The 71,735-nt window shown below is 41.2% G+C and overlaps 1 protein-coding gene and 1 non-coding gene across 6 annotated transcripts; both read left to right on the top strand.

The window, feature by feature from the left end:
• The first annotated feature begins 22,175 nt into the window (after nt 1–22,175).
• KIF5B (kinesin family member 5B) lies at nt 22,176–61,229 on the top strand. Of its 5 annotated transcripts, none has more exons than XM_032474004.1 (26): nt 22,176–22,723; nt 29,170–29,257; nt 36,286–36,359; nt 37,350–37,454; nt 37,930–37,978; nt 38,488–38,543; nt 38,628–38,715; nt 38,882–39,006; nt 39,958–40,062; nt 40,349–40,494; nt 41,172–41,320; nt 41,762–41,955; nt 42,766–42,834; nt 43,901–44,107; nt 45,953–46,096; nt 49,634–49,819; nt 50,463–50,580; nt 51,097–51,158; nt 51,252–51,361; nt 52,235–52,336; nt 53,340–53,400; nt 53,509–53,580; nt 53,753–53,857; nt 54,723–54,939; nt 55,458–55,608; nt 58,758–61,229. In XM_032474004.1, exons 1-25 carry the CDS (start codon nt 22,598–22,600, stop codon nt 55,586–55,588), a joined length of 2,889 nt encoding a protein of 962 aa, XP_032329895.1. In that variant the 5' UTR covers nt 22,176–22,597; the 3' UTR covers nt 55,589–55,608; nt 58,758–61,229. The 5 variants fall into 5 exon arrangements, with proteins under 5 accessions (XP_032329895.1, XP_032329893.1, XP_032329894.1 ...); XM_032474002.1 differs by having other exon boundaries at nt 49,631–49,819; XM_032474003.1 differs by lacking the exon at nt 58,758–61,229 and adding an exon at nt 56,003–58,751 and having other exon boundaries at nt 49,631–49,819.
• A 7,032-nt stretch (nt 61,230–68,261) lies between these two features.
• Nucleotides 68,262–68,369, top strand: LOC116661632. The gene has a single exon (XR_004317585.1). It is a non-coding gene; the product is annotated as a U6 spliceosomal RNA (small nuclear RNA).
• The last annotated feature ends 3,366 nt before the right edge of the window (nt 68,370–71,735 follow it).

Here is a 71,735-nt window from a genome sequence, read left to right as displayed (position 1 = left end):
TTGTTAATTCTGACAGTACTTAGGATTTTGGAGATGACCTTCAGCCCCAGGGAGGTTAGAATGCTCCATTATTGTACTGGTTTTAATTAAATAGAGTAATAAGTCAAAATGTGTGGAAGAAAGATTCCATTTTTTCCCCATGGTTGCCCCCTAAAGTTTGGAGGCAGGATGGAAACTAAGAGAATGTTCACTTATTTCAATTGCGTTGAGTACCATTGACCATCCTTAACATGTGTGTACCAAAACCGAGAGTCCTTATTTCACTTAATTGTACGTGAGTCCACACTTTCAGAAACTTCAAGATTTTATGTTTGTTGTTTGGGTCCAGACTGGCTCTTCAAGTTTTTCTTTTGTTACGAAACGCTCGCTGGGCTGGGGCTCTGGCTCTGGGCACTTGCAGGCTGTCACCTTCAGCTATCATTTCACCCCCTGCAGTTTTCTCAGTGAAAATGGATTAACCACACCTTTCCTCTTAGGAACGTTGTATTCAGGGCCAGGCTTCAGGTGAGGTGAGTGAGACACCTCAGTTGCCGTAGCCCACAGTCAGATTCTTCTTTTTTTTTTTTTTTATTGAAGCAGTCTTCTTTTTTTATTACTGTTTTGTATATCCTTTTCCTTCATCTTTTAAAAAAACCAGCATGTAATTGACATTCAGTGTTATATTAGTTTCAGGTGTACAGCACAGCGATTTGCTATTCATATACGTTATGAGATGATCACCGCAAATAAATAACCATCTGAAGCTGCTGCAGTGGTGCTGAGCGTGTTCCCGCTGCTGTATGTTACACTCCCATGACTCATTTATTCTGTGACTGGGAGTTTGTGCCTCTTAATCCCCTTTACTTATTCCACCCAACCCCTACCCTCTTTCCTCTCTGGCAACCACTGATTTGTCCTCTGTATCTGTGAGCCTCTGTTTTGTTTGTTTATTTTGTTTTGTTTTGTTTATATTCCATGTATAAGTGAAATCACATGATAGTTGTTTTTCTCTGTCTGATATTTCACTTAGCAGAATACCCTCTAGGTCCATCCATATTGTCACAAATGGCAAGATTTTGTTCCCTTTCATGACTGAGAAATGTCCCAGTGTGTGTGTGTGTGTGTGTGTGTGTGTGTGTGTGTGTGTGTACAAACCACATCTTTATCCATTCATCTGTTGATGGGCACCTAGGTTGCTTCTATATCTTGGCTCTTGTAAATAATGCTGCAATGAACACAGGGGTGCTAATATTTTTTCAGATTACTGTTTTCATTTTCTTTGGCTAAATACCCAGAAGTGGATTTGCTGGATCGTATGAGAGTTCTATTCTTAATTTTTTGAGGCACCTCCACACTGTTCTGCACAGTGGCTGCACCAATTTACATTCCCACCAACAGTGCACGAGGGCTCCGTTTTCTCCACATCCTCGCCAACACCTGTTTGTTTTCTTTTTGACGGCAGCCATTCTGACAGGTGTGAAGTGATATCTCATTGTGGTTTTGATTTCTATTTTCCTGATAATTAGTGATCAGTATCTTTTCACATGCCTGTTGGCCATCTGAATGTCTTCTTTGGAAGAATGTCTGTTGAGTTCCCTTGCCCATTTTTAAATCATATATTTTTTTTTTGTATTAAGTTGTATGAGTTCTTTATATATTCCGGACGTTAACCTCATCAGATAAATGACTTGCAAATATCTTCTCCCATTCGGTAGGCTGCCTTTTTATTTTATCACTGGTTTCTTTTCCTGTGCTTTTTCATTTGATGTACTCCTACTTGTTTATTTTTGCTTTTGTTGCCTTTGCCTGAGGAGACAGATACAAAAAAAAAGTCACTAAGACTGATGTCCAAGAGCTAGCTGCCTGTGCTTTCTTCTAAGAGTTTAATGGTTTCAGGGCTACAGAGTCTTTCTTATAATTTTGATTTTTGGTTCATCTGTGGATTTTATGCACTAATTTTGACTTTTAAAATAGTGCACTTTTAAAATTTGTCTTTTAAAATAAATTATTATGTTATTTGTAGATTTCCCCCTTTATGCCTGAGACAAGCACCTCAGTTCCTCACTCGTCCCAGCACCGGCCGCTTTCACTTTCTCCCGTCGCGTTCACTGTCTCCGTGGTCTGCACCGTTATCCAAGGCAGATCCTTGGGAAAAATCCTCAGTTTCTCATTTTTAACCCCCTCCCACATCCAAGCAATCTCTGAGCTTTGTAGAATCTACTCTCCCCCTCTCTCTTATTGCTCCTCTGCTCTTGTTTCCACAGACATGTTCTGACTGGTCTCATCACATCCTCTCAGGATGACCGCAAGAGCATCTTAACTAGTCCACCCTCACTAGTCTACCTGTCTTCCCTCCAATGCATCCTCCAAATCATTGCCAGTGGGAGCTTCCTAAAAGGCAAATCCTATTACATCACTCTCCTGCTTCAATGACGTCAAAGATCTCCTGTAGCTTCCAGAATAACCGAAACTCATTCCCAAGGCCTTTCATATCTTGGCCCCTGCCCAGTTCTGTGGCCTCCTTTCCTGCCACAGACTCCATGTGACCCCCTTTCCTGCCACAGCCTCCATGTGGCCCTCAATCCCACATGCATTGTGCCTTTGCGCCTGCCACCGTGCCTTTGCACGTACCGTTTCCTCTGTCTGGAATGCCCTTCCCCACTTGTTTATCCAGCTGACTTCTTAACGTTTCAAAGCTCACTTCATGGATACCTCCTACTGGGAAGAATTGGCTGCCCTGGTCATTGAATTTATCTACCTGGTATCTCTGTTTCCAGAGCACTTCAGATGTCTATCTGTCATCACTTCCATCGAACTGTACTGAATTCATTGATATACTTGCTGTAATTAAACTACTGGCTCCTTAAAAGCAAGAAGCATGACTTTTTATCTTTGTATTCCAATCTCCTACCTCAGTGCTTTTTCTCAAATGACTGACTGAAAGAATTATATAAAAGGACATAATAATGGATGGCACACAAAGTGAACTCCAAAGTATTAGTCTTCCTTTTTTAAAAAGTTTAATTTTATTTATTTTAATGAATGTGCTAGGGATTGAACCTAGGACTTCATGCATGCTAAACACACACTCTACCACTGAGCTTTTTTCCTCTCCTCTAGGCTTTCTTTTCTGGCTTTGCACCCAGCTACCCTGAAGATAGATTCATGGTTGTCACCCACAATGCGTACTTTTCTTAAATAAAAAGAGCAGGGTATTTGTTGATTCTATCACAACTGTTTGGAGGTTTTGTTTGAAGTTATTTAATTTGACTAAATAAACTTGGGGGGTGAACTATGCTGGTCCAAGCACCTGAAAGAATGGATTAAAAAAGTGATTCCTCCTCTCAGAAAAATTCCAATCTTGTATCACTGCACATGACAAATAGTAATCCGTCTATGCCAATAAAAGGCATATTGCAATAAGATCCCTTAGGGTTCCTACAGAAAGCTCTGGGCTGACACACCTTGTACTGGAAGAATCAGTGGAGTGAGATGTCGGGAGGGACACTCCCACAGGGAGGACAGAGGGGCACAGAGGTGGTCAGCCACGGAGCACTTGGAAACAGAAAGTGGGTCCCATTGGGCACATGTTGGGAAGCTGAGGAAGTGAAACTTGTAAATGTGGCTGTGAGTGTGTGGCAGAGGGTCTGAAATACCACACTGAGGGCTTTGTGCTCCACCTAAGGCAACGAGAAACTGGAGATGGTGGTTGAGCAGAAGAGGGTCATCACCAGAGACTGGCTTAGGATGGTAATACTATCGTGGATGTTTACCAGCTAAAAGGACCAAGCCGTTGAGAGTTACTTAAAAACAACAACAAAAACAAAAAAATAAAAATGAAACGAAACCTAACACACACACCAGGAACTGTACTTATTGAAGGAACAAGTTATTGTGAGAGTTCACGCTTTATAAAACAGGAACCATGAAGTAGATTTGAGTAACCTAAAAGCTTTTGAACTCGGGCATATTTGTTCGGCAGAATATAGGTTTTCTCAAGGGAGAAGGAAAGGTTGGTGGAAAATTGTCACTTCATGTTTACTGAGTTGGTGATTTTTCCACTCCTCCCACTCCGGGATGACCCTTGGCCTTGCCTTCTGTCCACCAGGAGCTCACCTGGCTAGAACCCATCCCCTCTGCTCCAGACCCACCGTGTGGTGATCTCCTTGGAGGAGTGATGCAAGGTGGGCCAGTTTCTAGAACCCAGAGTAACTGTTCCTCTAGAAAGTGACATGTTCCAAGTAAACACCAATGGTGTCCATACACTATTTGAAAACACAAGCGCGAAGGCCTCACCTCAGGAAAATCTGATGTGGAATCTATAAACCTGAAGGTATATTTGAACGAGGATGTGACTCTTTATCTCCACTTATCTTTGCATGTAAGACAATTAGATGTACACGTAACTTCTCGGGAGCAAATGAGTCATGAGAAAACCAAGTTTTTCTGTCCTTCAACCGTCTTCAAAGCGTCACGTTTGCCAATCCCCAACTCCTCACTTATCCCTCCCCACCCTTTCCCCTTTGGTAACCAGAGTCTGTTTTCTATGTCTGTGAGTCTGTATAAAATAAACAAGGATCTCCTGCAGAGCCCAGGGAACTATATGCAATATCTTATAATAGCCAATAACGGAAAAGAATCTGAAAAGAAAAAATATATATGTGTGTACATGTATAACTGAATCACTCTGTTATACACCTGAAACTAACATTGTAAACCAACTACACTTAAATTAAAAAAGAAAAAAACCCCTCAGGTCACAAAGAATCAGGTGACACAAATATAAGGAAGGCACAGCTGTAAGAGGAAAGGGGAAAATGAGTCAGAAGCTTTTGAATTATTATTCCTCCCAGGAAAGCGACTCCTGGAGCAGCAGGGCAGTGGTGTGGTGTTCAAGGCTCCTCAAACTTCAGTATAAATCAGAATCATGAAGAAATGTGGAAAAAGTGCATACACCTGGGCCTCATCTCTGGAGATTGTTTCAGAAGGTCTTGGGAGAGTTGGGGAGAGGAACCAGAATTCTGCTTTTTAAAAAAAATACAGGTAATTTTGATAGCAACAAAATTCGGGAACCATTCAAAAAAGGAGTACCCAATCCTAGGTCTCCCACATCCTCAAGCACCCAATTGTCATCTTTTTACATTTGCATTGTATTCTCTAATGGAAATACTTGCTTTGAATCCTTCAGGATCACAGTAGAAGTCTTCCAGATGGCTGACTTACCCTATCTTCACACTCCTCCCATCTATTCTAATGGCATAACGTAAGCCCATGGGAAACTAAGAGAAAAGTTATGAGACTAGAAGTAGAAAATGGAAGTCCTTGGAAAACGTGTCAACTCAGATGCACCAAGAAGCAGGCGCCAAGATGGGGTTACATGTGAAAGGCTTTTATTAAGGAAAAGGACCCCGCGCGGGAAATTGGGGAGGGGGCCAATGCTATGTGGGAGATCACTCAAATGACATGCACATTTGACCCCAAGTGAAGGAGAAGGAGAGAGAATGTTCGGTGGAGGTATCCTGGGCCACTGCTCAGTGTAAGGAAGGTTCAGCAAAGTTGGCAAGGAGTCTGCAAGCCAAAACACATCTTATTTTTTAAGAGAATTTAGATTTTATTTAGAGGTTCTTCCTACCTGTATGATAATTAGAATCTCCATAGAAAATGACCTTGAGAAGTTACTGGTTTTGAAGTTAATTGTGTCTTCTAAAGAGAGCCTCCCGACTATCACTGGGACCTTGGAGTATTTTTTCCGTAGTTAATAAGGAAAGCCTCACCCCTGGAGAAGAGAGAATGAACATCCTTCCAACAGCGATGCTGTATCCTTCACTCATTACATTAACAAAAGCGAAAAAGTTTCCAGAAATGGTTCCTAAGTGCCAGGTGTTCTGATAGTGAGCATTTCTCACTATTCTGGCTATTTTTAATATCTTGAATATTTCTTTCTTTGCTACATATAGTCATTCATTCTCAGGCAGATCCCGGAAGGACGGGCAGTACCAGTGACCACAGTTACTGGTAACAGTTCCATAGAAGAGGTCATTTTTTGGTCCCAGTTTTATTCTGAGCACCCACAACACATCAGGCTCTGTCTAATCCCTGCCATTTGAGAGCTTCCTTCCCATATGGAGTCTGTTCACCCTCCAATGACTTGGCATTTAAGTTCCAACCTGAAGTTTCCAAAGTGCTCTGTAAAGCAGCTAAACGTAGCTCATCTGAGAGGAAGGCTTTCCAAGCTGTCCCTTTGCACATCTCCTGTGTGCATGAATTACTATGGTTTAGGTCAACACCAGTCCCCTAACTACAGGGTTCCAATTCCAGCTGCCATACCTGACAACACTGAGTGATCGTGTACAGTAACTGCTGCTGGGTTTTCAGTCCGCAAATCGCCCCTGTTATTACAGGTGTGCTCTGTGGTCACGTCTTTCCAAGCCTGGTGGTTATTGGTCTCCGCACATCTGTTTTTCAGCGTGTGCACAGGCAGCGAAATGTAGAGGCATGTGGCCTCTTTGTCTCCCAGTAATAAACTCAAATGACATTTTACAACGAGTAAGAGAAAGGGGGGATGGGCCAAGAAAGATGAAAGTGCCACAAAGAAACAAAAAGTGGTAACGCTGGAAGTGAGATTTAGTATTTATTTATTTTTATTGAAGTACAGTTGATTTACAATGTTGTGTTAGTTTCTGGTGTACAGCAAAGTGATTCAGTTATGTACATATATTCTTTTTCATATTCCTTTTCATTACAGGTTATTACAAGGTATTGAATGAGTTCCCTGTGCTGTACAGTAGGGCCGTGTTGTTTATATATTTTATATACAGTGGTTTGTATCTGCAAATCCCAGACTCCCGATTTATCCCTTCTCACCCTCTTCCCCCACTGGTAACCATAAGTTTGTTTTCTATGTCTGTGAGTCTCTTTCTGTTTTGTAAATAAGTTCATTTGTCTCATTTTTTTAGATTCCACATATAAGTGATAGCATATGGTATTTTTGTTTCTCTGTCTGATTTACTTCACTTAGTATGATGATCTCCAAGTCCATTCATGTTGCTGCAAATGGCATTAGTTTATTCTTTTTTATGGCTGAGCAGTAGTCCATGGTAAAAGTATACCACGGCTTCTTTATCCAGGCATCTGTCGATGGACATTTAGGTTGCTTCCACGTCTTGGCTATTGCAAATAGTGCTGCTGTGAACATTGGGATGCATGTGTCTTTTAGAATTATGGTTTTCTCTGGACATATGCCCAGGAGTGGGGTTACTGGATCATATAGCAACTCTATCTTTAGTTTTTTAAGGAACCTCCATACTGTCCTCCATAGTGTCTGCATCAATTTGCATTCCCACCAACAATGTAGGAGGGTTCCGGTTTCTCCACACCCTCTCCAGAATTAAATTCTAAAGTTTATTTTTTTAAAGGTAGTGGGGAGCATTTATATAAAATTCTAAGAAACTATAGTGACAGAAAGGCCATCAGTTGCCTAGAGGACGGGGGAGGGAGAAGCACCCAACCACAGGGGCACTTGGTGGGTGTCGGGGGGACTACTGTGGTGAGGGCTCCACGATTGTACACAATTACCAACATTCAACAAACACGTTAAAATGTGTGAATTTTACTGTGTGTAAGAAACACTGTCATAAAAGATGTTGAAAGTCTCTTAGGTTGTTGTGTAATAGGTTGTGGAAAATTATCTCAGCAGCAGTACAGAGAATGGCTTGAGGATGAGATCAGTAAGGAGGTGACCGCAGAGATCCAGGCAAGAATGGGCCAGAATCTGAACAAAGAGCTGTTGGGTTGAAATGGCTACACTGGGGAAAGGGGGTGGCAATTTAAATAGCTATTGCTCACTGAGTGCACACATCCCTATCTCTTTTACACCTCCCAGTCCCTGAGAAGGAGGGATAGCCCTGCTTTATGGAAACACTGGCTCAGAGATGTTAGGAAAATCCTATGAGCCTGGAGAGATGTCCCAAACGTGCTGCTGTCAGGTCTCAGGGACCTTCTTTTCCTGTTAGAACCCATTCCATTGATTTTCAGGTCTCAAGATCTTCCTGGGTCATAGTATTCATTTATATTGTAGAATGAGTTAGTTACACAAAATATGACAGGATTAGCTATCTGGTAGTTCTTCCATTTTAAAGTTCGTAGATCATGAATCTCATAGATTAACAGCAAATTGTTCTGCAGTCGCCAGACCTATACCACACATCTCACATCCACGTTAAGGGAAATGAAACCCCAAACATGCCCAAGCCAGACGTCCATAATGGGCAATTTATAAAAACACCTGATAACTGAAGGTCATAGATTTCATGCTTCTCCGCATCCCCCACAGTGACCCACACTGGCCATTATCCTTATTTGAACTATAATTATTTCTTGGTTGGTTGACCTCGACTACTATCTTTATTTTTTGATTTGGGAAAACATGAAGGCATTTCTCAAATTGGAGCAGACTTTAACAATAACCACAGAGCTGTTTTTTAATAGATGCCACTGTAAGAATGAAACACCTCATGGGAAATGAAACTTCTCATTCTCATTCACGTGTGCTGAGAAATAAAATGTATCAGTGTGCACATATGATTGAGGGGACGCCATCTTCCATGAATGTGGAATGGCTCCAACATTTACTGGATGCCTGTTTATCCAAGTCGTTGTTTTATTTATTTGTTTTAACATACTTTGCATTTATTTTATTTCTATAATAGGGATTTGCCTTTGTATTTGTTCTTTTTTAATTGAAGTATAGTTGATTTACAATGTTGTGTTAGTTTCTGGTGTACACCAAAGTGACTCAGTTATACATGTGTATATATATATATATATATATACACATATATATATATATTCTTTTTCATTATAGGTTATTACAAGCTATTGAGTATAGTTCCCTGTGCTATAAGGTTTTGTTGTTTATCTATTTTACATACAGTAGTTTATATCTGCTAATCCTAAACTCCTAATCTATCCATCCTCCAATTCCTTTCTCCTTTGGTAAGTTTGTTTTCTACGACTGTCAGTCTCTTGTTTTGTAAATAAGTTCATTTGTATCATTTTTATAGATTCCACATACAAGTGATATCATATGATATTTGTCTTTGTCTGACTTACTTCACTTATTATGATGATCTCCAGGTCCATCCATTTTGCTGCAAATGGCATTTTTCATTCTTTTTTATGGCTGAGTAGTATTCCATTGTATATATACTAAGTGTTTTAAAGCATGCACTCCTGACTTGATGGAAAAGTCTCATTTACCATCATTCCTGGCACGTTTAAAAACCAATAACCAGCTGTTGATTGAGTGTGCTTGGTGCTACCTAACAAGGCCAACATTTTGTGTGTGATCTCACTGAACTCTCTAAATAGCCCAAAGGGTACGAATCATTCTCATTAGACAGATGAGTAAACTAGAGAGTTTCAGTGACTTGAGTAAACTAGAGAGCTTCGCTGACTTACTCAAGATCCTACAGCAAGTAATAAGCTTCATTCAATAGGCTTTTGAAACCAGCGCTAGGAAGACCTGGAGACCCAGGCTCTTTCCTTTGAATAAGAGCAGAAGCCCCCCAGGAAGCACATGTGGACCTGGAGACACCACTAAATGCTCTGCTCTTCCTACTCTCCCCTCTACCCCCCTAAAAAGAAAGACCCACATCCATACCATTTGCAAACACCAACTGGATACTAATTGTAATTTCACATTTAGATTTTCTTTGATGTGTGACTTACAAACCAGTAGGCTAGAAACTGAAACTGGATCAGCGACTTATTTTGTTTAGCATGGTGATTTTTTTTATATGGAGTTTGAGATTTTACCCAGCTTCCACCAGACCCTTTGGTCTTGGACTGGGCTGTTTTTCTCATGTATGTTCCCTGTTAGATAACTAATCTAAATTAAAACTGAATACCAATTAAAATGATAATATCCCTGGAAGAGGCTAACAGCTCAAACTGTTAATAGTATTGTGACCAAGTTTAAAATCCTCTACTGAGCAGAGGTTTTGAAGGAGGAGAGGACAGCTGGGTGAGGAGAGGAGACAGAGGAGCTGGGACGGGGCAATCTCAGTCTTTCCATACCTTTATTCCAGTTTTTCCTGACTCCCTCATTCTCTCCATCTCTCAAAGCTTCTCAAGCAGGAATCTGTAGCCAGTAGTTTCCCACTAGTTAGCATTCATTTCTTTGGAAAATTAACAACAATAACTAGATGATAAGGAAATAATGTTCCACAAGAATCTATAACTCAGATATGCTGAATGCCTCAGCCTCGTAAGAGTTCATTCCTGTTATGCTGAGACACGTGGGGTCTGAGCCTCCATTCTGTGTAATCAGTGGAAGTGCAGCACTCTTATTATTAATAATAATTAACTTTCATTGTGTACCTACTATGAGCTGGATACTTTGATCTTAGTTTAAACTGGAACAAACAGATGCACCAGTACGTCTGCATCAATGATCATTTTCAAGGACAGAAAAGAGTAAAACCACATGCAAGAAAGAAACTGAAATGAATCCAGGCAACCTTATTTTAAATGCAGCAGCACTATGCACAATAGGTAAGACATGGAAGCACCTAAATGTCTATCCAGATGACTGGATAAAGAAGCTGTGGTATATAAATACAAAACAGAAACACACATAGACATAGAATACAAACTTGTGGTTGCCAAGGGGGAGGGGGTGGGAAGGGATAGACTGGGAGTTCAAAAGTTGTAGATACTGACAGGCATATATAGAATAGATAAACAAGATTATACTATATAGCACAGAGAAATAAATACAAGATATATATTGTGGTAGCTCACAGCAAAAAAAAAATGTGACAATGAATATACGTATGTTCATGTATAACTGAAAAATTGTGCCCTACACTGGAATTTGACACAACATTGTAAAATGACTATAACTCCATTTAAAAAATGTAAAAAAAAAAAGTTGTGGTATATTTCTACAATGGAATACTACTCAGTCATGAAAAAGAATAAAATAATGCCATTTGCAGCAACGTGGATGGACCTCGAGATTGTCACACTAAGTGAATTAAGCCAGAAAGAGAAAGAAAAATACCATATGATATCACTTTTATGTGGAATCTAAAAAAAAAAGAAAAAAAGAGTACACTAATGAACTCACCTACAGAGCAGAAACAGACTCACAGACAGTAAACAATCTTATGGTTACCGGGGAAAGAGGGTGGGAAGGGACAAATTTGGGAGTTTGAGATTTACAAATGTTAGCTACTATATATAAAAACAGATTTTTAAAAAAGTTTCTTCTGTATAGCACAGGGAACTATGTTCAATATCTTGTAATAACCGTTAATGAAAAAGAATATGAAAATGAATATATGTATGTATATGCATGACCGGGACATTTTGCTGTACACCAGAAATTGATGCATTCTAACTGACTGTACTTCAATTTAAAAAGTAAAAATAAAAATAAATGCAGTCAGGAAGCCCTGAAGGGGAGATCTCACTCACTGCAGCTTACAGACCCCAGCCTTCTGACCCAATCACAAGCTGCCCACTGCCCACAGCCAAGGAAGACCCAGCACACCTGCCCCCATCTCCTCCTTTCCTCTCTAAGAACAAGCCCCTCCTGTGTTCTCCCTACTTCACCACTAGTTTACTTGTCCCAAATTGCAATTCTCGGCTGTGCCTGAATAAACTCGTTTTGCTGATTATTTTACCGGCATGGCTCTTCTGGTCAACATTACATTATCCTAGAGAAATCATATTTCTTTATAGAAAAAAATTGAAGGACTCAGATTTACAGGGACATAGCTCCCACAGTGAAGACAAATGTTGGAAATACTACTCAGAACAGTGTATCTCCTCCTTTTCTTGGATATTTCTATTACAAAATAGGCCCTTTCTTTACCAAAAAACCCATTGACATGTTTTTCCAAGAACAGGGAACAAGAGAACAGTCTGCCCTCAGAGATAAGTTCAAGCCACCTCCTCCTCCTACAGCAACAAGAAACTGAATCACTGAAATTATAAGTATCTCACAGTTTAAAAGATCCCAGTGACCCAGATAATCAGGGTAAAGTTATCTGAGCTCCTTGCCCTCTATTTGGTCTGAAGTCTAGAGCCCAGGCTTGAGAGGAGCCCAAGCTCCATTTACCCAGACCAAGCATTCAACTATCCTGTTTGTCATGGTCTTAAGAGATCACTTTAAATACCAACATTTCTGAGACATAGAATTGAAAAATTCAGTTGTGATAACAGAGAAACTAGAAACTTACTATAAAATTATACTAATTATAAAAGCATAGCATTGTATTTACAGAAAAGCTTGTGGATGTCTGAAATTTTGGGGGAAGTGTACCAAAAAGAAGAGGGATCAATGGATGGATGGAGTAATGGACAGCTGGATGGATACGTGACAAAGAAAGGAAAGTGTGAGTGCACATAGAATCTGCCCAGCAGCTGCTCAGCTGTTTGCGATGAAATTCTTTTGACTTTGCTACAGCAAAGTAAATAAATTTAATTTTTATTTTTTTAAAATGTGCTTTAAATTTGAAAATTAAAAGTGAAGGGTCTGGAAGAGAAATCACTGAGTGGTAGGGCATGTGCTTAGCGTGCACGAGGTTCTGGGTTCAATCCTCGGTACCTCCATTAACCGCAAATTTAAAGGTGAAGAATTGTGCTAATATATTAATAGTATCTTTAATCATAGAGAGCCCAGATACACCAGAAATTCACACAACACTGTAAACTGGCTATACTTCAATAAAAAAATAAATAATTTTTTAAAAGATAGAGAGCCCAGAAAACAAACCTATGCGTATGTCGGATCTCAGTGTACGACAATGGCGATGTAAATTAGTGGAGAATGATTACTTAACAAATGGAGGTGTGAAAAGTTGTCCATACAAAAAATTGCTCCGTCTCAATTAGGCCCCGAGTCTAGTCTTTTGCACGGAACTGCTCCAGGCCTGTTTTTCCTCTCTGCTGTAGCCCCAGTGGCTGGTGCCCACCAGGTGGTCAGTAACTGTTGGATGAAGACCTCAGTCCTGGGACATACGCTGTGGGTTGGGGGATTCCTATGATCCAGGCTGTTGCCAAGGGTTGGAGGTGAGAGCCGGGGAGCTGAGTCCTGAATCCACCCTCTTTAATGTTCCTCCTCAGCTGAGTTAAACCAGCTGCTGCACTGACTCCTGATGGCAAATAAACAGACTCAGTGATGAGTGACCTGATGTTGTCCTACCATCATTCAGGGGCTGGCAGAGCCCCCTGGAAGAGCTGCAGGAACAGAATTTGTGACTGTTCGCTATTCCTCAGGTTACTCATTACAGGTGGGACAGGTGAGTAGGATTTGAGGTGGGCAAGGAGGAAATAATAATGTAGAAACAAACAATGGACCCCAAGTTACAGATTGCATGTACATAAAAGAAATACCACGGATACGTGTATTACAGACATATGCATCTATGTCACATACATACATGTGTGCGAGTGTGTATGTGTGTAAAGAGACAGCAAAGAATTCTATTATCAGCCCAACTTGGTCTTGCACACGTTTTCCTTATGGGCCTGGAAAAGGAAAGTAAGCAATTTCACAGAGTCAAATTTGGCAAAAGATACTTCGAACTACTTTCGCGTATTGATTCAAAGATTCTGTAGTCAGGACACACACTGTACTCTGATGCTGATAAGTCATGTGCTTTTTCTCAGCACACCAATGATAAAGCGGAAGTAAATTATAGATACTCTATTACGGTTCCCATTTTGACCTGCTAAATCAATCAAAGTGTGTTTTGTTCCGTTTTACCGTAAACATTAGTAGTTTTATTTTGGTATAGTCTAACATTGTTGTAAGTCTTCTAAATCTTAAAAATCAAAGGAATAACCAGAATAAAAGTGCTTTATAGATCTTTTGGTCTTCCTCAGGTATAACATAAGGGAAGATGGAAACTTGGCAAATATTCTATGTATTACTGTGTGTGACATAGACGGTATGTGACATAGATAACTAACATGAAAAATGTGTGCTTCCATCAAAAGAATGGAGGCACTTTGTCTTTGCTACATCAATCAAATATGTTAGCATAGTAACTCTTCCCTTTATTTTAATGCCTAAATCCAAATAACCTTTAGAGTAAATCGAAGAAGATGAAGTTTTAAAAAATGTTAAATACCAGAGATTCCTCCTATCAAAAATCTTTGTTTTTATTGTTGATTTCAATGAAATGACACACTTTCCTTCTAGTGGTTTCCTCATTCATCAATAGTAAAGTCAGCTCTTTAGTCCCATGAGCATGAGAACTACCAGCTGCAAACGAGCTGAGTCCAATCACCTTTAAAAACTTCGAAGAATCACATCCATTTCAATGCTGTGAACATAAGATTTGGTGCCCTAAAATAAAAAAAAGATGTTTGGTACCTGATAGGTTCATCTAGCCAACAAGCCATTATGACACTATTTCACAGTCGGCATTATTTAATTACTACCCATACATGATCTATTTACAGTCCCAGGATCTTGAAAAAGACCACATCCCTTATAAAGACTGTTTATACAGCTTTGCTATTTGTAAGTCACTTGATTACTCTGTGTATTTGTACAACTGAAACCCACAGGTGAGGCTGCAATTGTCCTGAATAAGGGAGGGGACTCCTGCAAAAGGCTTAACTAGAATAGACATGTTATAGCATGATTAGGATTAGGGGAAGGGAACCTTCACCTTCTTGACTTAAAGATTCTCCACCTTTAATCCTGCCTCCAACTAAGATGCCTATGAGAAAATATCAGGCTTTTTATTTTTAATTCTTTTTTTTAATAGACTTTATTCTTTCAGAGCAGTTTCAGGTTCACAAAGGAATTGAGCAGAAAATACAAAGTTTGCACATAGCCCTCCCCGCCCACACATATATACTCCCCTACCCTCAACATCCCTCATCAGCGTGGCATATTTGGTACAATCAATGAACCAACATGGGCACATTATTATCAACCAAATCCATAGTTTACATGAGGATTCACTCTTGATGTGGTACATTCTATGGGTTTTGACAAATGCATAATGACATGTAGCCACTACTATGGTATCATACAGAATAATTTCATTGCCCTAAAAATCCCTTGTGCTCCATCTGTTCATTCTTCCCTCCCTCCCTCTCCCCAAACCCCTGGAAACCATGATCTTTTTTTGTTTCTGTAGCTGTGTATCAGGCTTTATTCTTGACCGTGATCATAGTTCAGGGCCTCCAGATTAAGAGCGAAAATTTCCATAACTTTCTGAATAGACTTTGTCCTGATTTCTAATCTCGTGGAGTGACAGTAATGAATAGAACTGAAAAGCAGGCAGTAGTGACATATCAAGGTTCCAGTTTCCAAAGCTTCTTCAACACTAAGAAACACACTTGGATGGAGCTCATTGTGCTGAGCAATTAGAAAAGCTGGAGGTACCGGAACTCTGCGAAGGTGTTCACTGAGAATGGATTGCCAGTTGCCTGCCTTGTAATTCAGCTACTTGGACACTTGGTGTTTGTTGTGTTTTTGATAAAGAGCAGTTGATGGAAGGGCATAGACTGATTGTTCTTACTATATTAAAATCAGGTCTTTGCAGAAATAGACACTATAAAGACAATGCCCCGGGGGAGGGTGTAGCTCCGTGGTAGAGCATGGGCTTAGCAGGCGTGAGGTCCTGGGTTCAATCCCCAGTACTGCCATTAAATAAATAAATAAATAAGACAGTGCCCTGTAACACTGGTGTGGTGGACACTGTGGTGTGCCACCAAGCTCCCAAATTCCCCGTTTATGCTGAGGCTGATGGTGCCTCACACATCCCTGGGATTGCCTCCACAGAAGGTAGCTGCCTCACCTAAGACTAGGCCCCTTCCCCAGGGGCAGCCAGCATCCAGTGATTAGTCCCTTGTCTCAACAGAACAACTCTGCCGGGCCATCTGAGCCCCAGAGCTTTCCCATAAAAGGCCTCGGTTGCAACTGCATCACAGGCCAGCTGTGCTTCAGCCCGCTCCCCTCATTCCCGTGCAGGCAGTGCTGTTGAGAACACTCCCCAGTTAACCTCCTGCAAGCACACTTCTGCCTCACAGACTTTCCCCCATCAAACCCACCCTAAGACTTACGGCAAATTCTCTGGTAGGATTAAAGATAACCATTTTTATGTCATTGTAGTTTATTGCTTAATTAACTTGGTTTGAGTGAATGGACTGGGTGCAATTAAATTCCTGCTGGTTTTCCTGTGGGTCAGTCTGCCTAAGGCTAGGGGTACAGCGTTGGTTGTTTATATGTTCATTTGAAAAGGCATCTCAGTGGGGAGGGTTTAGCTCAGTGGTAGGGTGTGTGCCTAGCATGCTCAGGGTCTTGGGTTCAACCCCCAGTTCCTCCATTAAAGATAAATAAATAAAAACCCAATTACCTTCCCCACCCAAAAAGCACCAGGAAAAATTTAAAAACTGTAGAATATATACAAGTCTGGTTTTTTTGAAAATAGAATTAACAAGCTTGGCAAATCACAGTAAGTGTATGAATAAATAGGAAGGACTCTTCAGTTTCTACTTTCTCAATTAGGTGCATTTTCCTTATAAGGCAATTAATTGCGAATACTGAGTGACTTGCTAAATAAGAATGAAACCTTGGGCACTGCAGAAAGGATCAAGATGTACCAGGTCAAATCATTTGGCCCAACGTTCTGGTGAATTTTGTGAAAGATCTTGAGTGTCATCACTGATATCAACTTCCAAATACCCCAAAATATGCACTCTTTTGTGGCCTCATGGTGCTGCTTTTACAAAACCTATCCCTGTGACTTATGCTAACCACCCCCGCCCCCACCGCTGGACTAGGACTTCGTCTGGGGGAAGTTATTCACATTTGTACCCTCCACCTCCTAGCAGAGCACAATAATTAATAGGCACCTATTGAATTCCAGTTTCAATCAGTACAGGATTTATTAGCACTTATGAGATCCTGGGCACCAAGCTAAACACTGTTTGAGAAAATGAGTCACAGTTACCACCCTCAAGGAATTTATTATATTTCTGGGGTTATAAACACTAACAGCCAGAGACAATTTAATAGTGGCCGATTAAATATTTATATTTATCTTTGATTTCCTCTGATGCTCCACTAAAGTAACAGTACAGAAATACAAAACCCCTGAAGCCACACGTGTAAAGAAAACTTGAAGGAGGATCATCAGCAAAAAGGATATGAACAAAATGCTGTAAGTGTCTACCTGCCTGAAAAAGCCCAGAGAAGGCTAAAACCTCAGCTTGCAGGGCAGAAAGCCAGGAAGTCAGTCAATTTTCCACACAGAATATCAGAAAGCCTGAAGGACGGTAGACGCTAGGAGGCAGGGGTGCAGGGTAGAGGTGACAGTAGGGAGATTTAGGTGAGAGTTTATACACAGAGCTGCTGAAGTGCAGTTCCCCCAAGCAAAGTCCCAGAAGGTGGCCACTTCCCCAGCACAACAGAGGGAAGGCAGTCACCGGGGAGAAGTCGAACCAGAGAGGCTGTGGATTCAGGGACACCAGACTCAGCTGAAGAGAGGGGTGAGTTGCCTTACTGAAAACAAGGAGATAAAATGAAAGTCTATGAACTGAATGTTGGTATCACCCAAACCTACTCACTTCAAAGAAAACTGGCCACCAGACTTATGTTCGCCTCACAAGAAACTGGGGGATTCCTCTCTTGGGAAACTAACCAGTCCAAAAGAAATGTCCATGTAAAATGACGTTTAGAATTTTTCTGATGAAGTTGCAAGGTCCTGCCCAATCGCACGGTGGTGAAACCCATCAATCTACAAGCCCTATGCATATGTGCACAGTTTCTATGTGTTTAAGTTTCTCACACAATATATTAGAGTGACAAGGGCCACCACATATTTGAGAAAATCATCTAACATGAGCGACAGAGACCAAAACAAACCACAGAGAAAATCAGGAAACTGAAAAACAGAACAGATCCTTAGAATGATAAGATACGCTCTGTGAAACAAGAACCAATTTCACTAAAAACATCCGTCTAGAGAATAAAAATTCAGGAAAGTATATATCTATAATAACCAACAGAAGGGTTGAAAATAAAGTTAGGAGACTCTCCCAAAAACGGCAACAAAAGCCAAGGAAACGGAAAATAGGAAAGAAAAGTATAGATAAAAAGATACTGAAAGCTGCCTGGAAGAAAAGTGCAGATCACATACAAATGATCAGGACTCAGGAGGAATTAGACTTCCCATATGCCTTCAAAATATGAAGAGTAGCTTTATACTGCTGGTGGAGATTTGGACTGTGTCAGCAGTAAACAACTGGGGGGAAGTGAGGCAATTATTAACTCCAGAAAAAAACAAAAAGTTGTACAAATGTAATCATAGTACACTATGTGGCTAAGCCGTGAATAACAATTACTTAGAATGTATACTAATTTTATTCAAGTTCTTTTTTTTAATTGAAGTATAGTCAGTTTACAGTATGTATCAATTTCTGGAGTACAGCATAATAGTTCATTCATATGTATACATACGTATATTCATTTTCATATTCTTTTTCATTCTAGGTTATTACAAGATATTGAATATACTTCCCTGTGCTATTCAGTAAGAACTTGTTTATTTTATTGTACACTAATTTTAAAATGGTGATAGAAATACATTGGGAAGATAAAGGGAAGAAAATGTATGTGTTGATTCAGATGAAGGGCAACGTAAGGGAGTTAAAACTTCACTTAATAATAATTAATAATAAGTCAAGAAGCAGCAGTAAAAGAATGTTATTTAGAAATATGGAGGGAAATACCAGAAGAGATTGTTCAAAGAGTTAAAGTGACTGCACTGAGAAATGGGGATTGGACTGAGTGGAGGAAGAACTTCTGGTTTTCATTGTTGTAGGATAATTTTACTTCTAAACTATGAACATGTGCTATTTTGATTAAAATGTTTTTTAAAATATGCCCTAAAGAATTAAACTATGATATTAAATAGAGCGTGGGGGTTTTCTGTCTGATTAACAAAAGAATTCTATGCTGAAAAACCATCTGCAGAAGGTGGGACTTGAAGATAGATGGGTAGGATTTAGATGGGCCTAAGGGATAGACATTCAGGGTTGGATCAACATGAACTTGAAATTAGCAAGTTATAAGGGGGGACAGTGAAAAAGCCAGTTGCCAGGAGCCAAGAAGCTAAGTTTTGAAACAGTGGGAAAATCCTACTTAAGAAGAGGTCAGATGATAGAAGGCCTTGGGATTTAAGCAGAGGAGTTTGAACTTATTTGAGAAAAAAGGGAGTTGTAGATTCTTGAGCAATGAAATGATGTAATAGAAGCAATCTTTTAGGAAATTTAATCTGAACCTTGTATGAGAACGAGTGCATATGGGAGGGAATTGTTTAGTTTCTTTTCATCATTCCAGCCCCTGCACCTCTTGCAGTGCCTGGCTCATAGCCGGAGCTCAACCCATATCTCCTGAATGATCAAACGTGAAAGAAACTGGGAGCTGGTTGAGGAATCTAGGCATGAAGAAGCAGAGCCACAGACTAGGAATGAGTAGTGGAAATGGAAAGGGACAGGTGTCCCCTGTACACAGTCCAAAGAGAGAAAGACTATAATTTCCATTTCTAAATGCCCTTTTTTTAAAAAAAAAAAGTCACTTCACATCAAATATGAAACAAATTTTCTATACTAATAATGATATACACAGTAGCTATATTCTTAGACTCTCTCCAACTATTTATAGTTACTCTCAAATACAGTCCAATCTAAATACATTTATTATACATAAGTAGTATTTTATAGGATGATTACCAGGAGACAAATTTTAAGTTCCAAGTTTTAGGTTATTATTTCAATTATCTACTGCCATGCAACAAATTTTCAAAATGGGATAGCTTAAACCAGTCACCATTTTATTACACCTCATGATTTCACTGGTCAGGAATTTGGGCAGGCCTCAGCTGGGTGATTCTTCTGCTCTAAGGGTGCCAGTTGGGATTACTCACTGGTACTCAACTGGTGGATGTGCTGGTCTGGACAGTTCAAGGTGGCTTCCCTCACAAGTCTGGCCCCTGGGTGGGGACGGCTGGAAGGCAGGGATCAGCTGGGTCTGTAGACGCCAGCACTGTGTTCTCTGGGTAATTGGTTTTCCTATGTGGCATTGCAGAACCCCCTGGAAGAAAAACTGAGATGAACCATTTTTTAAAACCCACCTTTTGTTTCCCTGTGAAAATTTTTCTTAAACCCTATTGCCCGATACTCGTCACTAGTGTGACAGGACCATTTTTAGAAAGATTTTGTTTTCCCCATAGCTTTCTTCTCCATCCTGGTTCTGGGCTCTTTGGGCTCCCTCACCCAGAAGAAGTGTGTATGTCAGATCTGAAAGCAGAAGGCGCTTGCAGACACTTCCTTTTCTGGATTTTGTTTTCATGAAGCCTGAGCTTCCAGGATCTGTTGTGCAGGAAGAGTGAAAAGGCAAGAATTGAAAGGCAGGAGCTTCCCTGCTTATCCCTTCCAAGCACCTCCTTCCCCTCACCACACCCGTGGAGCCTCCTGAGTCACTTTTTTGGAACCTCTACTCCAGAATATGAAAATCAGTGTTCTAGATCCATCATTCCTCAGATCTTCTGAGTTGGGGAATGGTGGGATGAAAGTTGAGGCTACAGTGTTTCTCCTCTGCATGTATAGGGGATGAGGGAAATAGTGGAGTTAGAGGTGATCGAACTTCTTAAGCCTGGGAGTATGCAAGAATGCTGATACTGGTCATCAAACTGGAGAGTTGAGTAGGTGAACTCAGTTTTGGCAGGGAGCAGCGGATAATTCATTTCATCTTTGGAATGCTAAACATGAGGTTAAGGTAGAGCATCCCAAACAAGGTGGCCTAAAGGCAGCTGGGGAGATGGGAATATCACACAGTTGAAAAGGTCAGGGCTATAGATAAGAGATTCCAACAACTGTTGAAGAAGTGGGCTCAGAGAGAAAAGGGCAGAGGGCTGAGGTCAGAGCCCTTACGCGATCCCGCTACAAAGGCTGAAAACTGGTGGTTCACTTGCCACAACAACCTCCTTCTTTGAGTGCCTACTGCTCTCTTACAGAAAACGCTATTCTCTGAAACCACAGACGGCCAGGAACTGCCATCTGAAATTACATCAGTAAGATCCTGGAGGGATATAAGACATGGATAGGTAACCCTGATTGACTTCAAAGTCAGGTGCTGAGCTTTGGAAAAGGGGTTTCTGAAGACAACATTCCACATCTATCTTAACTTTGTAGTTCCAAGGAAACAAAACCTTGGGTCCATTTGCAGTCCAGACCTGATGTTACACACAGCTCTGCTATCAAAACACAACTTCATTTAAATTTTACCTAAACTCCACACTTCCCTCCAAGCCCTGGAAAAACTCCAGCTTCTTCTTTGTTTGGTGATATGCCCCAAGGTCCCTTAGATGTGAGCTGTCTCCCTTTGCACGGGATCAATAAATCCGAATCTGGGGACTATGCGTTCATTTCCGGAGGTTTTAGGATTCCTGGGCGAGGACGGAGGACACTGAAGGCTTTCACAGTACAACCCTTCATTTTACAAGTGAAGACTGGGGACCAAGAGAAGGGTTCCTCATTGTCTCTGCAGCTGTTCTTCCGCAGCTTGGCAGAGGCTCTGTGGTATCCATCATCTAAAATAAGGAGGCGAAATCAGCTGTGGAGTGGTTTTCCTTAGACATGGAACCCACAGGTTTACCCAGGCCTTTTAAGGCCGTTCTTACAGCCGAGGTCAGTCGTTGCTCTGGTGTGGAGACTGATGAGTTCCATAACTGGGACCTCCAGCTCCCTGGGGGCCTTCTGCCTCCTCACCCTACTGTTTCCCATTTCTTCAGCACCTTCTATTCCGTAGGCGAAATTTCCCTTTTCTTTCTTAATCTGGTCCCCACTCGCTCAGGAAGGAGCAGCCTCTGGAACCAGAGAGCCACGTCCCACCCGTCATTCAAATCTTTCTTTTTCTGGCGAAGCCCTCGAAAAAGCTGGGCTAGGAATCAACTCATCTTCAGATTAAACAGAAAGCAAACACTTCGTTACGGGAATACAGTATCTGACTTGGACTGCGGCACGAGTAGTTCCGACTAAGCCCTAGCTCCCGGGAGCTCCTGGGACCGCGTCCCGGGCGCGGCGCAGCGCGGCGGCGGGAAGGGCGGTGGGATGGGCGGCGGGGCCGCGGATTGGTCGCCGGGGCGCCGGCTCCGCGCGTGCGCATTGTGCTTTCCGCACAGCCCATCCTGCCGCCCACCACCCATCCGCGGCCTCAGGAGCTATCGGGCGGCAGCCGGCGAGCCGACGGTGGGCCTGGCCTGCTCTCTGGGAGGAGGAAGGAGGGGCCGCCGTGCCGGTCCCCAGAACCCCGCAGCCCCGCAGCCTGCCCTGCCGGCGAGGAGAAGCTGAGAGCCGCCGCCGCTCCGCCCGGCGCCGCCGCCATGGCTGCCATGATGGGTCGGAAGTGAGCCTGCGGGCGACGGTGCCGGCGCGGGCGCTGCCCCCGGGGTCCCCGCCGCCCCACCCGTCCCCGTCGGGGAGCCTCGGCCCCCGCGACCCCTGCGAGCCCGGCGCGGCCCGCGTCCTCCAAGCCTGAGCGGCGGGGAGTGGCTCCCGGCCTCCGGCCCCGGCGGCCAGGAAGATGGCGGACCCGGCCGAGTGCAACATCAAAGTGATGTGTCGCTTCAGACCTCTCAACGAGTCCGAGGTGACCCGAGGCGACAAGTACGTCGCCAAGTTTCAGGGAGAGGACACGGTGATGATCGCGGTGAGTGCCCGCGCCCCCGGCCGGCTGCGCCCGGAGTTAGGGGAAGTGGGGAGGGGGGCCGGGAAGGAGCAGGGGTCCCCGGCCTCCCAGGGGGTCCGGCGCCCCCCACCCCGGCCTGCAGGCGGGGGACGCAGGCGCGGGCTCGGTCCGGGGCACTCCCGCACCCGGGGCGCCGGGGGCGCCGTCCGGGAGCGCAGCCACTGGTGCGGATGCTGCCGGAGTTTAGGGCTCCCCCCAGGTTTGCCGAGCGTGAGATAGGCAAGATCAGATCCCGGCCCGGGACGTGGAGCTCTGAGGCCAGCCTTTCTGTGCCTTAAACAGTCAAGGTGCTTGGTCTTAGGGAAAGTGAGCCGTGTTGAACCCTATTGTTCCCCCCGCGGGAGGAGGAAAACTACCGAACAGCCGCAGTCGTCCCTGTACCTTCTCCCAGCCTGCCCTTTGACTTTACAATTGCAAATGGCGAATCGAGGACTGTAAAAAAGAAATGGTGAGGTTTCTTTTGAAATAGGGGCGGTCAATTTTGTTTAATCTTCCAACGGATCTAGGCTGTTCGCATCGGGCTGAGTAAGTGCTCAGGGAGACCCATTGTCTCATTCTCATTGGGTTTTAAGGGGTAACCGTCTTGGAAAGACTGTTAACTTTTTGTGTGTACATCAGAGTATTATAAAGCCAAGCTTTAAAAAAAAAAAAAAAGATAAAGTTTGACCAGTGGACTAGGTTTCTTGTATTAGGTTCTTACATTTACAGTTAAGATCTACCTTGAAGAAAATTGATTTTGATAATCCCGAGGACGGTGAGAGATTGTCCTTGTAGTATAAAACATAACGTGACTGGAGTTGGCTGATCATTGTCAGGGAGACCAGAAAGTAAAATTGGTGTATAAATTTTTTTTTTTTTGAGATCTGATCTCCAGTATTGAAAGGTCTCTGAAAAGGACATGCCCAGTTCAACGAGATTAAAATAGATAGTAAGATACTGCCTGCAGAACAGTGGATTGTGACTAAAAATTAAGTTCTTCTTTCTCGATAATGCCATTTGGCAGAACATGTAAGACAGCACTGAAGTTCTTTAGAGTTTATGTGAAAGTTTCCAAAGTTCAGCTCTAGAAAATGAATGTCACAGCTCCACGTTTGCTCAGTTGGATTTTGGCAAATAAGTCACTAGGTTACTAACAACTGCCAGCTACCACTGTGTGAGGACTGTCAGGCTGGTTCTTTGTTAACAAGCCCACCAAAAAACTCTTGCTGTAAATGATATTATGATGAGGCCAAAAAGTTAAACACAAAAATAGTCATCCTTCTCCTCTAGGAGGGTACATTTTACATGGAATCAGAGGAAGCATGCAAGGCCTGGGTTGTAAGTTGGCAAACAGGAGGCTACTAGTTTCTAACAGTTTTTGTGATCACTCAGCCTCAACAGTGGTGGACACATCAAAGCTGGTTTTCTTGAATAAGAGTGTCTTCTTTCTCCAGAATTTGTATGTGTGCATTTACACAAATCTATAAGCATTATCAAGATTTATTTGTTGGAATGGTACAATTTAGGATTCACAATATGTTTTACAAGATTAGGTTAGAAAGTAACCTTCTGATGCAGGCCAAATGTGACATAAAATATGAGGAAAGAGTTGATAGGAAAGAAATAATTACCACAGGAAGCACGGTTATTCTAGGTGGTTTCCTTTGGATGAAGTTATTTTAAGTTTCTTACATAATTTTCCTTAGTAATGTAAGTAAGTTTAAGTGATAATATTAGGAATCATAGAACAGTGACTGAGTCATGCATCAGTAATGAACAGGTAGTTGGCCTTTAGATAAACTGGTAAGCATTTGTCTGTTTTTTTTTTTTCTTTTTAAGTGTAAGCAAAAATACATTACAGCTGTGATATAGCTTTAAAAAAATGTAAGGCAGCATGTTTAGTTCATTACCTCCGAAACTGATCGTTTGCGTTATAGTGTGTCATTACTCTGAGGTCTCTTTTTTTCCCCTCAGTTTTAAAAAATGCATTATTTTAATTTTTTAAAAGCTGTCTGGAAATTTTTACAGGTATCAAGGAGGAGCAGAATTAGAAAATATCTAGGTTAAAGCGTATCTAGGTTTGTTTTGTTCATTTTGCTGGATCCTGATCCTGATTCAAGGTAAATAACTTAAGAAGGAATTGCTGTGAAGCAGCATTTAAAACTGAATTGTTTTAAACAATTTTAAAACATTTTTTGTATGGCCTTCTGGTTAAATCAAAATTTAAAGAATAAATATTTTAGTTTACAGTGTTACTGAACTCTAATTAGTGCTCATGTAGAAAATAATTTTTAAGGATTCTGATTTCATCTAAGTTCAGTTTCCAGTACTTTGTCCAGATATTTTTCCTGTTACTCATTTAATGAATGATTTTAGTATAATATAACCCCATGGCAGGCAAATCTTGTAATCTTATAATGTTTCTCTGTGTTTTGCGGCCTTTGTGTAGATTTTTTTTTTTTTTGTAATTTAGTGCTTGGTGAAATGTAAATATTACATATTGAATGAAATAAGTGCTTTATTTTTTGAAGATCTTTAAATGACACAAATAGTATGTTTGCTTTGGTAAGCAAACCTGTTATCCACAAAAGAAGGGAAGACCTTTTGAAAGAAGGGAAATGCCTTATGTAGTTCAAATGAGCTTGCTGAAAACACCAGGGAAAAAAACTGAAAACATTACCCCTGTATCTGTTTATGCATCAGAAAAGTGGAACAGGCACATTTGCATCGTTAAGTATCTTTACTAATCGTCGTTCCTTATATGGTGTACACTGCGGCGGCGGCCAGAACCAAAAACAGGTCGTTGTAGTTGATTGAAATTAGACCCAGTTCCCTACCTACAACAGCACAACACAATTGCCCCTTTCAAGCGAGTGGTTTGGTGTTTTATCCTAATTACCTTAAATATAAAAACTGAAAGAGGAGCCACCATCACAGCCCTTTACACCTGTGGAACGTTAGGCCTCAGGCAGTGTCTCCACCCATGTGGTGTATGATCTGAAAATGACTATTCAGAATTCCAGAGAAAAACATATTCCTGCCAGAAGAGTGTCCTTTGTAACCAGCTATGGGTTCAGCCTGATGCATGCAGATTCAAGCAGGAATCATTTCACTTATTCCTGTTTGGTTTTGTCCCCTTGAAGCGTAAGTCAGATGTGAATACATCTTGTGACTTGGAGTGTCTTTGAAGATGTATAAGAGTAAAGGCTGTGTAATGTACATTTCAAAGCCGAGAACCAGGTTTTTAAGACATAGATGTCCAGATCGTGAGTTTTCTTTTGTTTAATTTACTTGAAGGATTATTAGTTAAGGGATGTGTCTTAGTTATAGACCATTAGAAATAGTTTTGTTTCACAAGTCTGATTTTACATCCCAGGAAGCCAGGATCAGTTAGTAACTTTATAGTTAGATCTCTACTCAAAACATTTGTCTTACCTAAGAAAATTATTTTTAGTCTTAGAATTAAAGTAAAACTAATTTGTCAACTTAACACCAAGCACTTAATTTTTTAACAGTGATATACCTTAAAAATCACTCCATCCCAGTGTAGTTATTTTTATGTTTGCATGATCATCCTCTTATCTGAATAAGGTTAATGGTATTTGCATGTTTGCTGTGAAGCGATGCTTCTGGTAAACAGCTGCAGAATGTGCTTTTGAGGAGGCCTCACTGTTACATTATTTTGGGCGTATCTCTTTCTAAACGGTTTATGAGCACTTTTTTTTAATTGATGTAAAAATGAAGGCAGATCTTCAGTAGTGTTTGTTCTTTTTATTCTTTAAATGTTTACTTTAATGAAATATTATCTGACTGACTTTGGAGGGATGCAGTGGTCATACTATTACCTATTTTTTATTGATTAACTTATTTCTTGCAAGCAAAGTTAGAGTTAATGGTGAGGCCTGTAGCGCTAGGGGCTGTCTCCATTCAGTTCAGCTGACATCCCTCGATCACGTGCATTAGATCCCAGTGTGCATCTGCTTTGCTTACTGGTCTAGACTCCACCCAGCCTTCTCCTCTGTTATTATTTGAACCCTACACTCTGTACTAATGAAGTATCATTTCTAAAACTACATTATTCATTCCCAGTATCTGATACCTTGTAGATGCTAAGTAAATGTTTGCCGGGTAGATGAAAAGGGAAAATTACTTCTTGCGTAGAAAGAGTATTAGCATGGTTTATCTCCTTTATTTTGATTACGCTTGTGTTTGTCTCCAGAATTGCTTAGCATGAACACATTTTGTACAATCTGTAAAACAAGAGATTGTCTTTTATCAGCCACACCTGTAGATTTGAATGTTAATGTCTCAGAATCTTAGCAGGAGGATCCTTTTCTGTATGTTGTAGCCAGAGAATAATCAGCCTACTTTTAATTGATGCCAAAGTGAGGTCATCTGAGTATGTCCTTCAGGAACGCTTTCAGCTGCAGAGGGAAAACAAACAACTAATAGTGGTCTAAACAAATAAGAGGTTCTTTTCTTGCCCAGAAAGCCCGGGGATGAGCCTTTAGTTCCACTTGCTGATGCTGTCACCCTCTGTCATCCTTAGCTACTGACTTTTCATGATCATATTTGTCACATTTGCAAGATGGATGCTCCCGTTCCAGACATTCATTCCAGAAAGGAGAAAGGGCATCTTCAGCTGAGATGGTCCTTTAATCAGAAGAATAAACCCTTCTCTGAACCTCCCTGCAGACCATCCCTTATGTCACAGTGTCTAGACCTGGGCCACGGGGCCGCTGGTTGCAAGGAGGCTCCGCTGGTGGGCGGTTAGCTTCCAGCCCGTCCAGTGGGAGGTGGCAGGGGCATCGGGAACACAGCCCTTTGGGGGGGTTTGCTTCGTTGTTGCTGTTGCTCCAAGCTTTGGGAGGGGAATTGTGGGGTATAGTTTCTGAAAAGTACAGTCTTTTTTCACTAAGACCTAGGAGTATTCTGGAATGTTGAGTTGTTTTGGGGCCATGATTGTATTTTATTTTAAGGGCCAGCTTCCTCCCTTTCCTTTGGAAGAGACTAGAGTGCAGGCATACGTTTGCTTTCAATATCGAGACGCCCCCTCCCCTGCTTCCCTCTCTCATCTTGAGATGTCTACATTTTCTCTTAGATTGCTAGATTGTCCCTGCCAGCACTTAAACCTGCTTGGGTCTTGCCCATCGTAAAAAAATACCTTTCTCCCAGCCAGATTTCTGCTCTACTTGGTTACCTCCTATTCTCTTTTCAACTCTTTCCAATCGGACCTTTGTCATTGGGTACTTTTCAGTTTCGTCTTGACGTCTCAGCTGTATGTGACATAATCACTTCCTCCTTGAAAATTCTTCTTTGACTTGTGTGGACATTGTACTCTGATTTCTTTCATTTCATGCCTCTGGCTCCTTCTCAGGCTACATCAGCAGTTCTGTAAATGTGTCCCTAAAATGGAGTCCCCAAGATCTTTTAGGGGCCTGCAAAATCAAAACCTTTCAAAATAATACTGATATTATTTCACTGTGTTGGCATTTGGTCTTCGCTCCTTCATTTCAAACTTAACTCCCTTTGATTTCTTGAGTGCTGCAAGCTCCTTTCAGCCTTAGGACGTTTAAGCATGCTGTTCCCAATTCCTGGATGACTTCTCCCCACTCACCCTCCCTCTTGACTAACACGGAAGAGAGTGACAGTGAGCTGGGCACCTCTTGTTCTTCAGTTCTTTACCGGCCCTTCTCCAGAGTGTTTCTCTGGCACCCTTCCACTCCCCTACCCCGGCTCTCCTGCTGGGGGCTCTCAGCACTCCCCCAGCACAGTGCCCGAGTCGGCGTTCTCGTCACTTGGTTGCTTGTCTGACGTCCGCCTGCTATTACTTAACGCTCCACTGACAGGTGGAGTGCGTGGGCCTTGGCCCTCATTCTGGCATGGTGTCCAGCATCATGGGCACTCCGTAAATACTTGGTAAATGGGTGAAATGATTGAAAAGCTGTTGCAGTAGACTGAAAAGCTGAAGGGAATAGTGGAAGGAGCCTTGAACCAAAAGACAGGAGATTTGGCTTTGAATTTTAAATTTGTCATTAACAACTTTTGGACCTTTGGGGATTCGAGTTCCTCATCTGCAAGATGAAATTGGTTTTGAAAATAGACTCTCAATACCTGCCAGAAAAGACACCCAATAAATAAAAATTCACTCAGCAGTGCGAGTGCCTACCACAGCAGTGCTAATTGCTGTGCTTTGCCCTGGAAAGACACCAAGGACGAACACACACATTCTTGGTTTTGTGGAGTTTATTCTCGTGGATTTGTGTTTGGGCCCTAAGGTCCTTTCCGCAGAGATTCTATATGTGAAGTGATGCGTATAGTAAGTATCCTATTTTTAAGGTTCAGTGTATGATGACTTCTTTGAAGGAGCTTAGAAGTGTCTGTTCACGTTGCACTGTGTAGTTGAAACCCTTGTCTCTGTTTTTCAGTCCAAGCCTTATGCATTTGACCGGGTGTTCCAGTCAAACACGTCTCAAGAGCAAGTGTATAATGACTGTGCGAAGAAGATTGTTAAAGGTAAGCATGTTGAACCTGCTGGGTTGTCCCAGCGATAAGTAGTTTGTGGTCTTTCCAACGTCCTTTTTCATTTTACTCTCCCTTTCTTTTTAGTTAATTGTGAAAGTTGTTTAAATAATGAGAAGGTCAAATACAGTTAGTAAGCTTGCTGCTCTCATTGCATGAACTAATTTATGTGCGACACCTAGCGAAGGGTGTTAAGAAAATTGTAGTGTCACACACGTGTACTTGGAAGGTGCCAGATACTAGACGTGCCCAGCAGAGGTTCTCAGGTGGCAGTGCTAGAAATACAGCAGCAGGAGGGTGGAAACAAGATGGCCGGACGAGTTTCTGCGAACTGGTAGGAGACGGCGGCCTGCCCTACTCCCGTTCCGCTGTGATTCCTTCCCCAGGGACTGGGCTTGTCAGTCAAATGAGAAACCTCTGAGGAATTTAACAAGGGTGAGAAAAGTGTGTACGTTCCAGTTATAAGTACTGGTAACTTATACTAATGTATTTTTCAGGTTTATATTTTCTGAAAGCCCAGAACCCTAGAGCTGAGAGGGTGTTAGTGGTTATCTGGACTTACTTCCAGTTACTCCAGAAATATCTTAAGTCAGAGGGATCTTACGATAAAATAGACATTACTTTGTGAGATGATTTATACCGCTTCTTTTGACAGTTCTAACTGCTAAAAAGTACTTCTTAGATTGAGGCAAAAATCTGTCTTGTAGTGTCCACCAGGATAGAGGGGTTGGGCTTCAGTGTGCAAGTGGAGAGGTTAGGGCTGAGTAGGAGCATGGGCACTGCATCCAGTAAGAGGAGAAAAAGTAGAGTTTATGGATACAAATAGGTCCATGCATGTGATGGAAGGAAAATGTACATGTTCTTTGGCAAGGTTGGCATGTTACAGTCTCAGTGGGGTCAGAGTCTTATTGGAGTTGGGGTACGAGAAGGAATAAACGGACGTGGGTACTTGATGTTAGGCAGGCCGTGCAGTTAGTGATGGGAAGGTCTAGAGAGTGACCGTGGAGCTGGCATCTGAAGGAGTAAAGGACAAGATTGTGGAGAGAATCAGGTCGAGGGTCTGAGGGGCCAGGGTGTCATGTAGCAGTGGGATCATCTACTGCCTGGACGTTGAAACGACCAGCATGACAACTGGAATGGAACTGGCGAGAGCGGACCGGAGGGAGAATTACACGTGATTCTGTACATGATCTCGAGAAAGGGAGGCGGGCAGTGTCGTCCTGTGTTGTGAGCCTGACGGAGCCATCCAGTGGCTCTGTGCATCCTGGAGCGTGATGGTACAACGTTCTTTGATTCATTGTGCTTTTGTCATCACTACAGGCTGAGATTACTTCAGCTTTTTTAGTAATATAAAATTACTGATTCATGAATTCGTGAGCAGTTTAAATGTACAAATCCTTTTCACATCTGCTACAGCCAGGGTTACACCCCAGTCCACACTTGACTACTGAGTGCAAGCCTTTAAAGTGCAGGTTCCATTGTGTTCCTTTTAGCTCGTGCTCATATTTTGAGTTTTGTTTTCACAGTTGTCTTACTAGGGATCTAAGTTGGCTATCAGCATGTTTTGATAAGTCTATTATGGTGTCAAGGATATTTAAGTGTCTTTTTAAGGTTTTTATTTAAGGACATTGAATAAGGTTGTTGGTGATTATTAAATCACACTGAGTATTCAGCTGACATCAGAGTCTCTTACTGTCCAGTCGTCTATACTTCTTAGCTTGTCAACATATGCACAAGAAAATGATGAAAAACTTGAATCCTTTTGTGAAATCATGGTGCATGACTCTCGTATTCCCCAAAGTACCAGTTGAGTGATCCAAGCAGGCAATGGGGTTAGCTTTCCTTAGTGAATTGGTATATTTGTCTGAGGTTCCCAGAATCCGTCATTTTTCACTTTTTGAAAACGAGTATAACATTTACAAGTTAGTCATCTTTTGTTACCTCCATTCTCTGTGGCTTCTGTGAAATTTTTATCCGTGGGATGTAATCCTCTCACAACTAGGAACTTGGGCTCATTTAGAAACGTTCTTTGGCCGTCCGGCCCACCTCAACCCCGAAGTCGGCCCATCGGTGTTTTTCCTGTTGTTCCATTTTGAGGAGAATGGTGTAGATGGTAATACATCATTAGTTAACATTTTTTGGTCTTTTCTAGGCAGTGCAGGTCTTACTCATGATTCTTTTTCTGAATATTTTTAAAGCTCTCTTTAGGGCCTTAGTTTTTGTTTATTTGTTTTTGTTTTGTTTTGTTTTGTTTTGTTTTGTTTTGTTTTTGTAAGACTTGCTGCTCCCAGGCTTTTTCTTTTCTCATGTTGTTCCAGTGGTTTTTTTGCCTTGTTTGTACGTCCTCAGATGGTTTCTCAGCAACCACCTCACACCTTCCTTCCTCAGAACTCTGAAATCTGTTGTCCTGAAGTCCAGGGTGCTTGTTTCTACTGCCTTTTGTTCTGTTTCAGGTGACATCATTTCTAAGATGACATCATTCTTGTTGTGAAATTTCCCTCCTTTTCTCAGCAGTTTGGTCCCTTTTACTTCACCAGCAGATTCCTGTTTTACTGTTTGGAGCTGGTTCTGAGGCGCGGCTCCCTTCTGTGCAGCACGTAAGCCCAGGCTCTGGGATCAGACGGACCTAGATTGAGGTCTCGGGTCTTCCACTTTCTGGCTTTGTGACTTTTACAGTCACCTGACCTTTCTAGTCTCCATTTCCTCTTCTGCAAAATCAGGGTACTGTGAGTATTTTAAAAGATGATTCATGAAAAGGTGCTTTACCCAGGACCTGGTATGACCTAAGTATGTAACAGGTGTCAACTGCTGCTTGTGGCCTCTGTTTTCTAAGAAAGGAAATGATTTTCTTAGTTTGATCAACCATAATCGTACTTGGGATAGCTCTCAGCCTAATTTTCACTCTGCAAAATTAGACTTCGGGTGCTGTTACAGTAGAAGGTGTCCGTCTGTCTGTCTGCAGGTTCTGTGCCAGCTTTGTCATTCGTAAAAAAGTATCTGGCTGACTTTCTCCTCTTACCTTCACCCAAATGCTCTGCCGCTTTGGAGGGGCCTGGGTATAGTACCCAGCGGGACTTGCCCCGGGCAGGATGTGAGTGTGGCGGGGTTACCCATAAAGACATAGATTTAAGGAGAGTGATGGGGTGGGGGCTAGGCGATGTGTGAGGACAGAAAAGCAATTAAAACTACGTGGCAGGTTGGACTTGGGCCCCTCGTTCGCACACAGAGCAAATAGGATGTGGTTACAAACTGGTGGGCAAGGATCGGCAAGATGGTGGGTGAGCTGGTATTTCTTCTGAGATGTGGGTTTGATGAGTGAGCTGCCAGGGATGAGCTGAGAGCAGCTCGTGTGCCCGGGGCCTGCCAGGCGCTGAGGCCGCTTTGTTTTAGATTCCCATACAAGTACAGAACTTATATACAGGGCTAAGACTTCCTTTTCATAGACTGATTAGATAGATTTTTTTTTCTTTTGAACATGTTTTATCCACCTGTATTCTGTTTTGAATTCTGAACCTGAGCGGTGTCTGTAAGTTGGTTTCCCTGATATAAAGTAGGTGTCATTTATTCAGTGTTTGCTGGATGCCAGGTGTCATACCAGGCCTCCATAGGGTCCCCAGTTTCACCATAGCTTCCTGCCTGGGACTGTCTGTCACTGTATCCACCTTAGTTTTTCCAGAGGTAGCCTGCCATACTGTGTTGAGGTTAAGAGCTTGTCTTCGGAGCCAAGACTGTCCTGGTTTGCATCCCGACTCTGTCTTCCTAGGTGTGGAGCTATAGGCAATTTATTTAACCTTTTTGTGCCTCAGTGTCCTCACCTGTAGAATGGGACTAAAATAGTACCTTGCGTAGGGTCTTGTGAGGATTAGATACATTGATACATGATAAATTATCAGAGCCTGGCACATTGCACATTCTCAAATGTTAACAGTAATAATTTTATATGATGACTTCTCATTCTCACAGCCTTCCCCTAAGCAGGCATTTTCCTGATGAGGAAGCTGAAGTTCAGAGATGAAGGGACTTGTAGAAGGTGATAAGCCACTGTCTCACTTGCTCAGTATGTTTCCTTGTTTACAAAGTATGAAAGAAGTAAGATGGCCGTAGTTCCACCTCTGTTTCTCACAAGAACACCAAAAGTATGTTGTAAAAGGAGGGGGACACTTTAGAAAGATGCTGTGCGTTAGAGTAATAGTCATTCACCAAGCATTTGAGACCCTACTAAGTGCCTGGCACCACGCTGGGATTTTACAGGCTGGTGAGGAAGGCAGCCAAGTAAATTGGTGTCTGCAATACACGGTGGTAAGTATCATGGCTGAATGCAGGGGCTGTAAGACTCTCACCTTGATTCGTTTGGGGGTGGGTTGTGAAACTGGGCTGGAGGAAGAAGTGAAGCCTAAGTTAAAGGATGCACGAGAGTAGGAAGGAGAGTGAGGGGCACCCAGACGGGTACGCATGGGCTGAGGCGTCCATGTGGGAAAGTATTGCGTGTGTGGGGAGAACATACATTACAGGTGACTGAACTTGAACCATATGAGATTGTCAGATTCAACCATTTTTACCAGCAAAGCCAGCAGTGTGAGGGGAAGGATGGTGGGAGATGGAGCTGGGAAGAAGGCAAACAAGAGCCAGGTCCAGAAGTGCCCGGTTTCATCTGATTACAGATGCGTGCTCTCTAGGATTTTAAAAAAGATGAGGAGTATTTTTGTGTGTGTGTGTGTGTGTGTGTGTGTGTTTTTAAGATCTGTACTTTTAAGGTATGTGCATTTCATTCTACATAAGTTTTACCTCTGAAGACTAAAACTGCAGAATATTGAATTGTGGCTCATGGTGTAGGCATGGTGAAGTGTTTAGGTGGAAGCGTGTTGAGGTCTGCAGTTTACCTTGAAATGCATTAAATAAGAGGGATGGATAGACACATGATTAAGGCAAATAGTAAAATGATGGAATTCGTTTAATTGAAATATAGGCAGTTTACAATGTTGTGTCAGTTTCTGGTGCGCAGCGCAGTGCTTCAGTCGTACGTGAATACACGTGTGTTCACTCTCATGCTCTTTCACTGTGAGGGGCTACAAGTTACCGAATACAGTTCCCTGCGCTGTACGGTATAAACTTGTTTATCTGTTTTGTGTGTACCAGCCAGTATCTGCAAATCTCAAGCTCCCAATGATGAAATGTTAATGATAGAACCTGAGTAGTGGTTATGGGGTGTTCACTGTAAGATTCATTCAGTTTTTCTGTAGGCTTAGACTTTCTTATAATAAAGTCACCATGGGAAGCAGGAGTCAGGAATGGTTTTGAAGGTACATAAGGGATTATTTTCCTAATTGACGAAAGTGGTCTTCCTTTCATGACAACATGGCACCTCTAGAAATCACCTAATCATTGTTACCTCCCCTGCACCCAGAACCGAGAGCCTGGGTCCTAGTGCTGAGTAAATACTGGAGTGTTGAATATTCCATAACCTCTGATCGTATACAGTTTTTAAAGTTCTGCTTGAAGTCCCAGATACAAATGTGCTGCATACATTTATTATCCTGTGAGCCGTCACGTGACAGGGCTTCACCTAACACACACACAATGTGATGTCATGTAGATTGTGCGTCAGTACGATCTCGGGAAAGTCGCTTAATCATTCACCTACCGGTATTTATTAAGTGCTTATTGTGGTAGTTGCTAGGTAACCAGATCATATCATGAATGAACATTTTATGTATAGATCTAACAAAAATTTGGAATTCATCCTTCGGTTTTGTGTGGTTGATTAAAAGATCTTAAGCAGGGTATATTACACAGACATACCGAGAACAATTATGTATAAAGAAAGTGAACTGGAGAGGGTGGTGCTTTTTTTCTCCATATAATTTCTTCTTCAGAATTACTGACAGATTATTGCAATTCTGTTTTAAATGTGATTCTTGAAATTATTTTGCTTCCTGTCATAAAACTGAAAAGATTTAGAATGAAAGTTTCAAATTTTTAGATCTCTTAAAATCTTCCCAGGGAAGTTTCTCTTTCCTATTAGTATATGTTTCTGTAGCAGATCTGTTATCTAGTTAGTTGTGCCCAATGTTGGGATCTTTTTTCTTTCTTTCTTAAAATAATCAATTAAAAGAAAAAAGAATTGTCTTGCTTGTTACAAGTTTACTTTCCACTGTTACCATCTATTTCCAGCAGTCTTCTCTTTTTACTTTGGCTTCCTCTAGACTAGAATGTAATTTTATAGTACCTTTTCACCAAAAAAAAAAAAAAAAAAAACAGAACCAAAAAAAAACCCCCAAAAAACAGAACAAACTGAATCCTTGAAAACTGGAAATCAAAAGGTCACCTTGTTCACTTGTATTTAGCCCCCTTGAGCCTAAAGGAAGTTACTTTAGATCTTGGGGTATGCAAAGGACTAGAAAAACTGGTTTGTTTTGTTTTTTAATTACAGGAACGTTCTGATAATTGATTCTGAGGTAGGACTGGACTTGCTGTGTAAGGAGGGATGGTGTCTGTATGGGTTTGTGAGGCTTAACCAGCAGTTGACCACCAGTCAGCCCTACTTCTAAAAGCTGATTGATACCTATAGGTAAACTGGCAGATCATTTGTCTCTTTTGGGTCCCCTGAAGCTTTGGAGTACAGGTGTAATGACAGTGGAGATGTACGCCGACTTGAGAAATGATTACAAGCAGTGGAATTTAAAATGTGTTTCTTACAATAGAAAGTAATCTGGGCTGGAGGGGAAGGAATTGCTTAGAGGGAGCATCACAGGAAATTACTGTTAATGTATTCTTACTTCCTTTAATGCCTTTATAAATTTTTCATGTGCTCAACTTTGACTTAGATGGAATCTTTCATATTAGTGTAAAGGGAATCTGAATCTTCCTCACCATTCTTTCCACAAACATGTTAATGTGGGGATTTGATGGTGCACGGGTGAGGCACAAGGTTGATGTACGTGTGAATTATTGTAGTGTTTTTGAACATTCTGCTTAAGGAAAAAGAATCCCCTGATGTATAAAATCTCTTTATTTCCTCATAGATGTACTTGAGGGATACAACGGAACCATATTTGCGTATGGACAGACCTCCTCTGGGAAGACGCATACGATGGAGGTAACATTTGATGATCTGTGCTTGGATATGGCTCGCAGCGCACAAGGGGCATTCATCCGTTATTCCTGACAGTGTTTGACCCGCTTAACTAGCTTTACTTACTGTTTATTGCTTTGTCTCATACGAATTGTATACAAGTAACATTGTTGGCAAATGATCAGTTCCTGAGTTTAAACAGTGAAGTGTTGTATATTGAAAGTCATACCTAGCTTTGTTTTATCAGTGTAACCACAAAATTAGGAAGATTTTAGGATTAAATCAGAGTTCTCTGTATGGTAAATTTTGGAATTTTTAATGTTTATGTGTTTTCATTTCTCTTCAGAGCACTTAATTTTTCCTCAGCTCCTTGGTTGTGTCTGTGTGTCCATCCCGTACCCCGGCCCCTGGCCAAATATTTGCCACTCTTTGATAGGAAGATCTCCAGAATGAGCAGAGCTGCTATTAATAATAAATGTGGGCCTGCTCAAGCTTTGCTTCTAGGAAACAGCCTGTAATCTTCTGCCGCTGCTGCAGAGTATCTGCTTTTATCATCTGTCTGAGCATTCTGTATAAAGTAAATGGCTGCTTGTTTTAGTCTCATTCATGTTACTCATTTTCATAAAGTTACAGTCACAGAGCAAGGACGTTCCTAGCACTTGGATGAATTTGACTTTAAGTAGAAGCTGCCGTGCCGATTTATAGGACAAGAAACTTAACTAAAAACTTTCCCTAGAGTATGTTCATTTATAAATGTGCATAATCTGAATCTAATGATAAAATTAAAGGCCAAGGTCAGTTGGTAACCCCCGTGGTTGGCGTATAGTCTTTATATGTAACTTACCAGAATATATCCTGGTTGAATTCGGTTTTTTTGGGTGTTTGTCAAGCCACTTTTTTTTTTAATCAAAAATGGCAACAATTAGAATTCCTGTCCTCTGTTGACTGTAAATTGTGGATTAAAAGTTTTTAATTTGTGCTTTATAGTTTAGCCTAATTTTGTTTTCTCTTTAGGGTAAACTTCATGATCCAGAAGGCATGGGAATTATTCCAAGAATAGTGCAAGATATTTTTAATTATATTTACTCCATGGATGAAAATTTGGAATTTCATATTAAGGTAAAATCACTGGGGAAAGACTGTAATTTATTTTATGCCTAGAATAATTCTGTTCCAAAAAATAATAAACTTTTTCTTTTAAAAGGTATTTTTTAATGTTTTAATGGACAGGTATAGTTGAAAGAACATTAGAATTAGTAAACCGAAGTCCTTCATTTGCTGTTAGTAAACAAGTAGGCTAACCTCTTTGGCCTCCTTCTCCGTAAAATAAAACAGTTTGTTTTGCTGCAGAGCTCAAAGGTTTTAGATGATTCGTTTTGGATGAAGATACGTAATGGAAAGTGCATTTTAGTTGCATGAGGATTTTAGCGCATTTAGGGCCTCCCAATAGAGTGAAAGCCGTGATTGAGTTGTCCCCGTAGTCTAGTCGATGCTTGGCACTAGGACCCCAATAAATATTCAGTGAATAAGTGAATAAACTACTTTATAATGTTAAATGGTTGGTCTTTTTCCTTTTATTTCCTCTGCCCTTTAGGTTTCATATTTTGAAATTTATTTGGATAAGATAAGGGACCTACTAGATGGTGAGTTAAATTCTTGCTGTTTGATCATTTTTGAAAGCCACATGTTACCTTCTTTAGTAGTAAATGTGAGGCCATTTCTCAGTAACCTATGCGAAATTGACTTAAATGATAGGAAACATTTTTAAATGCTTCTTACAAAGCTTTAATTGAATGCCTTTTGACACATGGAATAATCTCTTTAAAGGATATATTTATGGGTGCTTTGTAAGAAGTAATTCGAGCACTGGGCTGGAGTTAGGGAGCCTAGGTCCTGAGCTCTGGTCTTCCATCAGCTGTCAGTTGACACATCATCCTTGAGGAAACTACTGAACCACTGCGACTTAATGTTCTTATTTCCAGAATGGAGGTGGCAGAGGGGGGCCTGGACCTGAAAGTTCTATATTGCTGCATTGGTTTCTGTATACATCTATTTCTGCAGGGTCTTGCTTTAATAGTGATAATTAACTGTTTCACAGCTAGAGTTAGAGTTTAGGAAAATGTTGTTAATAGTATTTATTTTTCTTTTTCAGTTTCGAAGACCAATCTTTCAGTTCATGAAGATAAAAACCGAGTTCCCTACGTAAAGGTACTTGTGATACAGAATGTGCAGGAAAGCCCTGCAGTAACAGTTTTGAAGGATATTGACATACTCTAAAACTTCACTTCACAGGGGTGCACAGAGCGTTTTGTATGTAGTCCAGATGAAGTTATGGATACCATAGATGAAGGAAAATCCAACAGACATGTAGCAGTTACAAGTAAGCAGCATGTTTATTAACACTAGTTAAGGTACAGACTGCCTTAAAATATCTTTATCAAGTTGATTAAAATTGTAAGATTTTTCTTAGGTAAAATAATGCTTTAGAAATTGCTAGTAAGGGAAAGCTGTGTTTGTTTATAGTTGTTTCTGTGGTTTCATTGCAGATATGAATGAACATAGCTCTAGGAGTCACAGTATATTTCTTATTAATGTAAAACAAGAGAACACGCAAACAGAACAAAAGCTGAGTGGAAAACTTTATCTGGTTGATTTAGCTGGTAGTGAAAAGGTAAAAATCTTTATATTCTGATGGATATCTAAGCATTTTTATTAAACTTTAGCTCTAATATGCGTTATTCATTGTTACATCTTGAAAATGTTTATAGAATTGGATTTGGTAATATTTTTGAGAATTAACAAGCATTTGTGCCATTGCTTTATTGTTACATAAACTGAATGACTCCTTCCAAATAGTAATTTTTACTGTCATTCGGGCCATAGCCCAGTTCAGCCAACACGTGTTGTCCTTGACTTAAAGTGTAAGCTTTTATTGAGAATGTGTTCAACATACGTCATTAAGAATTTTACTAGGTATCCTTTCCCTAATTTTTTGGTATCTGTTTTATCCATTCTGGCATTGGGCTCCCTGTGAAGATGGTCCATTAGTCCTCTCTGATTTGGCTGTGCTTCTTTCTTACTTTTGAATGATTGTTTATTATAGTCCTTTGCAGTCTGATTCTAGTTTATATCCAAATCGGAATAAGTTCAAATGTTTTCATGTTGATCTCTGTGACCATTTTTGCTATTCTGCTGATTTGTTTCTTCTGATGAGAATGACATACCTGTTCCCTTTTATGCAAAAGTCTTACACACATTCTTCAAAGCCAGTCTGACTTTGTGGATACTGAGAAGCCGTTTCAAGTTTCTCTTTTCTGATGCAGCAGGGGGGTTAACAAAAGTAAAGTACAAATGTATGTGTAAATTGGTTAATTTCAAGAGCACACCTACAAATGAATTTGATACCTCCTTAATCTTGTTTTTGTCATGCAGCTGGTTACTTGACCAAGTTCTCAAAAGAGTCAGACTTGAGAAATAATGATAGCTTAGAGTAAATGCTTAGCAAATAAACCCATGATGCTTTCCATTTTCTCTATTGCTGATTATAACTTTTAAGAAAATTCAAAGAAAAATCATCTTAAACTCATAATCTTGTTTCATTCTTTTGAAATCTTACGTATAGGTTAGTAAAACTGGAGCTGAAGGTGCTGTGCTGGATGAAGCTAAGAACATCAACAAGTCACTTTCTGCTCTTGGAAATGTCATCTCTGCTTTGGCGGAGGGTAGTGTGAGTACACTTGTTTTTGTTTCCCTGTTGTTATCTGCTGGTGAATTACAAATAGATATACACATATGCATGGATGTGTGAGTGAGGGCTTCACTGAACCACTCTGTGAACAAGTTGTCTTTTAGGAATTTATTTTATAGTGTTAGCATGTGTATCTTAGTTCCCATCATTTAAAATAACTGATATTACTTTGTAGTTTATTTTAAAGTAGCATATTTCTGCAACAAAATCTATTATGTAGAAACCCATTGGTCTCCTTCATGTTTTTGCTTGTGTCTGTACGCAGACGTATGTTCCATATCGAGACAGTAAAATGACAAGAATCCTTCAAGACTCCCTAGGAGGGAACTGTCGAACCACTATCGTCATTTGCTGCTCCCCGTCATCATACAATGAGTCTGAAACAAAATCCACACTCCTGTTTGGTCAGAGGTTTGTCGTTGAGAAATGTAGCTAATGTGGCTAGGCCTTTGTTTATTGAAGCTGGGAGAGTTTCAGGTGTTCACACAAGTGCATATTATTAGTGTACTGGACACAGCTTTTTAATTGAGAGGCAGATAATTCAAGCAAAGTCCATATCTTAGGCTGTTTGGGTTTTAAGTTTTGGTGCACATTAAAGTCAAACGTTAACTTTAGTCAGACTAATGTGAGAAGCTTTAATTCAGCATTAAAGAAAATAAACATTTGAGTCAGGTAAAGCCTTACAGGTATAATCCTGTATTAAGCCTGTTGACACACGTGACCTGCTCAGATAAAGAGGGAACTGTATATGAGATGGTGGGGCTGGGAAGGTCAGTAATGGCGACGTGGTCTTTGTCAGTGATGATTGCTTTTCTTCACTCAGCCTTAGAAATGAATTGGGGAAATGTGGGCCCTTGTTTTTATCCTCATCAGGTTGATTTTTTTTATTTTAAGCTACACACTGATTTACTTGGCGTTGTGAATAAGCACTGGACTGCAGCTCTCAGTATTTAGTCAAGGACGTAACTAGACAAGAATAGTTACGTTAAGTTACTCAGCCGTGTATACATGTATTACAGAGATGCAGGTACCTCTTGAAAGTCATTAATTTTAGTCACATTCTTTTTTCCCCCAACTACTTCTCTTAGGGCTAAAACAATTAAGAACACCGTTTGTGTCAATGTTGAGTTAACTGCAGAACAGTGGAAAAAGAAGTATGAAAGAGAAAAAGAAAAAAATAAGACCCTGCGAAACACCATTCAGTGGCTTGAAAATGAACTCAACCGATGGCGTAATGGTAATAACTTGTGAATTGGTTATTTTGAGTTTGATGGTACAGATTTAGAGCTTTTTTGTAAACTTGAGACTCTAATATAAATGAAAATAACAAAGTGTATCCATTTTCACTTTTTAAAAGACAATAGGAATCATCAAATAAAAATGAGTAAAATCTTCCATGTTAAATTCTGGGTTTACCTGAAATTATAAATAGATGTGCAGGGCCACCTAGGTTGCTATACAAGTCTCAAGATAGCAAGATGCTTGGATTAGAGTGAAAGCAATTAAAATAAGATTCAGTGACTGGCTTTAGAAGATGGGGAGAGTCAAAGGTAATCCCAGCTTTTTGTTTCTCAGGCACCAAGCAGGTGAAGTTGGTAAAAGCTGCTGCAATGGAGTAAAATTGAAGCTGGTTTTAGGCAGGTGGGTTTGTGTTGACCATCCTGTTGTCTTATTTTAGGAGAGACAGTTCCTGTTGATGAGCAGTTTGACAAAGAGAAAGCCAACCTGGAAGCTTTTGCAGTGGACAAGGATGTCACTATTACCAACGATAAACCAGCAGCCACGATTGGAGTCACTGGAAACTTCACTGATGCTGAAAGAAGAAAGTGTGAAGAAGAAATTGCTAAATTGTACAAACAACTGGATGACAAGGTAGGCTCATGTTCTGTTTTGCTTTAGGTGTAGGTATTTTGTCTTTTAATTTCAATATTATGAATTCTCCTGACCTGTATACATCTTCCTAGATTTCTTTTAATCTTCTGAAGATACTGTATTAACAGAAAATATAAAATCAAAATTTCTACTTCTGTGCAGAAACTGTACGAGGCATATGTTTTTCGCCTTTAAGCTAAAAGAACTTTCAAAAGGAAATTCGGCATTGGGTCATTGAAGAGCTTTAATGAAATGACCTCATAGAATCAGGGGCCTGAGGGTTCTTATCATAAGAAGTGACACGAGATTTGGCAGCGGGAACGGAATCGGCTGACTGCGTCAGTGTGTGAAAATAACAAACTATGAACCACATAGAGAGGACAGGAAAAAACAACAGTAAAGAGACTGGAAGAAAATGGTCCTGGTTTTGTTTTTGTTTTTGTTACTAGGTAGTGTTTTTAATGTATTTTAAACAGAGATGGTAGGTTTGATGTGGCTACATGGCCATTATTTTCAATGATAGCTTTAAACATGTTTATTATTTTTTAGCATTGGAAGTATTTAGTGAATAGCTTTCAAAAACATAAGCCTTTTTTCTTGTTGCATGGTAAGTATGTTACAATTGTTGGTAAGTGAAAGAAATTCCATCTGTTCTAACATTTTCTTAAGGGATTAAAATAAGCCATGTTGAATTTGGAGAAAATGACTTTGAAATATTTGAGGGGCGGGGACAGTAATCTTTAATTTGTGTTAGGAAACATTTAGAACCAGGTTGTGAGCTACTTACCAATGTGTTACTAAAAATTCTAGGATGAAGAAATTAATCAGCAAAGCCAATTGGTAGAGAAACTGAAGACACAAATGTTGGATCAAGAAGAGGTAAACTGAATACTTTTCATATTGCTTCCAGAAGAGCTTTATGGTTTGTCATTATCACTTAAACATAAGATGAAGGAATCTGCAGAGCTCAGAATACACTCGAGTACATGTAACATTTTTTAGAAATGCCCACGCTTCACTGTGGCCGTCCTGAGAGAGCAGTGCATCATACAGACTGAAGCGGGGACTGGCTTCCTCTTAAGCATTTTGTTGGTTTTTTTAAATTTGAGTTCTATCTAACTGCAGGATAACTTTTTAGTATTTATTCTTTGATATACATCTACTGAGCTTTTTAACTCTGTCTTCCGTGTTCCTTGTACAGTGCTGTTTTGTCTTATTCTCCCCAAAACATTTATTAATCCTTGGGAAAGACCTTCTTCACTGAGCTGGAGTAGTAACCTTAGATTTCCCCTCCCCTTAAGAAAAGTGTTTCCACTTGGGAATGAGGGAAGGGGTATAACACACACACACAGATACATGTCTAAAGTGATTATTAAGAAAACGCTGATTTGTGAGTTGCACTGACTTTGTCTTTTAGTGGCTTATAATTTGGGGTGTGGCTTTTGCTGTGGAAATGAGAATGTCAATGAGTAAGATCATTTGCTGCTCCTTCTCCATGTCTGCCCTCATCTAACCGATTGATCATTTCTGTTATCTTTGCTTTTGTATTATTATCTTTCACTTTGGACCCTCATTTTATCTCACTTGGCAGAATGGAGGATCGTTGAAAAATGGTCCTTTGTTTAAGGTTTGTTCTGGGGGTTCAGAGGAATCCCAGATGAATTTAGAGAATCAGAGGAAGCTCAGGGGAAAGGCTGCAGTCTCAGTAAGAGATAGCCACCCTCAGTCAGATTAGTCCTGGTCGGATCATCTGTGTACTTATTTCAACTCTCTAATTGTTTCTCAAGGGGCACTGGTAACATTTGCATAATTCTTCGTTTATATTGTTCTGCCCTCAGACAGCAGCCCTGGCTCCCAGTGGTGAAGCAAATAGATTTTTTACTTAATATGCTTTTTAAAAACCTATAGTCTCTTTGAAAGTAGTTACTTCTACTTTTTCATATAGCTTCTGGCATCTACCAGAAGAGATCAAGATAATATGCAAGCTGAGCTGAATCGCCTTCAGGCAGAAAATGATGCCTCTAAAGAAGAAGTAAAGGAAGTTCTACAAGCCTTGGAGGAACTTGCTGTCAACTATGATCAGAAGTCTCAGGAAGTTGAAGACAAAACTAAGGAATATGAGTTACTTAGTGATGAACTGAATCAGAAATCGGTAGGATGTCATTCTCTTTTCTGAATACTTTAGTACAGGTGTTCTTACTGAAAAATTACCTAAGTAACTTATCTCTATAAAAGCTCAACCGGGACATTAATTCTTAAGGAACTCAAATCTCAACTCTTATTTCCTCCCACCTGTGAAGCCTTAGAGGTGGAGGAAAAGGTCTATTTTTTTTTCAGTTTCTAAAGGTCTGTTAAAGGTTTATTACTAACATGTAATTAAAACATGTTGGCTATTCCAAGTATTATTCTACTGTTAAGGGAAAAAAAAAGTAAAAGTTGGCTACTAGTTGCTCAGTAAAGTTATTAGTTGATTATTCAAACTACCAATGAAGAAATGTGCACATAAAAATAAAAGTCAGAGAATATGTAACCTGCGTTTTGTTCACTGTTACATTCCCATCACCTGGAACAGCGCCTGCCTGGGAGAGTGCAATGGGGGTCTGCCCCGTGAACCCCGGTGGACAAGGATGTTGCCATCACTGCTCCGAGGCAGGGATGGCAGGCGTCCCGACAGGGATGGCAGGAGCAGTGCATCGTGGTGACAGCTGCTGCACTGCTTTGAGCATCACTGGGGATGAGCTTTTTTTTTTTTTTCATTAAAATTTTGTTGTCATTCATGCCAGCTGCTTGTTTAGAAATCACATTTGGAGTTGGACACAGGATCAGTGCTCAGTCCTTATTTCCCCATCCGTGTTGAGTTGTCTAAAGGAAAGCAGTCAGAACTGTGAAACAGCATTTTTAAAGGGCTTCCTGCCCCTGGAGAGGTTCCTTTTCCCTTTTTAATCCCTAGAGTTACAGTTAGCTGGAAGTTATGGTTCAGTACCAAGGCATCTTTGTAACTCTTGCTGAGTTGCATTAGTAGCAAACCTAATTACTGTTTGAAAGAACAATAGGAGTTTCTTGCAGCTCTGTAAACTGCAGGTTGGTCCTCGGTCACTGGTGTCAGTCTTTAAGACAGTTGTGTTTGTGTCCCCGTTGTGATGCTTGCAGTATTGCCATTCAGTTGTTAGAGAAAATGTCTGGTAATGCAGACCTGCTATTATATTGTGGATCAAACTGGGTGAGCACACACTCTGCTGATATTCAGACACTTAAGGAAATGACCAGAAAAAATGAGGAGTTGAAACAACGCCATTGTTACTAAAAGATACTGACTAAAAGTCAATAAATTACATTGCAAATGAAGTATCTGGTCTGTGATATAATGGATAGTCTGAAAGTGGCCAGATTCATTTGGATTTTCAAAATTGTGGTGACTTTATTGCTGGTAAACCAGCTATTATTTTAAATTTATAATTGTAGTGATTAAACTCAGAGTACTGATACTTCATCACTGTCTCCTAGATAACGGCTTGTGTCATAGCACAAAAGTAGCAGACATTACCAGGTGGGTTCTTACCAGAGACTAAGCAGTATATACGAAGCAGATAGAAAACCTACCAGCCGTCTGGAAAACTCAGCTCCATTCTAACATTTGTTTTCTCAGACTCGGGTTCTAAATACGTACCATACTAGGGCAATAAGTGAAAATCAAATCTGGTTAATTTGAAGGTTCCATTTCTAGGTAGAAAGCATTACCCAATCTCAAAAATTAGTGAAATAATAGAAACTGTCTGCTCTTAATGGGGTACAGTATGATTACAGTCTCCTGGGTCTAAAACATTTTTAAAGTTTGAGCTGGGAGCTGTTCCAGAGCTCAGGAGAGAATTCAAGAAAATGAAAGCGGGAAGTAAATGGCTTTGTGAGCACTAGGTGAAACCTCGAAATAGCTGTCAGTATGTGAATTGATCTCTCACTCACTGGATTTAACTGTACCTTCTGTTTTTGGTTCTGTTAGGCAACTTTAGCAAGTATCGATGCCGAGCTTCAGAAGCTTAAGGAAATGACCAACCACCAGAAGAAGCGGGCGGCCGAGATGATGGCGTCTTTGCTGAAGGACCTGGCGGAGATAGGCATTGCCGTGGGGAACAATGACGTGAAGGTAGGCCGAGCACCGGGTGCGGAGCGCAGCTGTCTGTTCACGCTCACGCTTGTCTGTCTTACGTCCTCATCCTGTCCTTGGTCTCGTCCTCACACGGCTGTTTGTAGGGGACGGTAGGGCTTCATTTCAGATGGACCAGGAACGAGGGAGAGTAAGGGGCCCTTGAGGAGACATGCTCAGTAAGTAGCATCATTTGGACCCCGTGTTTGGTTTTTTCCTGTACTATGTAAAGTTTCTGCACCTGGAGATTATGTTAATTACCACACAGGAGTGTGTAACGTGGAGCTGCAGGGAAGGTAGCTCCAGGAGTGAGCTGGGAATGAGTTGGCCTTGGTTGCTGTAAAAGTTTAAAAAGATAAAAGGGAAGCACTGCTGATTAATTCTCTTTTTAATTTTGAGAAATTTCAGACACATAGCAGTAAAGAGAACAATACCGTAACCTTAGAGTTAATTAATTATCAGCATTTTGCCACACTTACTTTTTCTTTTCTAATAATCCTTTGCAGGACACTAGTACTGAGTATGCTATCACTTGCATATGGTTAAAAAAAATAGTGATCTGTAGATTTTAAAACTTAGACCAAAAAAGCAAGTTCAGATTCTTAACTGCAGAAACACACACACAACAAGAAAGATTGTATGTTGCAGTATTTGTTTGGACTTTATTTTATTTTTTATTAAAGTCTAAAAGTAACAAAGCGAAACTCACTTGGGCTTACAGTGAGAGCCTGCTGAGAAGCCGAGTTTAACGAGAGTTGGAAACGAAGGAAGTGTTCCGTGCGGAGCACGCATGCCTTCTGTTGGTTGTTGTTCTGACTGCTGTTAGCTGGGGGAGGCGGGAACGCGTTCCTAGACGTCACTTCGTAGTGCTGGCGCGCCTCACGGAAGCGGGGAGGTGCTGGATCCAGCACTGGCTGGCTTGCCCTGCTCTCTCCTCACCCTCAGTCTGCCATCCGCCTGTCCCCAGGCAGAAGTGACAGGAGACGACAGCCGAGCGGGGTCTGCTGGGGTGAAAACGTAGGCTGTCTTCATGTTACTGAACACTAGAGAGGTGGTGTTCAGAATTTGCTTCGTAGATTTGTGACTTGTTTTTAGAAAACTCTTTCCATTTCATGTTTAAATAACCTAAGTGACAAACTGGTGAAGACTGAGGAAATGGGGAGGAGGAACGGCTTGTGTCTGGTAGCAGAGCCGGTGACAGTCACAGGGGTTCCCTGATGTCGGGACAGCTTTTTCCACTAAAACTGCAGTATTTTGAAAACAAGTCAGCCTTGCAAATAGGTTCCTTAAAGCAGCAACAAAAGATGGCTCCTCAGTATATTTGTGTTTTGCGGGTACTTGTTCTCCTGTTAAACGTCACCAGTCCGTGCTGCTGGCGCTCGGCCTGCTCCGGGCCTCCTGCGCAGTGGTCTGCGCTGTGTGTGCGGCTCTGTGGGTTTGGGTGAACACCTGCTGTGGGGCCGCTGTGAATGACAGCGTCACAGAATAGCTCCACTGCCCTGGCAGGTTGTGTGCTTTCCCTGTGCACCCCGTCCCCCGAACCGCTAGCAAACCCTGGTCTTCTTACTGGCTCTGGTGATGCTGGTCCCAAAATGTCATATAATTGGAATCACACAGTATTAGCCTTTCACATGGCTTCTTCGGCTTGGCAGCATGCGTTTAAGGTTCTTCCATGTCTTCTCATGGCTTGATAACGTGTTGCTTTTTTGTATGTATGCACCTATTAAGGGTTACCTTTGTCACTTCCAGTTTAAGCTACTATAGACGTCTGTGTGCAGGCTTTTCTGAGGACATGTTTTCAGTTCAATGGGTTAAAAATCCCTAGAAGCACAGTTGCTGGAGCGCATGTTGAGGCTGTGTTCGATTTGTCAGAAACTCCCAAGCTGTCTTCCACAGTGGCTGTGGCATTTGTGTTGTTCCCACCAGCAGTGAGTAAGAATTCTGTTGATTCACATCCTCACCAGTATTTGGTGTCATCAGTTTTTGGTTTGAGCCATTCTAACAGATGTGTAGTAGTATCTCTTTTTAATTTGCATTTGAATGGTTTGTTTCCTTACCTTGAGTTTTAAGAGCTCTCTCCGTATGTTTTGGATAATAGTCCTTTATCAGATGTTTCTCCCAGTCTGGCTTATCTTTTCATTCCTTAAAAAGTGTCTTTTGCAGAGCAGAAGCTTTTAATTTTAATGAAGTCTAGCTTACCAATTTTTTCTTTCAAGGATTGTGGTTTTGGTGCTATATCTAAAAACTCGTCTCCAAACCCAAGGTGACCTAGATTTTCTCCTAAAAGTTTTTTAGTTTTTTATTTACGGTTAGTTCTTTGATAAATTTGGAGTTAATTTTTCTGAAAGGTATTTACACATGGATTACTAGTTTCTCCAGCATAGTTTATTGAAAAGGCTGTCCTTTTTTTCGTTGAATTCCCTTTGCTCCTTTGTCAGAGATTACTTGACTATATTTGTGTATGTCTTTTCCTAGGCTTTCTGTGCTTTCTGTTCTTTTCCGGTGACCTATTTGTTCTTTTGCCAATACCACAGCATCTTGATTACTGTAGCTTTTATAGTAAGTCTTGAAGTTAGATAGTGTCAGCCCTCCAACTTTGTTCTTCAGTATTATGTTGGCTATTCAAGGAAATAAGTTAAAGGGGTTTTGATTAAGATTACAGATCGAGTTGGGAAGGACTGACATCTTAACATTGAGTCTTCTGTCCATGAATACGGACTGTCATTTATTTAGTTCTTTGATTTCTTTTGTCATCTGGATCTTACACATACTGGGTTACACTTAGACCTGCGTATTTCTTTTTTCATTTTAGTGCTGATGTAAATGACACCAAAAAGAGAGGTTTTTAATTTCAGAGTCCCTTGTTCATTGCTGATATATAAGAAAGTGATTGGCTCTTGTATAAGTTAATCTTGTATCCTGCATTGTTACTGTAATAGCTTATTAGTTCCAGGAGGTTTTCTTTAAACAGCCATGTCATCTGCAAATAAAGACAATTTTATTTCTTCCTTCTCAAGCTCCTTAATTTTGACACTGAATACTGTACTGGAATTTTGTAATGAAATCCATGACAGTTACTAAGGAATGTACACCGACCACAGTCCTCCTTGGTGACCTTTAAAGCCATCCTTCCCCTGCCACCTAAACATCTTATTTGTTAAATTTTAAACTGGACTTAATACATGATTAACAATGAATTTACTGAAGAAGTAGTTCTCACTGAAGAATTGACTATGAAAAGGAAATCCAAAAATTGGAAGAGGCAGAGTTCATTAGTTTTGTTTTTATGTTTGCATTCTTTTCTTCTTCCTTACAGGTTTGTATCAACATTAAGTTGTAGGAAGTAAGAAAGGCAGAAAATGAAGCCCTGCTTTCCTCACCCTTTACTAAAAATAATATTAAATAAAAGAAAAAATCCTACAAATGTTGAGTAAGATTAAATATACCTAGTTTTGTTTAAGCTTTTAGAGTCCGATGGGGTAAACACAAAGTAGACATTTCCCTCTTTAATTTTTGTTCCTGCCTTTCCCCCAGCAGCCCGAGGGGACCGGCATGATCGACGAGGAGTTCACTGTAGCAAGGCTGTACATCAGCAAGATGAAGTCCGAGGTGAAGACGATGGTGAAGCGCTGCAGGCAGCTGGAGAGCACGCAGACCGAGAGCAACAAAAAGATGGAAGAAAACGAGAAGGAGTTGGCAGCCTGCCAGCTGCGAATCTCTCAGGTACGTGTTACAGAACACACTTCTTTCATGTTTTGCACTGTTGTGTCTGAATTTTATTTGTGGTAAAAGTTTTAAGAAAAATGACCTTCCATAGGTTATTTTGAGTAACAAAATTAAAAGGTGGATTCAGTTAATTTTTCCTACTCTATCAGCAGTGTAAGACCATGAATGATTTTACTGGGTTGTATTGGTAATGTGGATAAGAATTTACCAGAAAGCTGTGACTGGGTTGACTGTTGAAGGATCTAGAAGAATTGCAGGGCAGACAGACCGGCAGGGCCGGTGTCCGGTTCTGGGGCCTTGGCAGCCACCTGGGTGAGACCGTTCACCGAGGCAGGGCTTAGAGGAGGGGAGAGGAGGGCAAGGTTAGTCGGAGGTAACAGCACGTTGTCTCATATGTCAGCCTTCAGCGCTTTATTTCATTAAGTGTTAAAACTGCACAGATGACCATTTCGTTGGTTAAATTCTTTATCATTGTGAATCTTGCCCCGGAACATTTTAGGTTTACATACATCTTTTTCTATAAATGTACTATATATTTAGCTGTATCGGTTTAAAGTTGCTTGCTTTCAAATATTCTGAACAACAAAATGTGTGTGTGAGACTTTATTCCCACTTCACATCAGTCTATTTTTCTCAAAAGCATGAAGCCAAGATCAAATCATTGACTGAATACCTTCAGAATGTGGAGCAAAAGAAAAGACAGCTGGAGGAGTCTGTTGATTCCCTGAGTGAAGAGCTGGTGCAGCTTCGCGCGCAAGGTACCTGTTTCCCGTTATTGATGAGTTTTATCTGTGCCATGAAGTTTTACCTTAGCATTGTCGTAGTAAACGTGTTCACGCTGATAGAGAACATAGGAATGCAGGTAACTGGAAACAGTGAACAGATAATACATTTTCATGTGGCTTTGAAACTTTTGATACTGTGTTTGAGTGTGGAAGTGGCCAACCTGGGAATTATCCACAAAGTTATGAAGTTGTGCATGTGTGTGTCCCAACTTAGGAAACTTAGAAACTTCTCTTATTTCCTTACCATGCGGTAACCCGTCTGTTCCAGGATTAGCCAAAGAAAATAAAGGAAACCGTAATATCAACACAAAGGGTGCAACTGAGGTTACTAGTCAGTGTGTCTTGAGCTTAGCAAGATTTGCTGTGGCGTTTGGACAACTTAATCAAGTGCTGTTAGGGAGCCTGCTAGCCTAAAACACATTTGCCTTAGTTTGTCAAGAACTCCGAGGCTTATTTCCTCTCTCCTGTTTTCTCTCCCTGCCCAAACAGAGAAGGTGCACGAAATGGAAAAGGAGCACTTAAATAAAGTTCAGACTGCAAATGAAGTTAAGGCAAGTTTGAAGTAACATTGGATTCTGATGGCTTTAATTCATCATTGGTGATCTTGATTAACTGACAATTTCCTTTTCCCCCAATGATTTTAGCAAGCTGTTGAACAGCAGATCCAAAGCCACAGAGAAACTCATCAAAAACAGATCAGTAGTTTGAGAGATGAAGTTGAGGCAAAAGAAAAACTCATCACTGATCTTCAAGAGTAAGTGTGCTTTTTCTCTGAGGCGGTGGGGGCTGACTTGGAGGGGTTGACTAGTTAGATGGGAGGAGGTAGCAGGTTACTGATGGGCGGGGGTATCCTTGTTAGAAACCTGAATTTTTCTTTGAAACTATAACTTTTTTAAAACTATAATTTTTGACTTGAAAATGCAGAAGCTTTTCATTTATGAGTGTAACTTCTAAGTTCCATGGGGAGATTTTTGAAATTTTTCTTAGGTCTTTTGATATAAATATTTGGTAAAAAAGAAAAAAATTCCCAACTTCAGCCATTACTGCAGGTAGACACCACTGTCTCCTCCAAATCATTTCCTTAGCTTCCTTTTAAACAATAGTCCAAACTCAGGAAAACTTCGTTGGAAATTGTGGGTTTTAGAAGTTGGGCTTTTTTTTTTTTTTTTTTTTTAAGAGGACTTGGTTTACTGGTTTTTCTAGGACATATTTATCCTATTTCCACAACCGTATGCACATAGCATATAGCATCGATAGAAATTTGAGGTCTGCTGCCAAATCATGACTTGAGTAGGAACCAGAGGAGAGTAACCAAAAATTTGGGACATGAACTCACTGGTAAACCAAGTGGGTTTAGGGACGAGACTTCAAGGAGATGAAAGACACAGAAGAATAAAGTTATGGTGTGAAAAACAGAGTATGAGGAGGACTGTGTGGCTGAAAGTAGCCAGTTCCTCCTCCTTTCTGCCCCGCAGGGGACAGCCTCACACAGGAGGCCTGTGTGTTTCAGTGGTGAGAGTATAGAATTTAAGAGCTGGAAAATTTTTTATGACAACATTCAGAAAATGATGATGCAGGTATTACGTGGTTTTTTTGTTTTTTTTTTTTTTTTTTTTTTTTTTGTCAGCCAAAACCAGAAAATGATGTTAGAGCAGGAGCGTCTGCGAGTAGAGCATGAGAAGTTGAAAGCTACAGATCAGGAAAAGAGCAGAAAGCTGCACGAGCTGACGTGAGTAGATGTTGTAGTTCATGCTTAAAAATAAAAACTAAATTAGAAAATTACCGACGTTGCTCTCGGATATGTCCAGGGGATACATTTTTCACTAGATAAGCTCAAGGATGTTTTTCTTAAACCCTCTAAGTGAGTTTGATTGATACCTAAAGACTTACAGGGCCTTCTTGCACTTTTGTGAAAAGAAGGATTTATATTTCACCAATGACCAAGATTCACATTACTTTAAGATCCATCATAAAAGTAAGCCTGAAATGTGTCATTTAGTAATTTAGAAGACTTCAGGATCTGCTGCAAAAAACTGAATTTTTGTTAGATTTGATCTTGCATAAAAGAACATTATTGTTTTAGCCTTGCGTTTTGAACAGATGTTTTCACCACTTACTTTTTCTAATTTATCAAGAGTTTAGTCAACACACAGTGTTTTAGAATCTGAGCAGGTAGAAAACCCATGACTATAACTTTCACATGTCTTAAATCCATTAGAGAATGTGTGTAAATGAACAATTTGACAGTCACACCATCAGGACTAGCTCAGAATTGGTTTTATAGAGATTCTACTGAATCTCAGCCATAACTTTATTTAGAATAATGTTAACTTAAAAATACATAAAATGTTTCAGCCTTTAATAATTTGTAATCTGTGATTCTCAGTTACTCAGAATTATTTTGGATAAGGATCAGTATGCTGTGTGATAATGCGTGAAAAGAACCACTGCTTGTTCCTTGAATTTTGCCACATTTTACTTCATCTCTTCATTGCTGTGTTAGGGGAGGTCTTTTCTCATAAACTATAGATTTAAAATACGGTAAGGCATATAGAAGTTTCTTAGAAAGACACAACATGGGTAAACTTTTTTAAAAATAAGCATCTTTCATTTATTTGAAGCTAAGAATTGATCCTTTCAGATAAAAATACTTGATTCAGTATCCGTGAGAAATAAACTGGGATTTCTGGAGTCAGAGCTGAAAGCGTGTTTGTGTGTTCGCCCCTGGCCAGGGTCATGCAGGACAGACGCGAGCAAGCAAGACAGGACCTGAAGGGCCTGGAAGAGACCGTGGTGAGAACGCGTCGGGGGAGGTGGGCTGGGGGTGTTTAACGGGCTCTTCCTTTAGGTTGTGCTGCTTTTGAAGACTGAATTCCAAAAATACTGCTTTCTTAATTCAAGGCAAAGGAACTGCAGACTTTACACAACCTGCGGAAGCTCTTTGTTCAGGACCTGGCCACCCGGGTTAAGAAGGTAATGAGGTGACACCGGGGGTGGGGGGTGCTGTGAGCGGTGCCTGCTGTGTCTGGTGGTCATGTTCATGGGTGACGTGACTGCACGTTGTCGTAACAGTTTTTGTGTAGTTAAACTTAGATCCTTTACATGCTCTCACTGCGTTCTCACAGCATTTATCCGTCTTCTCTAGAGCGCCGAGGTCGATGCTGATGACACAGGAGGCAGCGCTGCTCAGAAGCAAAAAATCTCCTTTCTTGAAAATAATCTTGAACAACTCACTAAAGTGCACAAGCAGGTAATGAAGGGCATGTTCTGTGTTCGCTGCAGCACTGTAAGAATAAAAAGCTGAGAAGCAGCAAGTGTTTCAGTCTTCAGAGTCCTGAGGGTTGTCCTGTCCTGAGCCGTCCTGTTGTTTTGTCCAGAATTATGTGAGTAAACCACTGGCAGTTTTGGGGGAGTTAGTATTTCTAACAGCCCTTTATCAAGAGGCCAATGAAAACATGTTATTTCTATATTCTTCGTAGGGTTTTAGGTCCGTCTGTTTTCTTAATTTATTCATAGTAATTTTAAAATTCTGGTCTGCAGACAAGTATTTGCAGTTAAAATACACTTTCCATCTTCTTACATTTAGTGCCACAGAATGTGAAATAACAAATTAATGAAGCAGTTCATGTTTTTTAAGAAGTGATGCTTACTGTGGTGTTTTTTGCTTATTTTCTATTATAGCTTGATATGATTTAATTACTTATTTTTAAAGCTTCTTAGCGTACTTAATTGTTGTAGATCTTTGTTACTGTAAACCTGATGTCTGCACTAGAGGAAGGGTGAGGGGATTGTAGCCTTTCTTGCTTTCACCACTCATGAAGGGACTCACTCAGTTTGTGATTACTTGTAGGTCTTAAGAGACACAGCACTGCGTTATAGCCCTGTTGCCCCGCAGGGGGAAAGAACAGTTTCCCCGAGCCCCCAAAATTGAGTGTGTGAGATGTATGGATATATGTATTCTTTGCATGTTGCTGCCTAAACTAAATCAGCTAAATGGGAAATCTTTAATATAAAATCTGGTTTTACTTTTTTTCTCAAAAGAAATTAGAAAACGTTCATGTATTTTTCAAATCGCCTTTAAAGCTGGAATCCTCGTTTTCTCTGTGTACCTTCAGCTGGTACGTGACAATGCAGATCTCCGCTGCGAGCTGCCGAAGCTGGAAAAGCGACTCAGAGCGACGGCCGAGAGGGTGAAAGCTTTGGAGTCAGCGCTGAAAGAAGCCAAAGAAAACGCGTCTCGAGACCGCAAACGCTACCAGCAGGAGGTCGACCGCATCAAGGAAGCGGTCAGGTCAAAGAATATGGCCAGACGAGTGCACTCTGCACAGATCGGTGAGTAGAACACAGCAGCCCTCTAGACCGTGCTTTGTTTTGGCTTGGGCGTTTGTGTTTACTTGAGAACATAATCTGATTGGTTCATTGTGTGTTGTCATGTGGTATTTGTATGTTCTGTTTTCCCAAAGAGTGACGTTGCTGGGAGCGAAGTGCAAATGGCGGACTAGCCACCTTAGCAGGACAAGAAAAGTCAGAACTAGGCAAGCAAACAAGAGTGGTCAGGGAGGGGAGCAACTGCATGCAGCAGTGGCAGAGTGAGGCTTGCAAGGGAAATGTCATCCACAGTGTTTTGTTTCCCTGTGTGCGCTGATACAGGAGCAAGGCTTTAGGAGGCTAAAGATCGTACAGTCCTGGAGGAAGGGATGTAACTGAAAAGAAAGAGGAATTCCCTGAGAAACAGGCAGAGAAAAACAAAACACGTGGGAATTTGTTGTAAATAAAGAGATGCGACCTAAAAAGTCATTGCAGTCACATGTTAAGATTGATTCTAAGTCAGTTTCTGTTTTTCCTGTCAGCTAAACCCATTCGTCCTGGGCAGCATCCAGCAGCTTCCCCAACCCATCCAAGTGCAATTCGAGGAGGAGGCGCGTTTGTTCAGAACAGCCAGCCAGTGGCCGTGCGAGGTGGCGGGGGCAAACAGGTGTGAGCCTCGCTCATCACCCCCAGGTTCGTGGTCTCCCTCTGGCTTTTGGATCAGGGCTGTCCATGGAAACGTTCAGGTTGTTAGACACGTTTTTGGATTCTCATGTTAGTATCATGATTTCTTTTAAATGTATGGGATTATAAAGTAATTTGGCATGATTTCTTCTAGTTTTTTCATAGTTTAGATCAGACTATATATATTTGCAGATTTGTATTCTTCATGTTTTTAATCTAACATGGGATCATTTTAAAAGCTCTTAGTATTCTGTCTAGTGGATATACCGTGGTTTATAACTCTTCTCTTTTCCTGGACATTTAATTATGTTAATTTTTCTATGCTTGAAATTTTCCAAGATTGAAATTTCCATGTATGAAATTCGAAGTATGAAACATCTTTTTTATACCTCCTCACTTTTAGATTATTTCCAGAAGATTCTCAGAAGTGGAATGACAAAGTGTGAACATTTTTAAGGCTCTTGACACACACTAACACTGCTCTCCAGGAAGACTGCGCCAGATGGTGTCTTAGCTGAGGACACTGTCCGTTTTGTTGCATGTTTGCCAGTCTTGGGTATTAATAGTTGTGAAGATCCTAGTTTAGTAGGCCACAATCAGCATCTCATTGATTTATTAGTGAATCTGAATTTTTTCATATATTTATTGGCCCGTCTCTATATTTTTTACAAGTTATTTCTATGTCCTTTCCCATTTACCTATTGTGAGTATTTTTCTGATTTATGACTTCTTTCTTGTTTGTTTCTAAACACAGGTAATTGATATCTGTTTTCTGTGGGGAGATAAAGCATTAACACAAGGTGGAGGATAAACACCATCCAGCAATACTGCCCAATATGTTGTGTACATCTTTCTGGAGCTTTCTTTACACATTTAAACTTTTAAGTAAAAAGTTTAAACTGTTGATAAATACTCTAATAATATATTACTAGCATACTGGCTGTTCTAATAAATATGCTACTTTGTATCTTGCTTTTTTATTTTGGCAGTATATTCTGAACATTCTCTTCTACAACGTGATTGATTATAGCTGCCTAATATTCCTACTGTTTTATTAGATGGCAGGAACTCAGATTTAATTCTTTAGGAGAGGTACCAGATGTGTAGGGGGTTTGGAAACTAGATAATTGTAGGATAGTTAACTGTTTTTGTTACTGACAAATGCTAAAGTTACTTTATTTTAATCTTGTTTTTATTTTGACATTTTGCATAATGTTGGCTCTCAATTTTAGCAGAAAATTCAGCAATATTCTGGAGGAGTCACATTTCCAAAAATTTAATGTGTTTTTTTTGTTCATACAATAGAGGATTTAGGAGAGAGTGATACAGTGAAGCGAGTATGAACATCAGAGTCCCATCTAAGTTTGGATCCTGATTTTTCTACTTTTATGAACTTGAAAAAGTTACCTTTTAACAGTTAATTTCTTTCTCGTTTTGACTTTTAAAATTCTTAACGGAAAAAATAATTATGGGTTCATGATCTATTTAATATGTCTCTAAAACAAAACATTTTTCTGTGACCACAATAACATCACACCTGACAAAACATTTTTAATACTATAGAATACCAATCCATATTCAGATTTCTCTAGTTGTTTATTTGCTTTTAAATTTTTTAAGCTGGTTTGTCTAAACCAGGGAATAATCCAGGACCACTGTTTACATCAGGTTATTCCCCTTAAGTCTCTTCTAATCTAGAATAACACACGCTGCCCCCCCTTTTTAAATGACACTGACTTGCTGCCTAGACTAGGCCAGTTACCTTGAGCGCAGCCACCTCAGGGCATGTGTGGTTGTCTCTGTGTGTAGTTGCCTTGTTCCTCTATTGCCTGCTTATTGAAAGCATTTATTGGATTCAGTGTAAACATTTTTACAAGACTACATAGTGGATAACGTGTATCATGTCAGCAGACACGACAATAGATAGTGTTCCTGCCAGTTAAGAGAGGGCCTCTGTTTTTCCCCCTTTGGATTAATGACTTGTTGAGCCCATTTATTAATGAAAGGAAAGTCACTCTTGAGAATCATACAAGTTAAGATGTGCGTAGTACAGGGTGGGTGTGGAGTAGATACAGGCCGCCTTTTCTGGAAGTGGAGGTAGGCAAGAGGATTTTCGAAGCGTAAATATAGACAGAGGTAAAAGTTTGTCCTTTTTGGATACTGTCCTCACATTGAAGTGCACACGTGGGCTCGGACTGTCTCATTTGCAGACCATCACTAGGTTTTAGATTGAACGGGGAAGCCGACCCCAGTGCAGTGACGGCAGCTCGGCACACGAGGGAGCCAGCTAGCCTAGCCGAGCTGGGCGCCCAGGCCCAGAAGCAGCTGTGACCGGCTCATCGCGGCCAGCTGTATTTCCCTGCTGGGCCAAAGGGCGGTGGTTGTTCCTTTCTAAAGTCTTCCATCAGTCGTAAGCCATCCTTGCGGGGTGTATGGTCTTTGTGATACGCTGTTGGAAAGGTAAATGCCTTGTAGAGATTATTAAGTTATTTTTTAATTATTAAGAAAAACATTTCAAAACACTGGGTTTATTCTGGGGGAGAGACGGCAGTGTGTTTATAGCACCGGTACTCTTAGTGCCCAGTTCTGCATGGCTGGCTCTCGCGCCTCGCGCAGTGCTTTGGGCAGGCTGGGGTTCTCCACACGCGCAGGTCAGGGGCCACTGAACACGGATGCCTCCAGGTAGCGGCTGCTGGGGTGGTTTATTTTACTGTCACTTTCCCGACCACATGGGCCTCTTGCTGACCCCTCCCACCCCCTTTTGTCTTTCACAGCTGTCATGTAAGTCACATTGCTAGTTAGCGGGCCTTGGCTTAATGTCACAGACTGTCTACTAGGCTTCTGTTTTATTACCTTTTTTTTCTTTTTTAAAGGCACATCATTCATAGCTCACTCAGCTCTTGGGGAGAAAACACAAGTGCAGGGCTGACCTCCTTTCAGTGTCGCACTGTCCTTACACAGCTCTGTTAGGAGGCAAATAAAAGGGAAAGAAATCATTTAGTGTTGCCGTCTTTTTGATGTGGGGGAAAGTGGTCGAAGCTGTTGGCTAAATGTTTTTAAACTAACGTATATTTTATTTCATTCTTTTCATGATTATCTCAAATACAGGTTTTATATAAATAAAAATATTTTCTCTCTGTGCTCTCTTCTGTCTTCAGGTGTTGAAAGTAATTGAAGTATGAAGACATACGATCGCACAGTCACTCAGTGGCTGTAGCCTCTACCCCTGGGAACTAGAGAATAGAACTTCTCCTTAGTGTGTAAATGGCACCTGGCCTGTGCAGCTGTCTCCTACCCACTCTTCTTGTAAGCTCTGCTGCTTCCCGACACAACTAGAGTGCACTTTTGGCATCTTAGGAGGGAGAACGACAGTTTACAACTGTGGCCCTATTTATTACACAGTTTGTCCTTCATGTCTTAAATTTAGTCCTCACTGTGCCAAGCTGACTGTACCACATAGGACTGTGCTTTTTGTACTTGGTTTTTTGTGTGTTTATTTTTTAATCTCAGTTTAAGTTACCTAGCTGCTACTTACTCCTTGTTTTTCTTTTCTTATTAAAATAATATCTTCCTTATTTGGGGGAAAATGGAACACTTAGATTAAATGTCTTAAATTTTACCACTTAACACTATATCCCAACAAATTGTACCAGGTCAGTACTGTACTTTCAGATCCCTTGAAATGATTTCACAGTTAAAATTATCTGTATCATCTCTGAGTTTGCTTCTGAAAACTACCCTTTGAGCACTGAAAAGTTCAAAACTGCCTAACTAGACATTTAAAAGTGAGCAAGGCTACTTAATTATCTCATGAAATTCCTGTTGCTGAATTGTCTTGAATAGAAATATTTTACAGAATCAAAAGCAAATTTCTTGCTTTTGTTTAAGAAAGACTTTGGAAAAGAAATTTATTTCTCTTCTTCCCAGTGCTGTAATCCACATAGTTTGATGGCGTGAGATCACCCTGCTTCGTTCTGATCAGCCTGCTAATTAAGATATGACTGGATGGATATTAATTTGTCACCTTAATATAGTGAAATGAACTAAGATGTTATAGGATTAAACAGTTTTATATTGTTGGTACTATATTGGTTGGTCTAAATTTATAGCCTATGGAACTTGAGAAAAAATGTTGGAAGGACAGGACAGACACATGGTGAATCTATAAATACATAGGTAAATTTTGTTCTGAAATCCATGAGGTGTTTTTAACCTGCTACACTAAGTCATACACTATAATTTATTTCTTATTTAGTCTAGAAATAGTAAATTGTTTGCAAGTCACTAATAATCCTCAAATTACTTACTTGGCGGTAGCCCATAATTTTGTAGTTAAGTGTACCTGTTTTTGCCACTTCTTCCTCAGATGATTAAACTAAGTCAACAGTTTATTTTAGAAGCTATGAAAGTAATAAGGAAAGATTTCAATATTTGTTTCATCAACTAGGGGGCGGGGGGTAACTGCAACCATGTCAGAGAAGTTTGCAGAGAATAGGGATTTAAAGTTACTCAGCAGAGAAAGTTGGAAAGTGCTGTGTTAGGATATGAGTGGCAGAATTAACTTTTTTGAAAAAGTTTTATATACAGATGTTTGTATTAAATTTGGAGCCATAGTCAGAAGACTCGGATCATAATTGGCTTATTTTTCTATTTCCTTATCTATTGTAATTTCCACTTTTATAATAATTTTGATTTAAAAGATAAACTTATTTATTTTTTTAACAGTCAAAAATCCTTGCTGTTAGTCTGTAACCTTTAAAATGATCATATTGTTTTTAGGATTGATCAAAAGAAACACTCCAGAAATTGAGCTGAAACTGTGTTGTGCGGGAAGATTGGAATAACGCAGTTAACTAAAAAGTGCTACCGCCTGTTTCTGATGATAGTTTTCTAAATGGAGAAGTATTTGGCTGCATTCACACAGATATTTATATTTTGTTTTCAAATGAAAGCTTTCTTCTTTGGCAATACCCTTAAGTGAATCAGAAATGTTTTCTCGTCTGAATGTGACAGTTTCATTCTTCTGAGATTTACCACGGGTATCGGTGCTGTGTAACTGCAGATTGTAACAAGCATGTGGCCCAGAATACACATGTTAGGGTTTTTTAAATATCTCAATGGTTCTTTTCTATCTTTAATTTCAAACTTTCACAAAATGTACAAAGAATTCCATAAATTTGTTTTCCTTAAACTACTTTTGCTATGGTAGGTCATTAAACACAGCATTTACTCTTATAAATGAAAATTTCTGATCATCTGGAACGTTGACACTTATTTCAGTTTGCAGTGTCCTTTTTTTTTTTTTTTTTTGACTGAATATATTAATGTTCCTCTAAATGGTATGGATAAATGGTTCAGAAGAGAAACTCAGTGAAATAAAAGTAATATTTATTCATGGTGATCAATTAAATTATTTGCCTAATTTAAGAGAACTACTGCGCATAACTCTCAATTTGACATGAGGTGATGGGAAAGGGTCTGAGTCTGCCTGTGGAATATGTTGGTTTCTTTTCAGTGCTTGAAGATACATTCACAGACAACTGGTTTGGGAAGACACCATATAATTTTAAGTTAACCTGCATGCTGTAAATGTGTTTTATGTTTAAATAAAGAGGAAATGTTTTTTGAAATGTAATGACTTTCTTAAAACGTACTCAGCAAAGTGTTGGGTTGAGTCTGACTCGGTGGCCTTCTGTCTTGACAGAAGGGTGACTAGTCTGCCATGCTCATGTGTGCTTTGTCTCCTCGTGTACTGCGTGCTCTTTGCATGTCAAGTATGACGTGCGCAGGGTGAAGAGTTAAGAGTCAGATATGAGTTGCCAGTCTCACTCACGTAATTTCACTTTAGTCTAATGGTTCTGTTCATCTGAGTCTGATTGTTTTATTAATCTGTACAAGAAGTGTTCAGGCTTGTTTTTCGATTCTTCCTCAGTGGTCATGCAGGTCTAGCTGGAGAAAACTAAAAATCTCTTCTAAATTCTAGCAATGATTGGCTTTTTAATCATACGTAAAAGCATTTTTTTAATTATGTGTATATATACATATTTTTAATTGAAGTATACTCAGTTTACAACATTGTGTCAATTTCTGGTGTACAGCACAATGCTTCAGTCATACACGAACATAGATATATTCATTTTCATATTCTTTTTCACCATAAGGTACTACAGAATATTAAATACAGTTCCCTGTACTGCACAATATAAATTTGTTTATCTATTTTATATACAGTAGTTAGTATCTGCAAATCTCAAACTCCCAATTTATTGCTCCCCCACCTTATAACCATAAGTTTGTTTTCTATGTGAGTCTCTGTTTTATAAATAAGTTTGTCTTTTTTTTTTTATAGATTCCACATATGAGTGATACATGGTATTTGTCTTTCTCTTTCTGACTTACTTCACTTAACATGATCATCTCCAGGTCCATCCATGTTGCTGCAAATGGCTTTATTTTATTCTTTTTTATGGCTGAGCAGTATTCCATTGTATAAATATACCACAACTCCTTTATCAAGTCATCTGTCGATGGACATTTAGGTTGTCTCCATGTCTTGGCTATTGTAAATAGGGCTGCTATGAACATTGGGGTGCATGTATCTTTTGAATTAAGCTTCCCTCTGGATATATGCCTAGGAGTGGGATTAGTGGGTCATATGGTAAGTCTGTTTTTAGTTTTTTAAGGAATCTCTATACTGTCCTTTGTAGTGACTGCACCAAACTGCATTCCCACCAACAGTGTACGAGGGTTCCCTGTTCTCCACACCCTCTCCAGCATTTATCATTTGCAGACTTTTGAATGATGGCCATTCTGACTGGTGTGAGGTGATACCTCATTGTAGTTTTGATTTGTGTTTCTCTGATAATTAGCTATATTGAGCATCCAAAAGAGTGAAGAGGAGGGAATATATAAATGCATTAAAATTTTTTTATTGAAGTACGGTCAGTTTACAATGTTGTGAAAGCATTTTTAATCATATATACAAGCAGATGGAGTAAACAGTGAAGATCTGAGAAACTGCCCCTTGGTTTCCTCGGTCACCGCCTCGAGGCTCACTAACCTCCCCTCACCCTGAGTTCGGCCTCTGCCCGCCCTGCTCCTTCTGCAGCAGTCCCAGATAGCAGATGCTTCTGTTCCTATTTCAGTGTGTATTTTTAAATACATCTTAAAACACATATCAAATACCATTATTACACCCCCCAAAATTTTGTACACAACATTTCCATTTTATTAAATAATTTGAATCAAAACTTGACTAAAAACCATATGTTGCAATAGAACCTCCTTTGTCTTTCTCAGTCAGTTTTTCCCTGTAATTAATTTATGAAGAAGGTGGGTTGTTGTACCTACAGAGTTTCCCATGTTTTGCTGATTGTATCCCTTTGGTGACATTTAACATGATCCTTTGTAAAGTTTGTTTGGGGTCCACAGACTTGATCAGATGCAGGTTTTTGTTCTGTTTTGGCAGAGGGGGCAATTTGCCTCAGGATGGTGGTGAATTTCCCCCATCACGAGGCACCAGTGTCTGGTCGTCTCACCAGGTAATAAAAGCCACCGCTGATGATCAGTGCTTAGGTCCATCAATTTATTAGGGGTTACAGACAGGCAGGCAGTGTTCTAATTTGATTATTCTGTTTGTCAGAGAAACACGCCTTCGTCTGTGTGGTCACTCGGTGGTGTTTACTCTGTATGGGAAAGACAGGATAAGTGACTGTTTCTTCCTTTTTATTTGCAGGTTTCAAAATGAGTTTGCCTGCCTTCTATCTTCCCGTGATGACCAGTTACTTGTTTTTTTTATTATTATTATCGGATTATCTTCTAATTGTGTTCTATAAGCCTCCAAACCATTTTTTCCTGGAGAAGTTTAATGGAAATGAAGAAAGTTTTTGTAATTGAGGTGTCGTTGATTTACAGTGCTGTGTTAGCAGAGTGATTCAGTTACATACTCTTTTTCATTATTGGTTATTATAGGCTATTGAATATAGTGTGCTGTGCTAGGGTGGGACCTAACTGTTGGAAACAAAATCCTAAGGATTATCTCCCGCAGCGCGGGGAAGTGTGTCCTACCGGGGCCCCCTGCGTGCTGGCCGCTTCCAGCTTCCTGCGAGCCCAGCTCATTAGCTTAGCAGCGGCCGCGGGGCGTCCTGAGGGAGGGCCGGACATGCAGGTGTCTTCAGGCTATTGGGACAGGTCAGGAGAGCTAACATGGCCCCAGGGCAGAATTGTGGAGGGGTGTTGTTTGCTGCGTGTGATTGCGAGCCTCTTTGGTCCTCTTATAATCCAGGAAGAGCACGTTGTTACCATTTCAGCTGGTGGACGTGGGAAGGGGGCACGGCAGCTTCAGAGGCTCCCGTCTGGCCTCTGGGACGGCCCGGGTCCCACGAGGCAGACATGGCAGCTACTGAGGATGCCGGGTTTTACACAGAGACAGAAGAATGCCCACCGCGTGGGCACAGAGCACGTGGAGTTGTACTGTGAGCACTTACATACACGTGTACACGTGGCCGGCACCCGGTCTGGAACCGCGCCCCTGTGTGCTCCCCACCTGGTGATGCTCCCGGTCTCCTGGAGTCAGTGCCAGATCCCTGTCCGGCAGCCCTCTCTCAGGATACTTGGGTCTTCCCTTACCCCAGGCACCTGAGTAAATGGGGGACTTGTACCGTCTGACTTGCCGTGTTGTCCCAGGGTGCCCCCTCCTGGAGACCCAGCCTCCCCACTCAGTGTGTTTGGGGTTGGCAAACTGACTCAGTACCTGGGCAAGGGCTCGTGACCTCATTGGAGCAGCTGCCCTCGGCTTCCTTCTTCCATCGGTGATGCTCCGATGGGAAGGGCAGAATGGTGTTCTTGTTGGCTACCCACCTGTGTCACCCCTCCTAGACGAGCTGTGTTCTGTTGGCCGTGTCTGTAACCCCTGGGTCCAGTCCCCCGGCTGCCATCCCAGCCCTGCTGCACATTATGTCGTTGCGCCCTGTCTCCTGGTAGCTGGGCCTCACCACCTGCCTGTACTGTTGGTGGGTGGGATTTTGTTATTTCTGTTGCTGTCAACTACTGGGTTCTGGAACAGCCTCATCTGCCATCAGCCCTGCCTTACAGAGGAGGGCCACCCGCTGAACTTCGTGCCCTGACCCAGTGATCAGTGACATGGTGGTTGTCATGCCCCCAGTGTGTGATGAAGATGCTTCACTGTTTTCTTCCCCCAGAACCGTGACCCCAGTCTGGTCATGAGAAAAACATGAGACCAGATGAACAGTCTGCAGCATGACTGACAGCACTCGTCCCAAGTGTAAGGTCGTGGGAAACCGGGAAAGACCAACCTGCGAACACTTGGAGACTTGGGAGACTTGGGAGACTAAATGCAGCGTGTCCTGGGTTGGACCCTGGAGCAGTCAAAGCCAATCGGTGGGAAAGCTGGTGAAGCCTTAACAGGAGGGGCCGGTTAGCTTCTTAGTTGTGATGAAGGTACGGTGGTGATGTGAGGTGGTACCGTTGGGGGAGACTGGGTAGAGGGTCTAAGGTGATTCTCTTATCTTTGCCACTTTCCCATAAGTTAAAATTATTCCAAAATAGAAGGTTTATGTACTCATTTGACAGAGGACACACCAGCAGTAACATTTTGGGAACTGGAGAGCAAAGCTCAGCAGACCCCAGACTCCTCAGCCAGCAGTGGGGAACGCTGAGGAGCGGCCCGGAGGCCCCCCACGTGGTCATGAGTGTGACCTCCGGTTCCTCTGGACGTAGGAGTGGGAGTGGGTGGAAGCAGGATTAGCTGAAAGTCCATCTTGGCCTTTCGGTTTGAGCCACAGGTACCCTCTCCAGCATCCAGCATGAGCCTGTTTATTGTCTAGAAAGCGTGAAATGGGGTCAGTTGAGGGTGGGGTGACAAACTAGAAGTGTGCCAAGTACCAATTTGTTGCCTCTCCAGATCTGCCCTTCATTGCTGTTAGGGTTGAACTGTGTACCCCGCAAAAGTCGTGTTGAAGTCCTAACCCCCAATACGCAGAGAGTGACCTTACTTGGAAATGGTCTTTTCAGAGATGGTCAAGTGAAAGGTCATCAGGGTGGCTCCTGCCAGTGGGACTGGGGTCCTTATGAAGGAGACACTTGACAGAGGGAAGGTGGTGGGAGCAGACACAGGGAGGAGACGGACCTGCCTGCAAGCCAAGGAGAGGGGCTGCGGCAGATCCTTCCCTCTCAGTCCTCTGAAGGAGCCGGCCCTGACAACAGCCTGGTTTTGGACTTGCAGCCTCCAGAGCTGTGAGACCATCCATTTCTGTCACGTCACCTAGTCTGTGGCGCTGGGTTCAGCAGCCCCAGCAGACTAATAGGACTGCTGACGCGCAATGAGCTGGACCCCCTAAGCATTTCTCCTTTTTTCTGAGCTCTGGCGTGCTTCAGTTTGCCTCTTCTTGATAATACCATCCAGTTGTCAGCGGCAGGGTGGTGGCCAGCATACACAGTCCCTTAGTGGGTGTGCAGCCCTGGCCACGTGACCGCCTCTCACAGGAGGTGGGCTCCCAAACTCCTGACTCCTGCTGTGAGGTGCCCTCCATCCTGGGAGAGGCATTTCCTGCCCACCTGTCCTGTGGTGGGGGGCAGAGGACAGCCTTTGTCCACTTGGATCCTGATGAGGCATTTCCTTCTTCCCAGCTGCAGCCATGGCCTTGACTTGGCCTGACTGCAGCCCCGAGGGATGCTTCCCGCTTGCCTGGAGACCAGTCCAGCTCTAGCCTGGGAGCCCCAGCAGGCCTCCCCACCATCCAGTGGGCTGCAGCCACACCCTCTGCAGCGAGATGTGAGTCCCAGACTCAGGAGGCCCCTCCGAGTCTGCTCCTGCCCGGGCGCTCGCCCTCAGCCCTGCAGTGTGCTGTGAAGGGCTCTGTGCTCATTTATAGCTGATCTCCTTGGACCTTGATGATACAGAGGCTATGTGAACGTTTATAATTTATTATAATATTAGAATATTTAGAACCTCAAAACTTTTTATTTGGTTACCTGAATGCTGGCAACCAGGCTTATGCCTTCCAGCCAGGAGATTAGAAGATTCTTCTGTGAAAAGTTTGACAGCTGATACAGGCAGTACCCAAGGAAGCGCAGTTTCAGGAATGCCACAGTCAACAGTCCTACTTGTAGGAACCAGCTGCCTCCAGTCAGCCTCATCATGTCCCCATCTTAAACATGTGCAGACAGGCAGAGATCTAACAATTTATATCCTCAATATAATCAATAATAATATATCCTCAATATAAGAAACTATCACATATTCTCAAAGTTTTGAAATAGTAAAAAAAAAAAAAAAGTTTGTCTCCACTAAAAAATAAAACAACCCAAAGGAGACATGAGAAAGAAATATTCAAAAAACCAAGTCTTGAAAATAGAAATGAAAAACTTGATAGGTTAGAAGATGAAGTTCAGAAAATTGCCCACAAAGTCATGTACATAAAAGTTGGAAAATAGGAAAGAAGAAATTAGAAGACCAGAACACCAGGCCTCAGATCTGAATAATAAGCATCTCATAAAGAGAGACAGAGAAAGTCATCAATGAAATAATTCAAGAAAATGTAACTGAAGTTCATCAGTTTCCAATGCCCAGAACAGTGGATAAAAGCAAACTGATGCTAAGGTACATAATTGTGAAATTTCGGTACAAAGAAGACCCAAAAAACCCAACAGGAGTCCTATAATCCGAAGGTATCAAACAACACTGCAAATTAGAAGAGATGGATCAGTACCTTCAAAATTCGGAAAGAAAATGGTCTCAAACCTCAACTGGTATAAATGCAGGTAAAATTAAAAGGTTTCCAGACATGCAAGTTCTCAAAAAATCTGCCTATGTTTCCTTTATTGGGAAGCTCTTGCTTAACCAAATGAGGAATTTACCTCAGAGAGAGGAAGGTGGGGGAATCACCAAGGTGACTGCGTTGGGAACCACTGGGCCAGATGGAGGCGACCAGAGGTGTGTTTCCAAGACGAAGCAGAGTGACTGATGTGTTTGAAGACTTTGAGGGAAAAGTTACGTAACTGAAGAGGAGTTCAGCACTGACTAAATGATTGTACAGGGGAAAAGGGCATACTGATTCGAAAAAGAATCCTAAGATGAGCAAGAAAGGAAAAGTCCCTATGTGGCTCAGCTGTGATTGGCACGTTTCATCATCCTAGTCATGGAAATGTGGATTAGTCACTAAATACACTGTGTGACCATATGAGAGGCAGAGGAGTTGGGGTGGAGGGTGTTGATGGTAGTGAAAGAGGGTTCAGTCAGCGTCTTCCACAGTGATAAGACAACGGGTAACACTTCACCATGACTGATGAACAAGTAGCAGAGATTTGGAGATGGGGGCAAAAATCAAGGTCACTGCTTCTTGCAAGTGGGAAGGAGATAAAGTGGGGCTGGAGACCACTGTGTGGTTTTCTTCTGGGTGGGGAGGACCACTGTTTTTGAAACAAGTTTCCCAGAGCGTGTTCGTTTTCAGGGCTCAGTTTGTTTTCTATCATCAGTGGCTCTGAGGAAGGCTTCGGAAGCTAGTCCCAGTTTCCTGACCTAACCTAGGATTCAGCCTGCTCACTTATAGAACAAACATTTGAAAACCTCGAAGTGACTCTTAGATCTCTTGTTCTGTGATTCTGTGATGTCAAGTAATCTTGAGTTATAAATGTAACATCTGGTGCTCACTTCAGCAACACACATGCTAAAAATTGGAGCAGTACAGAAAAGGTGAACACGGCCCCTGCACAAGAGTGACGTGCAGATTCACAAAGTGTTTAATACTTTTTAGTAAAATGTTCCTCTGAGTTGATGTATCATCTGAAGGGTTTGTTTATTTTAAATTAAGCCTTCATGAACCCTAATTCAAAAAGACACCAGCACCCCAATGTTCATAGCAGCACTATTTACAATAGCCAAGTCATGGAAACAGCCTAAATGTCCATTGACAGATGATTGGATAAAGAAGCTGTGGTATATTTATACAATGGAATACTATTCAGCCATAAAAACGACAACATAACGCCATTTGCAGCAACATGGATGTCCCTGGAGAATGTCATTCTAAGTGAAGTAAGCCAAAAAGAGAAAGAAAAATACCATATGAGATTGCTCATATGTAGAATCTAAAAAAAAAAAAAGACAAATGAACATAAATATAAAACAGAAAGAGACTCACAGACATAGAATACTAATTTGTGGTTGCCAAGGGGGTGGCAGGTGGGAAGGCACAGACTGAGAGTTCAAAATTTGTAGATACTGACAGGTATATACAGAATAGATAAACAAGATTATACTGTACAGCACAGGGAAATATATACAAGATCTTGTAATAGCTTGTGGTGAAAAAGAATGTGAAAATGAGTATGTGTATATTCATGTATGGCTGGAAATTGATGCAACATTGTAAACTGACTGTAACTCAATAAAATACAAAAAATAATTAATAAATTAAGCCTTCATGATCACTGACTACATGAAAACAAATTGAGTTCTCTCAAACTGAAATAAGGAGTTATTGAAAGTACTTCTTCATTAAATGAATGCTTCTGAATTTTGAAGATTTAGAAGTGGGTTTTTTCATTGTGGTAAAATACACATAAAATTTTCCACCTTAACCATTTTTAAATGTACAGTTCAGTAGTGCTGGAAGAAAAGGTTTTTGGTTTTTGGTTTTTTTTTTTTTTGAAGTAAAGTCAGTTACATTGTGTCGGTCCTGGTGTACAACGTACTGTTTCAGTCATACATCCCTATATTCGTTTTCATATGTTTTGGGGTTTTTTCAAATGTACACAGAAATTAGCTGAGGACTGGAAGTATTTGTGCCATGATCTACACTGAAACATTTCATGTTCTTCAGTTCCTATTAGCTTAATGGAATGATGTTATAAACTTGGAACTGTTTCCACTCCAGGTAAAATCAGAACCGATGACAACTATTTAAGATATTTAAGAAATTCACTCATTTTCTTCACCCGCTTTACAGCTGAGAGCATTGGAAATGAAAAATGAAAAGTACTGCAACTAAATCCGAGAGATCCCTAATAAGTGCCCACTGTTTCCTGAGAGATGGACAAGACATCGCCAGTACGAGCTGCAGAAAACACCCACGTTAACATCTTGGATATATTATTTTCTTGCTGAATAAAAGTGAGGCTCATGGCTTTTCTGTACAATAACTGGAATTGTGCACGGCCCCCTCCATGCTGCTCTGAAAATGAACTTTTGTTTTATGCAGATGTAGGCGAATTAGAATGAACAAAAGGCGCACATTTTTTTAAGGCTGAGAACATTCAACTGGGAATGAAAAACGGATTTTTCTCCCAGTGGACCGGAGACCAGATGTAAAGGTTTCGCAGTGGGCCGACTGGAAGCCGACCTGAGGCCTTTCTGCTGCCCCCTCTTTGGAAGCAACTGCCCACCGGCAGGAACTTTCTAAATGCCCCTGACAGGGTCCCGACACTGCCCCTCTGGAGGAGTAAATGGGAGAAGCCAGCTCGGCTCTCTAGTCCCTCCGGCCCCGTCTGGGTGGTGAGGGCCAGCCTCTCCCACCCCAAGGTCGGAGCCCCTGCTGGAGGAGGAGACCCAGGCTCAGGACGGCCGATGAGAAGATGCTTGGGGATTCAGGAATGCTGAGGTCCAGATTCCTGAGCCTGGACACAGGCTACCATCAGAGTCTTCCTACCCCCACCCCAAACACACCCCAGAGCCTGAATTCACTCCGAGGTCCGACAAGGGCTCCACTGAGAACTCCAGCCAGCACCCCGACTATGCCTTCAGTGGCCACGGGTGTTGGTCACAGCGCAGAAGTGTCGCACCTCTGCCCTGTCCAGTTCCCACTTTGTTCTCCACTCTGACCTGCGTCACTTCCCTACCCCGGCCCCCTGCCCCGGACTCCTTTCTCCGTCCCTTAAACTTGGATGTCCCCACGGCTCTTCCTGCAGTGCCTGCCTTCTGACGTGCACTCCTATGGTTTTAATTGAACTCCAAAATCTGCTTCTCATCCTCATCTCTCCCATAAACTTCTAACTTATGTATCCAGCTGCTCACAACCACGTACACTTGAAGGCCTACAGACACCTGCAGTTCAACACGTCCAGAAGTGAACTGAAAAAAACCCAGACGTGTGTGAATAAAGTCCACAGTTTCTGACTTGAAATCCTTGGGGACAAATGTTTTATGGAATTTGGAGTTTTTCAGAATTTAGAAAAGGTAATACACAGTAAATAAATAACAGCGCCAGGGAGGTCTAGCCAGTACCTTGTAACCAAACATGGTTTTTCTCTTCAAAATGCACCATTATTCACATTGTGAGCACACAAAGGCTAAAAAAAGTCTCATGTCAGTCGAAGTCATGTTTTGTTACCCAAAGAGTTGCCCCATACTTAGAAAAAACTTAGTTTCCAGAGCTTTTTAGATCTTGGGATTGCGAATAAGTGATTATTGAACTTCATCACAATGACATTAAAGGGCTAATACCCCAATATACGTGGAGCTCTTTGAAATTAGTAAGAAAAAGAAAGATGAAAACCTAGAAGGAAAATGGACCCAGGACACTAATAGACCTTCAAAGAGCATTTTCAGTGTCCAGCCACATTAACTGGGAGTTGCAAAGAAATGCATCTTGAAATAGTAAGGTATTTTCTGCTTATCAGACAAGCAGGGATGAAAATGAAGTTTGCAAAGGTGTAAGGAAATTGGCATTCACGTGAAATTAGTGAGTTGCTATTTGTGAAAACCTTAGGACACTTGCCCGGTAAGAACACAATAAGCTTTATATCAGCGTCTGTTAAATAAATATTAGTGGAAGTTTTCATGGATATAAACTTTTTCAAGACGACTTAGCAATAATCTGGGCCCAACCTTTATTAAGATTTTAAATGTGTATATCCTGTTAGGCGGCATTTTCAGTTCCAAGAACGTATTCTATCAAAATACAACCAACGTGCAAACGTATATTGTGTAGAAAGATGTTCACAGAATCCCTGCGGTGATGAAATCTGGAAACAACACTGCCATCTTTGATGGTGTGTTTCTGCTCAGGCCAGGCTGGTAGGAAGACGGCTCCTACAATTTTAGCATCACTTTCAGACACGTCAGTACCCAGAGGAGGAAGAGTGTCTTCCTGCAGCTGTCTTTTAGGAGCAGAGAAGCT

This window comes from Camelus ferus, chromosome 35, assembly GCF_009834535.1.
Source record: "Camelus ferus isolate YT-003-E chromosome 35, BCGSAC_Cfer_1.0, whole genome shotgun sequence".
In the NCBI taxonomy this organism is placed as follows: Eukaryota; Metazoa; Chordata; class Mammalia; order Artiodactyla; family Camelidae; genus Camelus; species Camelus ferus.
Note: the sequence above shows the minus strand (reverse complement) of the source record. Positions and strands in the feature narration are given on the sequence as shown.

Bases quoted from the DNA above. Each gene is read 5' to 3' on its own strand.
- KIF5B (XM_032474002.1), top strand. From the start codon at position 22,598: ATGGCGGACCCGGCCGAGTGCAACATCAAAGTGATGTGTCGCTTCAGA. The intron at 29,258-36,285 runs GTAAGCATGTTG...ATTTCCTCATAG, and splicing joins TGCGAAGAAGATTGTTAAAG to ATGTACTTGAGGGATACAAC. The intron at 50,581-51,096 runs GTACCTGTTTCC...CTGCCCAAACAG, and splicing joins GGTGCAGCTTCGCGCGCAAG to AGAAGGTGCACGAAATGGAA.